The 72,089-nt window shown below is 38.3% G+C and overlaps 1 protein-coding gene across 4 annotated transcripts; it reads left to right on the forward strand.

The window, feature by feature from the left end:
* Nucleotides 1-14,728: 14,728 nt before the first annotated feature.
* HNRNPLL (heterogeneous nuclear ribonucleoprotein L like) lies at nt 14,729-54,502 on the forward strand. 4 transcript variants are annotated; one of them, XM_063695950.1, is made up of 14 exons: nt 14,996-15,145; nt 15,402-15,564; nt 26,373-26,491; nt 32,148-32,385; nt 34,103-34,188; nt 35,876-35,972; nt 36,058-36,130; nt 40,500-40,571; nt 44,615-44,832; nt 48,128-48,249; nt 48,718-48,919; nt 49,604-49,661; nt 49,750-49,848; nt 53,772-54,502. In XM_063695950.1, the coding sequence occupies exons 1-14, from the start codon at nt 15,135-15,137 to the stop codon at nt 53,825-53,827; spliced, it is 1,614 nt and encodes a 537-aa protein (XP_063552020.1). In that variant the 5' UTR covers nt 14,996-15,134; the 3' UTR covers nt 53,828-54,502. The 4 variants fall into 4 exon arrangements, with proteins under 4 accessions (XP_063552019.1, XP_063552020.1, XP_063552022.1 ...); XM_063695949.1 differs by having other exon boundaries at nt 14,729-15,564; XM_063695952.1 differs by lacking the exon at nt 40,500-40,571.
* Nucleotides 54,503-72,089: the final 17,587 nt, after the last annotated feature.

Below are 72,089 nucleotides of genomic sequence, written 5' to 3' on the forward strand. Positions count from 1 at the left end.
GGTTGGGGTAGAGTAAAGGTGGAAGAGCGAGAGGCCATGTTTTTCTCTCCACTCTCTTGAGATTCTTGCTCATAGCCTTTTACCTTTTCCTTTCTTCCTCAGCCTCCAAATTCCCCCAAGCCTCCAGGCATAGCTCTCCAAGTCAAGCATCAAATACCCCTGCATTTATTTGTGGAATCACATATATGCCTCAGAACAGGAAAGGGTGATTGTCAACCATCTACATCTGCCTCTCTGGCAAGGTTTAGGCACTGGGTTACACACTTCTCAGATATATTGCTTTGTAGAATAATATTATTGAGACTTTCTAAAACAGTTTAAAATCACCTGTTCTACCGGAGCAAGGAATAGAATGGCTATTTGAATATTGACAATTTTATTCTTTCCCAACCCTACAGTGTTAGAGTAGCCTACACTCTTTGTTCTATATTACCTACTTATGTTACTCAGCACATGTTCACAACTGAAGCTCTATTTCTTGTGCTCGAATTCACTAAATGAGAGAATGAACACGGTAGAACATTCTGCGAATGTTAGACGCTGTAATCCTTAATATATTTTTAAAAATAAAATTGAGAATTGTCAAAATATTTTAAGTAACTTTCCCATTGACGCCAAACATACATTAAATTCTTACTCAAATCCAGTGTTGGGTAGCAGTGATGGAATAATTCTGAATTCATTTTTTTCTTATACAAAATTTCCTTAGAAATTCTTTCTGATTTTGAGCAAGCTCCAAGAAGCATTCTGCAGAATAAGAATTATGGTTAGTACTAATGAGTCATTTTGTCCTTCTCCATCTGAATCACATATCAGTTCTGGCCTTATGGGTTTTTAAAAAATGATTTTGCAATCCTCTAAATAAAGTTTCCTTTGATGTCATTATAATGGGAGATTAAAATTATCTCTAATAATGAAACTGTATAATAACTTTTAAAGATTAAAACTCCTTAGAAGAGTTTGTGACTCACAACAGTACTCAATTTTAACCTTTAATATTTTTATTGCAAAAATATTAAAGAGGATGTTTAAAAACTTCAATGACTTCATCATCCTATTAGAAATGCCTTTTTAATTTTTCCAAATTTCCTCCCAGCTTTCTCCACATATGCACACATTTTTACATAGCTGTGATCATACAATATAACCCATGGTTCTCAACTCGGGGTGATTTTGCTACCTGTGGGGAGTTGGGAATGTTTGGAGACATTTTTGATTGTCACTACTGAGGATGGGTGGCGCTAGTGGTATCCAGGGGGCAGGGGTCAAGGGTGCTGGTAAACATTCTACAATGTACAGCTCCCTCTCAGCAAAGAATTATCTGGACCAAAATGTCAATAGTGCCAAGGTTGGGAAGCCCTGGTACACATGGTCACACTTTTAAAAATTAGACTTTTCAGGCCAGGCATGGTGGCTCATGCCTGTAATCCCAGCACTATGGGAGGCCGAGATGGGTGGATCATTTGAGGTCAGGAGTTCGAGACCAGCCTGACCAACATAGTGAAACCCAGTCTCTACTTTAAAAAAAGCAAAATTAACTGAGCATGCTGGTGCATGCCTGTATCCCAGCTACTTGGAAGGCTGAGGCAGGAGAATCACTTGAACCCAGGAGGCGGGGGTTGCAGTGAGCCATGATCGTGGTGCCACTGCACTCCAGCCTGGGCAACAAGAGCGAAACTCCACCCCAGAAAAAAAAGAAAAAAGAAAAAAGAAAAATTAGACTTTTCAAAACTTTCCATCAAATAATAAATTGTTTTTTATTGTCACGAGTCTTATAATTACCCCTCAGTATATCTAGTTGACAATCATAATTTATCTAATGATTTCTTGACTCTTAGATGTCATAGATAATATTGTGAACATCTCTATGCATATGACTTCTATATTGGTTCGGACTAAACTTCAATTCTCCTGAGTAAAATTACTTTGACAAAGGATATTATCATTTTTATGGCTCTTATACTTGGTATGGGGATCTTATTAACTTTGGTAAAACGCGTTTGTTATTAATAATTTATCAGAGAGAGTTAAAGTCTGCCTTTGACTATAGCTTCTAATGCTATTGTTTTGTAAGTGGGAAGTAATGGCACTGGGGGAGGGTTCTAGCTGATGGTTTTAGCTTTTGAATAATGATGTCATTTCACATTGCAGGGAGGATATCTCTTTACCCTCATTTGCGTTACCCACTGTGTCTGAAATCTCACATAAGTCTGTGGAGGAAAAAAGATATAACCATCTGCCTTAGCCTTCTTTAAGATATGAGTCCTTGGAATGGACACAGAGCGGGTTGGGACTGTGTCTTATTTATTATTTTATCAGGGCCCACCACAGGGTCAGGTTGAAATGTTTATCATAAATGTTTGTTGAATGTAGGAGAGGTAACACATGAAGTGACTGAATGTAGCTGACTTTACTGGGGCAGACGACAGCAGAGGAAGCAGTGTGTTCCCATAAAATTATTGTTTTGTGGCAATGTTGTAGGACCCACAGGTTTGTATGCCCGATCCACAGTAACAGGCCAGTTACACTGAGACAGCAAGGTTTGCAGCAGAGGGTTTAATGATCACAGGGCACCGAGTGAGGAGATGGGAGGAGACCTTTGAATCCATCCCTCCCAGGAGTTCTGGGCTGGGGCTTTTAAGGTGATCATGGAGGCTGAGGGGCTGGAAAATTGGAGTTGTTGATTGGTCAGGGTAAGGGGAATAAAATCATCAGGATGTAAAAACTGAATTCCTTGGTGAGTGAGCTCCTGGGGGTTCCTTCAGACCAGCTGATGTCAGTAGTGTTGTTGATACGTGGGACCAAAAAGAATATATCAAACGTAAAACTAAACATTTAATAATGTTCCAGTTGTTATCTATTGAGGAGTTAAGGGGAACTAAAATCTTGTAACAGGTTCTATGTGATTCTGAGGCAATAGCACCAAGCAACCATGAGGAAGCAGTCAGAGAGCAGCTGGCCTCATGATTAATGCTGAATGGGCGGTGAGCTTGGTTTATTTTTGTTTCTTCCCCTCCCTCCTTCCCTGATTAATTTTATAAAGTTTATAGGGATGGCTTCAGGAACACATGAAAATCATCGTGTTTCGATTTGTTCTTATAGTCATCATTACACTTAGTGATTTAAAGACTGTTGCTTTTGCTATCAGACTCTGCTAGAAATATTTGCTAACATTGGTGGTGGAAGCCAAGATATCAAAAGTCTGGGCCGGGCACGGTGGCTCACACCTGTAATCCCAGCACCTTCGGAGGCCAAGGTGGGTGGATCACCTGAGGTCAGGAGTTCAAGACCAGACTGGCCAACATGGTGAAACCCTGCCTCTACTAAAATACAAAAATTAGCCACGCACAGTGTTAGGCACCTGTAATCTCAGCTACTCGGGAGGCTGAGGCAGGAGAATCACTTGAATCCAGGAGGCGGAGGTTGCAGTGAGCCAAGATAGTGCCACTGCACTCCAGCCTGGATGACGGAGCGAGGCACTGTCTCAAAAAACAAAACAAAACAAAAAAAGTCTGGGGGCAAATACATGGCTCTTTTTCTCAGCCAGGATGAAAAAACACTCTCTAGGAAGATAACATTGTTTTTTGTTTAATTTTATTTTTAGTAGAGACAGGGTTTCACCGTTTTAGCCGGGATGGTCTCAATCTCCTGACCTCGTGATCCGCCCGCGTGCTCCGCCTTCCTCGGCCTCCCAAAGTGTTGGGATTACAGGCATGAGCCACCGTGCCCAGCCCTATTTTTTGTTTAATTTAACAGGGATACAAAGACATCAACAAATTAAGGAATTGATGGATTTTTAAAAACCAGAGAATAGGCCAGGCATGGTGGTTCACGCCTGTAATCCCAGCACTTTGGGAGGCCGAGGCAGGTGGATCACCTTAGGTCAGGAGTTCAAGACCAGCCTGACCAACATGGCGAAACCCCGTCTCTACTAAACATACAAAAAATTAGCTGGGCGTGTTGGCAGGTGCCTGTAATCCCAGCTACTTGGGAGGCTAAGGCGGGAGAATTGCTTGAACCCTGGAGGTGGAGGTTACAGTGAGCCGAGACCGCACTGCTGCACTCCAGCCCGGGTGACAGAGCAAGACTCTGTCTCAAAAAACAAACAAACAAAGGAAAAACAGAGAATAAGTATATGTAGCACAAAACTTGAAAAAAAAAACAAAATAAAACAGAAAATAAATGTATGTAGCACAAAACCTGAAAAGTATAAAAGAATACAGTCTAGAGAAAACAAAGCTGTAGTTTCCAGCAATCCGTCTAGTTTCCCCCTCTGCAGACTTACCAGAGATATGTTAGGTATTGGCTAACGATGGCCATATCAACAGATCCCAAAATAAGGTACACAAGCATAATAGAAGTTTGTCTCTCTTAGATAACAGTCTGGAAGTGTGAGGTCCAGGCTGGGGTGGCACTTCTCAGCAAAAATCCTCCAGGTACCCTGTGCCTTCCATCTTGCTTCTCTGCCATCAGTTATAGTGTTGTGCATGGTGGAAGCTAACTCAGTGCCACCTCTATACTCCTGCATGTAGGAAGGAGAAAGAGAGGATGTGGAGGGCAAACAACATTTTTGAAGCAAGTGATGCAGAAGATGGACCTATCATTTCTGTTCGTATTCCACTGGCAAGAACTTTGTCACATGACCACACCTAGCTGCAAGGAAGGGTGGGAGATGTAGCCTCCGTGTGGTCAAATGCCCAGCTGAAAACTCTATTACTGCAGAAGGAGTCTGGTGGGCGTAGGGGGTTGGGGCATGAGGGAACTGATTTTGTAGTTGTGCGTGTCTAAGAAAGAGAAACAATTCTTTCACAATGTGTCAAGGATGTCACAGGGATTATGAATCATTGAATCTGCCCCAGTATTGAACTATGATGGCTGGCATGTCACAGCTGCCTCCAAAGATTTCTCCAAAATGCCAGGAAGTAAATAAATAGCAATAGATAGAGACCTGATGCTCCAATCCATTTAATTTCTAGATAATTTGTCTATTTGACCCATTGTTCTCTTTTTTATATTTGAATCTCAAAGACTGGGGTTTGATAATCTGGAAGTCCATAGGCAATCATCCTTCTCCACTACAAGACTGGACAGAGTTAATGTTTTAAAGTTGTGAAGTAGATGAAATTTGTTTTTGGTGATTTCAGCTTTCTTCACTCTTTTTTCTTCTGGCGTCTTCCTTCCCCGGGAAGGGCACCTCACCACACAGTGCCCTTGTGGTGCCGCAGCCATTCAGAATGCCACACCACAGTGCACATAGGATCCCTTAACACATAAGGCTGTGGCTACAAAATTCTCTCCCTTCTTTTCTCACCCAGTAATTATTTCCCTCTAGTGCCCCACCACTAGCTGGATGATGGGGTGGAAATGCTGCTGCTTGTGAAAATAACTCAATCTGACTAGGTAGAACTATTTTGCCTTCCCTAGTTTAAAAGAACTTGAGTTTTGTCTTACTGTATACAGGACCAAAAACAAAAATTATGGGCCGGGCGCAGTGGCTTATGCCTGTAATCCCAGCACTTTGGGAGGCTGAGGCAGGATAATTGCTTGAACCCGGGAGACAGAGGTTGCAGTGAGCCAAGATCCAGCCTGGGTGCCAGAGCGAGACTCCATCTCAAAAAACAATAACAAAAACACTAAAAATTATGTCTAAATTGCAGATATACACATTAGTATTCATGCAGAAGCATTTCCAATAATCGTTTTTGTACATTTCACTTATTTTTCTGTAAAAAACATTGCACTATGGAAACAGTCAAGAAGATTAGCTTTTTCTCTTGTCTCTTCCTGTGGTCATTTTGGTGCCAGTTGCAGACTAGCTGAAGCCATCTTAGAGACTTTGCTTTCAGACTGAGATAAAATGGTGTATTAGTACCTTCTTCTTCACACTGAAATCTTATAATAAATTCTTATAATAAGAGTTGATTTGGTAATGTTAGTTGATCATTGCGATCTTTAGTTCTCTTAATTTGTTGCAAGAATAATTTTTTTTTCAATTTCTGCTACTAATAAAAGATTCTAAAAAGAGCACACATGTTGGCCAATTGGCCAAGACTCCTACAGAGACTAGTAAGCCAAATATTGCATCCCTAGACTCTCTTGCAGCTATTATTACTTACGCTTCAACAATCAGAGCCTCTATGTAAGATCTGGAAGGCTGTTTCTGCTGCTAGGCTTGGCTTTGGGTGCGTTTTTTTTCTTCTATAACAATGGTTCTGGAGGTTCCAGTGTTCACTTATTAGTTTCCTGAATATCAGGAAACACGGGGTGGTGCATCTACTTTGCCAGTGCAGATTATAGTTGGTATGGTGTAATTCTGGAGCTGGCCATGGAAGTGGCAGCTTCCTGATCGTGATGGCTTCCAGACTGTGGTATGGTGGCGTAGTGCTGGAGCAGTCAGCTTCACAATGAGCAACAGCACCGCTCTTTTGGTTTCCCAGTTCTGAGTTATGGTTTTGTAAGTCACTCCATTAATAGTTTCAGTTCTTTAAGTGCTTTAATACTTCTAGCTTAAACTAACCAGACTGGATTCTGTTCTTTGCAACTGAACTTTGGCTGATAATAGTCTGCTCTATTTGTTTTCAGGATCACTCATGTATTCATTGATCTTTTAGCAAATATTGATTGAGGGCCTTCTTATAAATAGGTGGCGAGATATATTTTTTTCCAGAGATGTAAAACAATGGTTTTAGTTCACACAAATTATAGGTTGCTTAAAAAGTTATATTTCTAGGGCCGGGCACGGTGGCTCACGTCTGTAATCTGAGCACTTTGGGAGGCAGAGGTGGGAAGATCACTTGAGGTCAGGAGTTCAAGACCAGCCTGGCCAACATGGTGAAACTCTGTCTCTACTAAAAATACAAATATTAGCTGGATGTGGTGATGGGTGCCTGTAGTCCCAGCTACTCAGTAGGCTGAGGCATGAAAATCACTTGAACCCAGGAGGTGGAGGTTGCAGTGAGCCAAGATTGTGCCACTGTACTGGAGCCTGGGCAATGGAGCAAGACCCAGTCTCAAAAAGAAAAAAAAAAAAAAAAGGTTATATTTCTAGGAAAGTATTTCCATCTAAATAAGGCAGAAAAATCTAAAGTCCCAGTTCCAGTGTAGTTACCATAGATAGTTCATATGTCCTTATTGGTATAGTGAAAAGAAGATCGAAATTTAGAGACAAAAGATTAGTCTTTCTGAACTTCACCTGCCAAATGGAGACAGTAAGGACCTTCCCTGTTAGCTTATACAGTTTCTGTGAGAATCAAATTAAGCAATGTTTGTGATACTGCTTTGTACATAGTAAAGTGCTATACAATGCTGGTTATTTATTTGTAGTTAGTAATAATAGTAACTTTATTCTCTAAAGTTTTCTACATCAGATGGTTACAATAGCACATTCAAATAAAACTATTTTTTGTTTGCCTAATTCTTCAATTAAGGGCAAATTCTTATTTTTTTAAATTTTATTTTATTTTAATTTTAAGCTCTGGGATACACGTGCAGGATGTGCAGGTTTGTTACATAGGCAAACATGTGGCATGGTGGTTTGCTGCACCCATCAACCCATCACCTAGGCATTAAGCCCTGCATGCATTAGCTATTTATCCTGATGCTCTCCCTTCCCCTGCCCAAATTCTGATTTTTATATAATGATGTGCTTACAGGTAAATCAGAGAGTAATTACTCACTTTGTAAAGGAATTTCACTTTTGAAAATATTCACAATAGGAAAGTTTTTGTTAAAATGCTTCTCTCACATTTATTACAATAGGCTGATTTATAAATTTAAATCATATGCATTTTGGTACATCAAGTGCACAAAACGAGCCATATCTATGCAGTTATTTGAAAAATGGAATTATATTTTTAAGATGATTTCATTTCAAATATGGGTGAGGAGCAAATCATATTATAGATCAGTCTTTTGAGACATCTTCATAGACATAATTTGCAAAGCTGACATGCTTTGTTTCATGTGCTTCTTTTTCTTGAGGCAGAGAAAGAGAAGCTTAGTTTAGATCAACAAACATCTAGCCAGGCAATGTTCTAGGTGCTGAAGACACAAAGATGAATGAGATCAGTCCAGTCCAATCCTGTGCAACGAGGTAGCCACTTTTATGTGGCTATTGATCACTTAAAGTGTGGCTAGCATGACTGATATGGTTTGGGCTGTGTCCCCACCCAAATCTCAACTTGAATTGTGTCTCCCAGAATTCCTATGTGTTGTGGGAGGCACCCAGGGGGAGGTAATTGAATCATAGGGGCCAGTTTTCCCCGTGCTATTCTCGTTCTCCCTCTTTTTTTTTTTTTTTGAGACAGAGTCTCACTTTATCACCCAGGCTGTAGTGCAATGGTGTGATCCCGGCTTACTGCAACCTCTGCCTCCCAGGTTCAAGTGATTCTCCTGCCTCAGTCTCCTGAGTAGCTGGGATTACAGGTGCAGGCCACCATGCCCAGCTACTTTTGTATTTTTAGTAGAGATGTGGTTTCACCATGTTAGCCAGGCTGGTCTTGAACTCCCGACCTCATGTGATCTGTCTGCCTTGGACTCCCAAAATGCTGGGATTACTGGCAGGAGGCACCATGCCTGGCCCCATGCTATTCTTATGATACTGAATAAGTCTCACGAGATCTGATGGGTTTATAAGGGGTTTCCACTTTTGCTTCTTCCTCATTTTCTCTTGCCGCCACCATGTAAGAAGTGCCTTTCACCTCCCACCATGATTCTGAGGCCTCACCAGCCATGTGGAACTGTAAGTCCAATTAAACCTCTTTTTCTTCTCAGTCTTGGGTATGTCTTTATTAGCAGTGTGAAAATGGACAAATACAGTGACTTATTAATTTTCTGGATTTAGGGGTGAGGGTGAGGAAAGTACTGTAATAGTTTTGGAAAGTAAATAGCAACAAGGGAAACAATGATACAATTCTGTTTAAAATATGTCCTATTGATTCAAATGTTCCCTAACATATTCAGAATGTAAAGACATCGCCTGCTTCAGAAAGCTGAAGATAGGGAGGGTGAAAAAACTGAGGTCTAACAAACCTACTGCATGTGTGATCTTTAGCATCCGTTGTCCTTTTTATAGTAGTCTCAGTATCAAAGATCAGGAAAGGAAGAGCGAATTAGTAAACTTGCTTACAAAGGAAACTTCTTTGATGGGGTGAGATGCACCCTTCCCAAGGTATTTTTAATTTGCTCAAATTAAAAGAGACAGAAAAGAAGAGTTGGGAGCTTAAAATTGAATTATTTTTCTTTAGGAGAAACAAAACAATAGAATATTCTGTGAAATAATTGGGAATGATCAATAGCACTTAATATCTTTTTGTTGTTAAGTATGAGCAATTATTTGTTAATTTTATCCATATTTTCATGTGCAAGGTGAATTTCATTTGGCAAATTCTATTCACTCTCAACTGTGGACAGAAATGCTATCATTTTGTTCTTTATTAAATTATAATGTATTAAAATTATTTTTTAAATGTCTAAAGCAATATCAAGTCAGACAAGTCAGAGGGAAAAGTGAAAATAATTTAAATATTATTTCTAAGACTGAGGTCAAATGGCTGTAACCAATAACAAGAAACTGAATTGGCTGGGCGCGGTGGCTCACGCCTGTAATCCCAGCACTTTGGGAGGCTGAGGCGGGCAGATCACGAAGTCAGGAGATCGAGACCATCCTGGCTGACACAGTGAAACCCCGTCTCTACTAAAAATACAAAAAATTAGCCAGGCTTGGTGGCGGGCACCTGTAGTCCCAGCTACTCGGGAGGCTGAGGCAGGAGAATGGCGTGAACCCGGGAGGCGGAGCTTGCAGTGAGCCAAGATGGCGCCACTGCACTCCAGCCTGAGCGACAGAGCGAGACTCTGTCTCAAAAAAAAAAAAAACACCTGAATTTTACCTCTCATTATCGGGTATATGAGTGAGTACTTCTAAGGTTAATCTTTTATTTTTGCAGATTTATCATAGTTTTTTTTTAAAGAGGTCAAACACTGTGGCAGCTGGATTCCCAGAGCAGCTGTGCATGACAGCTGATAGAGTAGACCACTGTGGTTACACTCGACTACATCTTGAGCTAATAGTGCTTGAGGCATTTCCTGCAGAGTGCATCCTCCTGGAACTGCGGCTTCTTTTGACCATAACTAAGCAAATATAGGTTGAATTAAAGGGGCTAGTTTCAGCAACAGTGCCACAGTACTCTTTCTCAGTGATCTCTGTCAAACAAGTGGCATCGTCAGAAATAGTGCACTCTGGATTTAACAAAACTTCATAGAAACTAACTGATTTGTCTCTGAATAGCTGGATTTCATGTTAAGTATGTTGTCTTAATCATAACACACCTCTATGGCTCTAATCCTTTGGAAGTGTGACTCACAATAAGATGTGCATGAAGGTTTTACTGGACTTTAACAGGAGTTGAGGCAGGAAACAAAAGTTTTGCATATTCAATGAAATGGCAGCAATATTGGAAATTGAGTTTGGGTATGAAAAACTTGTAATTTGCATCTTTAGTTATTCAAATAATGCATCCATCAGAAAATGGTGACACTTTTCACATAATTTCTGGGCTTTTTCTACAGAAATCAAGTTGAAGGCTAGGCACAGTGGCTCATGCCTGTAATCCCAGCACTTTGGGAGGCTGAGGTGGGTGGATTGCATGAGGCCAGGAGTTCACAACCAGTCTGGCCGACATGGTGAAACCCCATCTCTACTAAAAGTACAAAAATTAACCAGACATGGTGGCACAAGCCTGTAATCCTAGCTGCTTGGGAGGCTGAGGCACAAGAATCAGGAGGCGGAGGTTGCAGTGAGCCTAGATCATGCCACTGCACTCCAGCCTGGGTGACAGAGCAAGACCCTGTCTAAAAAAAAAAAAATAAAAAAAGTAAAAAATTAACACTAAAACAGTGCATTATATTTGTAATTTCCTGTGGAAGTAAATTGAATTTCCTTATACAAATGCAAATGATGAAAACTATAACCTATTCAATCCTTCCCAGGATTATAGCTACATAAACCCAGGTATAAATTAGTGAATGAAGCTGAGTTCAGTGGCTCATGCCTGTGATCCCAATGCTTTGGGAAGCTAAGGCAGGAGGATCTTTTGAGCCCAGGAGTTTGAGACCAGCCTGGGCAATATAGTGAGACTCCCGTCTCTACCAACAACAACAACAAAAATAGCTGGGTGTGGTGGTATGTGCCTGTGGTCCCAGCTACTTGGGAGGCTGGGGTTGGGAGGATTGCTTGAGCCCAGGAGGTAGATGCTACAGTGAGCTATGATTGCGCTACTGCACTCCACAGCCTGGGCAGCAGAGTGAGATCCTGTCTCAAATAAAGAAATAAATAAAAAGAAGAAATTAGTGAATGAATTAGCATCATTATATAATAAGTGACTATAAATTAGATCTGTATGTCCATGGTAATAAATAACACAATAATTAAATCATCAGTCTTCTGATGACGAGTACTGGCTCTGGAACCTGATTGCTTGGGTTCCAGTCCTGGCTTTTCAATTTATTAACTGCAGCTCTAGGGCAGGTTTCCTTTTTTTTCTTTTCTTTTTTTTGAAACAGGGTTTCACTCCAACACCCAGGCTAGAGTGTAGTGGTGCAATCACGGCTCACTGCAGCCTGGACCTCCCTGGGCTCAGGCAATCCTCCCACCTCATCCTCCTGAGTGGCTGGGATTACAGGCACGCACCACCATTCCAGGCTAATTTTTACAATTTTTGTAGAAACAGGGTCTTGCCACGTTGCCTAGGCTGGTCTCAAACTCCTGGGCTCAAGTGATCTGTGTGCCTCTGCCTCCCTCTGTGCCCAGCCTAAGGCAGGTTTCTTAATCTCCCCTAGACTGTTTCTTTAATTGTATACTGGGAAGAGTAATAATAATGCCTCTGGTAGAAGGCTTCTGTCAGAATTTATTGACAAAACCCTTTCAGTGGTTAGCACAGTGACTGGCACATTAAATGTGGCTATTAATTATTGTATATGTATTATTACATATGGATGCTTGTAGCCTATCTCTTGGGTATGAGCCTTGTTTCCACAACTTGATTGCAAGCTTTGAGAGGGCAGGGAGCAGCTCACATAGTCCTCTCATCACCTAGCACAATGTCTTATAAATTTAATAGGTCAGTAACGAGATTTAAAACTAAAGGGCAATTTGAGGCTGGATGGATTATAAAGGCCCTTGACTCTCAATTTCCCTAGGCCTGCCCTAAGCCTGTCTCCTACTCCAGTATAGCCGGAGTCCCCTTTGAGCTGTGGCAATGGGAGCTCTTGGCTGCTGCCTACTTGACAGCAGCCAATTCAATCAAATGTTCAGAAAATAGTCAAAGGTCTGAAGCCGTAACGCATGAGAGGTTCCAGACAGTCATGGCATTTAGGAGCTGTTTCTGCTTTTCTTAGGTATTTCTGGCTACTGGGCAGTGTGTAATTTCTTTGTCTCACCTAAGTGAAATCATGTAGAGTATAATTTATGTCCTCTCTCTTTAGCTCCTCATGCCCTGGTGATGAGCTAGCTAGTATTTTCCTTATCAAAGGACCTACTGTCACTGTCTGAACAACTCATCTGCAGCAAGCTCGCATTTCACCCATGGTTAACGAACTGACTGATGTCCTTTAAAAATGCTTTCTAAGTTTTACTCCTTCAATATTTTTTTTTTTACTCAACTGGGCTACTTACAAAAAGAACAAAGTTTAATAGTGGTACATATTCAATTCCACCTGCTGTTTGTGAACGCTGAGCACAGCAGCCCTAGGTTTGGCAAGGCTGGATTTCCTTACCCATTGGTGTGAGAGTTGCATTGTAATGTGGTATAACCCATAGGTTGAATGCAGGGCTTTGAGAATTTAAAATATTTGCATCTTCACAAGAAATATTTGGAAAGTTTGTATAAGGCCTAGTAAATCCAGTTGTGAGTGAATAGAATTTACCAAACGAAATTCACCTAGCATATGAAAACGTACATAAAACAAAATTAACAGGTAGTTGCTCATACTTAACAAAAATATATTTAGTGCTTCTCATCACTCTCAATTATTTCACATAATATTCTATTGTTCTCTTTCTCCTAAAAAATAATTGTTTTAAGCTCTCAGCTCTTCTCTTTTAATTTGAGCAAACTAAAAATATCTTGAGAATGGCCCATCTCACCTCATCAAAGAAGTTTCCTTTGTATCAAGTTTATTAATTCACTCATCCTTTCCTGATCTTTGATACTGAGACTGCTATAAAAAGGACAATGGATGCTAAAGATAACACGTGAAGTAGGTTTGTTAGACCTTTTTTTTGACCCTTGGTATCTTCAGCTTTCTGAAGGCCAGGTAATGTCTGCATTCTGAATATGTTAGGGGACATATGAATCCACAGGACATATTTTAAGCAGAATTGTATCATTGTTTCCCTTGTTGCTATTTTACTTTCCCAAACCATTGCAGAGCTTTTTGCCAATGACATTTTCTCATCCGCAGCCAGCTCTGCCACTCTTTTGCTATTTCTTCTGTCGACTTCCATTTTAATTTAAAAAATAAATTTATAATTTTTTTAGTTCTGTTTTGTCAATGTATACCTGCAGCCGCACACACATTTGATTATAGCTGCATAGTGTGGAAAATCTTGCAATTAGATTCCAAAATGACAGGCGGTGTAATTTACAAAGTACAAAAGTGTTATGTTAAAGCACTCTCAGCAATAAATAAAAATAGCTTTTTTGGAGGAGGAAATAACTTTGGAGAGAACTAGGCTGGAGGAGGAAGCAATCTACACTCTTAGGAAAGGAAGAGCCACATCTAGGAAAGCATCCGAGGGACAAGGACAACAGAAACACAAGAGGCTCTTGATCTCAGGCAGTCCTCCAAGAGGCACCTGACAGAGGGCAGTTAGGTTGCCTTGATTTGCCAGTTTCTGTCCTGAAAGATACACTGGACCTTTATTTCCCAAGGACTACTCATTCAGCATTGTTGAGCACCTAAATTGTGCTGGAGATTGCACAGGAACTGGGCTTGCGAAAATGAAAATTGCACACAGTTCCTGTCTTCAGGCGCTCACAGAGTTTTTAAAACAGAACATCTTAAGAGGGAGTTATAAGGGGCCCTGTTGCAAAAAGACAGCAGCAACTAAAATCTTGGAAAAGCCCTCAGGACGCCACAGAGGAAGCAAGCTATGATCACAGAACTTTGAAAGGCTTTTGTATCTTTCGACAATAAATGATCAAGTGAAGTAAATACATTGTCCGGAAGAGAAAGAACTGGGATGGAGGATGAGATTTTATATGGAAGGATTAAAACATATTTAACTGGAGCAGGGACTTACAGGGACAGGCAAGTCAGTAAAGGGCCCAGGTTACAAACGAGTTATAACCGATCAGACCGACGAGCGCCCGCGTGCAGCGCCTCCTGCCGACGCGCGCCTCGCAGCCTTCAGTCAACGCTGACAGCTGTTCTCCAACACCAAGCTAGGGGCGGGAGGGTCCGCCCACTTCTACCAGATTTTGCACACAAAACAGTGGAAAGACCACTCTCATGGCTCCAAGCCGTTTTCTCCCTTCATCGCCTGCAATTTTAGGGCTTTTCGGGGGGGGTATGACTGCAGGGATTTTAGAGGTTTTTTTCCTCGTTCTCTTTTTAAGAGGTGATAAAAAGCATTTAAATTAGCGGCAGGGCGGTTAACACCCGCAGCCCTGGCCTCTCCGCACTTCTCGTCGCTCGTCCGTGTTCACTCCACGCCTGGCCTCGGGTAGGCGCCGCACAGCGCCAACGGTTGCGGGGTCGCAACTACTCCCAGGCTGCGCGCCTTGCGCGCCGGGCCTCGCAGGACCGCGGCGAGTTCAGAAGGCGCGGGGAGAGAGGTGAAGTCGAGCAGCGGACGGCTTTTGACGAACGGCCCTCACAGCCAATGGGAAGCCCGGTCGACTTTCCCGCCCCTGCCAATAGGGAGCAGAACCCGGGCCAGGGGGGGCGCTTCCCGCAGGCTGCGGCTGGATTCGATCCTGCGCGACGGCCGCGAAGGCGGGGGCGGAGGCTCGGCCTGCGCGGCTGGGAGCGGCTTAGGGGAGGAGGGAAGACCGGAAGCCACGGTTGCGTCCCCATCCTTAGATTGGCTCCTCCGGGCAGGGAGCGGAGACGGAGGAGGAGGAGGGAGAGGCTGAATGTTGGCTCGGTAATTGAGAGGAGCGGCCGCTCCAGAGCCTGCTCCCGGGGCGCCCCCCTCAGTCCGTCCGCGCTTCTCAGCCGCCAGTCTCCTGGCCGCGCAGTCCCCGCGGACGGCCAGGCCGCGGAGACCCTCGCAGAAGAGGCGCTGCCGGCGGCAAGGACTGGCCGGCGGCATCCGAGGCGCGCGCCCCACCGCCACCCCCACCCGCCTGCCAGCCGGTCCCTCCGGCCGCCGCCATGTCCTCCTCCTCTTCCTCCCCCAGGGAGACGTACGAGGAGGACCGGGAGTACGAGAGCCAGGCCAAGCGTCTCAAGACCGAGGAGGGGGAGATCGACTACTCGGCCGAGGAAGGCGAGAACCGCCGGGAAGCGACGCCCCGGGGCGGGGGCGATGGCGGCGGCGGCGGCCGGAGCTTCTCTCAGCCGGTAACAAAGCGCGGCCCCCCTGTCCGCTGTGCCTGGCTGCTCCCCGGGTAGCAGGGCCTCGGTGCGGGGCCTCCCGCTCGCTTCAATTAGCCTTTTCCGCTGCGCCGACCCGTTTGGGGAAGCGCCCACTCTTCTCTTTGGGGCTTGTATTCTGGCCTCTACCTGTTTCCCGCATCCCGACTGCGAAGCCTGCGCCGTCCTGGCCGCAGGCCCCACAGCGAGTCCATTGCGGGGCCCTGAACTTGGGGAGGGTCGCGGCGCGGCGGCGGCGGTGGGGAGGCGTCGCTTCCGCTCTGGGGGGTTTCGCGGCTCGGGGAGCTCTTTGTTAGTTTAACTCCTCGGGCTCGGGGCCAGCGTCGGGACCACCGGTTCTCTTCAGTCCCTCTGCCCGCAGCATCCGCGCGTTGGTCACCATCCCGGGATGGTTGCGTCGGTTCTACCGGGGGCTCTCTCCGCCTCGGTCCTATGGAGACCCGTAATTAAATAACAGATTATGCCTTGGCGTTCACATGCTAGTTCCCTTGAAGGTTTAATTTAAAAAATTTTAAAATTAAACTATAAGCATGGCGTGCATCCTTTGCTCTACCCAGTTTTGTGGATTACTGAGTACACTTTTCACCTCTTCGGTTACAACACTTCAACAGAAGTGTTGGCAGCTGTTGGTACACCCCTACCTTCAAGTAAAACAAATCTTAAAATTACTAAAGTTTTTCATTGGTAATTTATTCCAGATTTGCCCCATGAAAGGATGAAGTGAGCTCAGGGCTGCATTAAACACACATTCCTAGAGCTAGGTCTTTCTCTTACCAGAAATGTTAGGGGGAGGCAGAAGGAATGTGATCATTTTGTCCACAGCAAGTAGTTAGCTTCAGTTGGATGGAGACTTTAAGGAAACAAAGCGGAGCAAACGTTATTGCCCTTTTTTGGTGCACTTAAGCGGTTTTAATGACTTAGATGTTTTTTAAACATTTAACACATGAATTGTGATTAATTCTGCAAACTTTAACAGAATTACGAAACTGTACACATATATCCTACTATTAGGTTAAAAGGGTTTTTACCTTACCTTTTAAAAATAAGACGCACATTAGAAGCCCTTTATAGCTGTTTGAATTTTTAAATTAAAAAAAAAAAGGCTGGTCAGTCACCCAGCGTTGCAGTTTCCAGTTACCAGGATGTGAGAGCAAACTTTGCAACACATTTAAAAAAGGAACTTTTTCTCTCAGTCTTGTTACGGTGTTAGCTGTTACTTTAGATTTTTGTGCCGAGCTATTTGAAATACTCAAAATGTAACTTGGAAGTGTGAATAAAGGAAATGCATTTTTTCTTAGGAAGTTTCAGTTCAAAGCCAACTCTGTTGTGGAAATTGGAAACAGGAATATTGTAACTGATATTTCGATGTATTCGATCAGTGTACCTCGTTGCTAGAAATCTTGCTTGGGTTTTTGTGCAGCATCATGAAATGTCTTCAGGCATTTTGGAAAGATACTTAAATCAGATTATAAAAATTTGTTTTTGAAAACAGATAAAGCATTAAATCAATAGTATTATTTTGGATGTTGGGAAGAAAATAACATATAATTAATGTATCCAAAGCGAAGTGTGTGGAGCGGTGGAAATGGCACTGAGTAGGGCTTGGGGATGGTCAAGAGTCTAGTCTTAGCATACAATTTTTGTGTGTTTTTTTTTTTTTTTTTTTTTTTTTTGAGAGAGTCTCACTCTATGGCCCGGGGCTGGAGTGCAGCAGCTCGTGATCACGGCTCACTGCAGCCTTGATCTCCGTGGCTCAAGCGATCCTCCTACCTCAGCCTCCTGGGTTGCTGGGACTGGAAGCCTGCATCACCACGCCGGGCAAATTTTTTTTTTTCTGTATTTTGTAGAGAAGGGGTTTCACCATATTGCCAAAGCTAGTCTCTTAACTCCTGGGCTCAAGAGATCCACCTGACTTGGCCTCCCAAAGTGCTGGGATTACAGCCGTGAGCCACCGCACCTGGTCTTAGCATACATTTGCGTGAGTCTGAGAAAGTCAGTTTACTACTCTGAGTGCTCTTAGTCTGTAAAATATGAAGGTTGAAACACGTGCCTTTTTTACCCGAAGCTATAGTTAAGTGATTAACGTAATGCTAATGCTGCTTTTAAGTTACCCAGGCGGGAACTGATATTAGCAGATTGAGGTATAAATTTTAATTTTTTTGTTTATCTTACTGCTGATATGTTTCCTAGGAAAGGGTGAATTGTTTTCACTTAACAGTAAAACCATTATTGTACTATGAAATCTGATGAAGCCTTGTTTATCTTGTTTTTAAATGTTTTTCATGTAATTTTTGGTACTATTTTGAGATCATGGCAGCTATGGAAACCTGTACATAATAAAATTCTATTATTAGGATAGACGTTCCCTGGATAGAAGTTTACTGTCTTGTGCTTCTTCGTTCACATGTTTGGTAATTCATTGTAACCGAAAAGGGTTTTGCACAACTTCAGTGGTCCTTCAGCCCAGAGAAGAAATACCTTTGTGGTCAGACTGTTAAAGTAAATGCAGATTAGGTACAATGATGGCATTCTTTTCAACTCTAGTTGGAAGTTTGTAAAGTGCAAAGTAAGCCTTTGAAGATTTACATTGCTTGGTTTTTTATGATTAACCTTGAGTGCTTTGATAATATATTGACTACATTTAAAGAGGAAAATGAGTATTTAAGAAAAACATAGTGGTTCTACAAAGGCTCTTAACTTAAAAATGAATGGATAATCGTGAGTGATCTTATGTTGAAGGTACAAGGAGAAATAAGAGAAGAGTTAGTACTTTGGATATGAGAAATAAAACACCCTTCAAATTTGTGTCTTCTGGTACCTTTTTTTAATAGAGCAAAAAACTCCTAGGGTTTTTCACATTCACTGAGCTGCATTGTTGAATAAGGCTTGATTATAGAGGTTCCTGCCACATATTATACAGTTACTTTTTTCTTGTGGAGTAGTGTTCTTAAATTTAATAGGCATGACCTTCAAGATCATATTAAGTTTCTATATCTTCTTTTAAGAAGGCAGCTTGACTTGGAAATATTAAGGCTTCACTTGGGAAAACCACTTGAGAAATTGGGATGGAGTGCTAATTTATTTTGGAGATTTTGAAGTTTTTCTGTTTTCTGCTAGTGAATAAACAGGCAAATCAAAGATTATTAAGTGGTTTGCTGATGAAGTGAAATATTTGTTTCTCAACTTTTAGTAAATAGACGTGAAAGATGGCAAAATGCCAAGATAAAATTGTTGCTCCTAGGATTTCCAAACAAAGGATTATACGGCACATTGAAAATCCAGTTTGAATTCAGGATACACTATTCTGTTATACTTGCACAATGTAAATTACTGATGATAGCAATATTACTGTGATCTATTAGATGTATATGGGTTGGGAGATGGGATGAGGTCACTTAGCTCTCATAGGAGAAGTTTAGAAGACTGTGTAGTAACTACTTCATGGAAATAAAGTAGTTAAAGGATGTGTGCCCCAGAGTTAAGTGCCAGAGCCTGAGGCTTGCATAGCAGTAGTGTCTTGTGTCTCCTCCAGCAAAGCTGTTCTAGTAGAGTGAGGATTTTTAGGCCTAGTTTGGGGAAAGAAATGAAAAGTAGTAGGTTTTACCATCTTTTGGTTTTAGACTGTTTCTTCATGTTAGTATGTTACGGTGAAAAGAGCTGTTCATAGAGCCAGTAGCACAATCAAGGCAAGTGTATTGGCTCTGCTTACAAACTTTTTCACTTAACCCCTCTGGAACTCAGTGATCTCTAGCCTCATTTAAAACACGATAATTGAGCTTCTACCATATGTCAGGTGATGGGGCTATAATAGTGAAAAAATATTACATATCTAAAAATCTGTGGTTCTATGTCATATATTGCTTTTTTTGTCTCCATGAAATGGAACACAACTTTCAAGGCTTACAGCCACAGCAACAACTCAGATGAGCTTAAGGAAAACAAAAAGGGAGCAGGGTAGAAGATTTATTGGCCCATGTAACTGGGAAAGCCAAATTGTGACACTGGTTTTAGGAATGGCTGGATCCAGGGATTTGGATGATGTCATAGGGACTTGATTCTCTTTCCATGTTTCAATTCTCCTTTTCTCTGTATAGTGGTAAAGCTAGGCTGACATTCTTATAGCTAGCAGCTAAAGAGCATCCTCTCTTTCCCAGCCCGTATTATCCCTTCTTATCAAGCATTTTTGATCTTCCCCTCTTCCCCCATCTAATTAATCACCAGGCCACCTCTGAGGTTGAGGAGGCATGACTGTGTGATTGAAAATACCAATGTATAATAATAATACGGAGTTGTTTTGTTTTGTTTTTATGTTTTTATTTTTAAGCAGAACGGGTAAGGAATTCTGGGTAGGCAAAACCAAATGATTTCTGTTACATGAGCAAAAAAAAAAAAGTTTGTTTTTTAAAAAGTTACTTGACTCGACCGGGCACGGTGGCTCACGCCTGTAATCCCAGCACTTTGGGAGGCTGAGGCAGGTGGATCATGAGGTTAGGAGTTCAAGACCAGCCTGGCCAAGATGGTGAAACCTCGTCTCTACTAAAAATACAAAAAATTAGCCGGGTGTGGTGGCACACGCCTGTAATCCCAGCTACTCTGGAGGCTGAGGCAGAGAATTGCTAAACCTGGAGGGGCGACAGTTGCAGTGAGCTGAGATCGTGCCACTGCACTCCAGCCTGGGCGACAGAGCGAGACTCCGTCTCAAAAAAAAAAAAATAAAAAAAGTTACTTGACTCATATGGCCATAATTTTACATCTTTGCTCTGTTATGTGATCAAATGTACCTAAAAACTTTGGATAGGAAAGTTAGTTTTCCTATGTTTTAGATGTGCTTCTTTACAAAGAGAAAAAGACCAAGAGACATAAGTATTTAATTTAGTAGGGAAAAAATGTGATTAAACATTGCGTGGGTTAAAATGATATTTACAGCTGCCCGTTAAAACTTTGTCCTTTGGTCTATATTAAGTGTCCAGAGTAAGATAGGGGATAGTTTTGTGTCTGGAAATACTGTACTCATTCTTGGGACTACATTGATAAATTTCAATGTATCCAGAAAGCTTACCAGAATGGAGAAGGCACTAGAAATTGCATCATAAAAGGAGTGACAGAAGAACCTGGAGGATATTTCGCCTGAAGAGTAAACTTAGGTGTGACTTAGTAAATCATTACAAATATCGGTAATTGAAAGATTATGTAAAAGAGGGAAATGTGGATGAGGTAGGATGTGCTAACTAATGTTTATTGAACCTTTGTTTATACTGTACTGAGCTTTTCTTCTCTTCAGTAGAGTTTAGTCCTTAATATGCAGTAGTCAAAATTAGCATTTAAAGTTAGTATTTGCTGTGAAGAGGGAGTTGTGAAAAAATAAAAAATAAAATATTGTATTATTAAGAGTTTGTCCCTGAAATGGCCTTTGAAGGGCTGAGAATTTGAAATGTCTGTAAGTAGACTGGTCTAGAGCCTGTAGTAGAGACCAAATAATGCTGCCATTACAGTTAACCCAATTGACCTAAAGAAGAGATTATGTAAGTTTGTAAAGTGCATGTATGTTGCAAGCATGCCTTCTTTTTCTGGGTACGCAGCTGGGGTATTGTTTCTAGTCTGGTAAGCAATAGATACAGAAAGGAGAGAGCCTAGGTTACTAAACATCTGAAATGGAAATAACTTGGGCTCCTGTATGAGGAAGGATTAAAAAAAGGACTCCTTAAGCTGGAGAAGACATGACCACAATATTAATATATTGATGGGGGGTAAAAACAAAACTGATTTATTCGCCAGTTTAGGAGTCAAGATTCATAGTATGATGCTTAAAAGAGGTTATTTTAGAGTAGGTAAAATAATCTCTACAGGCGGGGGCGGTGGCTCACAGCTGTAATCCCAACACTTCGGGAGGCTGAGGCAGGTGGATCACTTGAGGCCAAGAGTTCAAGACCAGCCTGGCCAAAATGGTGAAACCCTGTCTCTATTAAAACCACAAAAATTAGCCAGGTGTGGTGGTGCATGCTTGTGGTCCCAGCTAGTCGGGAGGCTGAGGCAGGAGAACTGCTTGAACCCAGGAGACAGAGGTTTGCAGTGAGACCTCGCGCCACTGCACTCCAGCCTGGGTGACAGAGCAAGACTCTGTCTCAAAAAAAAGAGAGAAGTCTCTACAAATGACACCAGATGTCTTGTCACCAGTATATAGTACAGGTAAAGAAGTGATTTAAGAACAGTATGAGTACTTTGGGGGAAAAGGGGGAAAACGAAGCTCAGGAGAGGATGATGGTAGACAAATAGTTTGGAAAGATATCTTTGATACATTGGTTTTATATTTGGAAACAGCCATAGGTTTTTTTTTTTTTATCACTACAGAAAGAATGAGAAAATTGTGTCTTAAAGAAAAGGGGACCTAATTTAAAAATAGAAATATCAAGGTAAATAAACTTATGAATGGCAGATTCATTGAGTGGGAATAAGGGAAATACAAGGGGGGTGAGGGGTATGTTTTCTGCCTTGAGGTTGAAATAATCGTTATCTTCCCCTAATTACCATACTGAGTATATTTAACATTGTCCACCCTTTTTTTTTTTTTTTTTTTTTTTTTTTGAGATGGAGTCTCGCTCTGTCGCCCAGGCTGGAGTGCAGTGGCGCAATCTCAGCTCACTGCAAGCTCTGCCTCCCGGGTTCGCGCCATTCTCCTGCCTCAGCCTTCCAAGTAGCTGGGACTACAGGTGCCCGCCACCACGCCCGGCTAATTTTTGTATTTTTAGTAGAGATGTGGTTTCACCATGTTGGCCAGGCTGATCTCAAACTCCTGTCCTCAGGTATTCGCCTGCCTTGGCCTCCCAAAGTGCTGGCATTACAGGCGTGAGCCACTGCGCCCGGCCCACATTGTCCAGCTTTTAAGTGATGACTGTGGTTTCAATTTATTCCACTTAGGAAATATAATTAAATAATAATATGTTAAAATGAGTTTTTTTTGAGAGATTTAAAAATCGATTGTATAATCCGTTTCTTTGTAAGAAGACCAATTTGAAAAATAGTTACATTTTTTAGCACTATACTCATGATAGTGGTTACCTATAATGGGAAGGGAAGGGGGTAGTAAGAAGAGATGTGATCAATTTATTGTTTCGTGTTTTTTTTCTTTTCTTTTCTTTCTTTCTTTTTTTTTTTTTTAGACAAGTTCTTGCTCGTCACCCAGGCTGGAGTGGCACGATCTTGGCTCACTGCAACCTCCACCTCCTGGGTTCAAGCAGTCCTTCCACCTCAGCCTCCTGAGTAGCTGGGACTACAGGTGTACCCCACCACACCCAGCTAATGTTTGTTTTTTTTGCTAGAGACGGGGTTTTGCCATGTTGCCCAGGCTAGTCTCGAACTCCTGAGCCTCGAACTCCTGAGCCCGCCTCTGCCTCCCAGAGTGCTAGGATTACAGGCGTGAGCCACCACGCCTGGCCAATAATGTTTTATTTATTAAATTGGATGGTGGGTTCATGGGTATTTCTTTTTTTTGAGATGGAGGCTCTGTTGCCCAGGCTGGAGTGCAATGATGTGATCTCAGTTCACTGCAACCTTTGCCTCCTTGGTTTAAGCAATTCTCTTGCCTCAGCTTCCTGAGTAGCTACAGATGTGCACCACCACGCCCAGCTCATTTTTGTAATTTTAGTAGAGATGGGGTTTTATGTTGGCCAGGCTGATCTCGAACTCCTGACCTCAGGTGATTTGCCTGTGTCAGCCTCCCAAAGTGCTGGGATTACAGGCATGAGCCACTGTGCCTGGCCGTGGGTATTTTTAATAAAGTTCTTTATACCTTTTTTCAGGCTTTAAATATTATAAAATAATTTTGCAACTTTTTATTATATAAAATGTTCAACTTACGTATATTCTTCACTTAGATTCAGCAGTTTTTAGCTTTTTGCTGTGTAGGGTTTTTTCTCTACATCTGCATATCTATATTTATATACATACTTTTTCCCCCTATACTATTTTCCCCTAAACTACTTGAAAGTAAATTTCAAACATCATGACATTTCATGCCTAAATATCTCCACGTTCCTAAGAATAAGGGTGTTCTTTTACATAACCATTACTATTTTCTTACTAAAGACAGTGATAATTAATTCTATTATGTTAACCTAATATCCTGTCTGTATTCAAATTTCTCTAGTTGTCCCTAATACGTGTTTGATAGTAGTTTTAACTATTGTCTAATAAAGGCTCACATACAGCAGTTGGTTTTTTTGTTTGTTTTTTGTTTTTTGGTTTTTTTTTGAGATGGAGTCTTGCTCTGTCACCCAGGCTGGAGTGCAGTGGCGCAGTCTCGGCTCACTGCAAGCTCTGCCTCCTGGGTTCACGCTATTCTCCTGCCTCAGCCTCCAGAGTAGCTGGTACTACAGGCACCTGCCACCATGCCCGGCTAATTTTTTTGTATTTTTAGTAGAGACGGGGTTTCACCGTGTTAGCCAGGGTGGTTTCGAACTCCTGACCTTGTGATCTACCTGGCTTCGCCTCCCATAGTGGTGGGATTGCAGGCGTAAGCCACTGTGCCCGGCCAGCATTTAGGTTTTTTTTTTTTTTTTTTGAGACGGAGTCTCACTCCGTCGCCCAGTCTGGAGTGCAGTGGCACGATCTCGGCTCACTGCAACCTGTGCCTCCTGGGTTCAAGCAATTCTCTGCCTCAGCCTCCCGTGTAGGTGGAATTACAGGCGTCCTCCACCACACCAGAGACAGAGTTTCACCATCTTGGCCAGGCTGGTCTGGAACTCCTGACCTTGTGATCCACCTGCTTCAGCCTCCCAAAGTGCTGGATTACAGGCATGAACCACCACGCCTGGCCCAGCATTTGGTTGCTGTGTCTCTTAGTCTCCATATAGAATCTTCCCTCCACTGGTTTTTGATACTAACTTTTTGAAGAGTTCAGGCCAATACAGTTTTCTGTTGTCCTTTTATTTTACCTTTGCCACCTGATTTCTAAGAATGAACTGAAATGATTCTCTTAATTATATCTTGCAGTTTATTATTTTCTAATTATTTTGAGAGTAAAACTTGTTATACTTTAAATACATGCTGTGTTTGGCGGGTAGGTATTATTTAGAGCTCTTCCTGCTTTATTCATTTCCAGTTATATTTAAGAATGTAATGATGATATATGCACATTTGATTGTTGAATTTCATCTAGACAGAGTCTCATTGTTAATGTTGCTTAAGAAAGTGTTGATTTACTTAGGGTATAGTCAGAATGATTCATTTCAAACTTAGTGGCATGTAAGGGATATCTGTTTAACCATAGGAAAGACGGAGCATAAGCAATTCAAATAAATTCCAAGGATAGAATTAGTATTGGCAAAGGACTGAGTTTATTTTTTGGATTTGACAGTAGCCTGAGTAGTTCTGTGGTTACTTTATATATTTAAATCAGTTCCTTTCTTTCAGTTGTGACATAAATTTTTACTGGCAGGGCACTCCATTTGTTATATTTTCCTAACAGTCTTTATAATAAAGAAAAATTGGTGAGTCATTTAAAATAGCCTTAAAGAGATTTAATTTTCTTAAAACAATTGTTAAATTTTAATGGTAAAATAGTGCTTTCAGATTAGTCTTGTTATAGGAGAAAAAAACTTTAAAAAATTTCTTTTTGTATAGACAGGGATGTACACTGTGGAAGTCATTTCTGAAGTTACGATGCAAGAGAAGTGCCTGATGGCATTTGTAAATACAGATCTTTGTCTTAATGGAACTTGAATAAGTAAATGAAAGCTATTTGCATTTTCAAAGTAATTCGTACAGATACTACATTTAAAAATAAACTTTAAGAACATATTCTTACATTTTGAAACATCCTGCCTGGCATACTCGAAGATACACAATATTCCGTAGATGCCCAGGAGGGCTTGCATTTTTGAGTAGTTCTTATTCATCCCCCTGCCTTGCAAAGATGGTACCCTTGTATAAATTTAAGTTGTCATGTGTTTAATGAATTAATACTGCTAAGTGAGTATCTTCAAGTTATAGTGGGACTAGATAACCAATTAAACAAGAACAAAAGATGATACAAATCTACTACGTTACAGGAAAGATAAGTATATTATCTTCATGTTGAGGAAAAATTTTTGATTGGAACTTTTTGTTCATTTGTACTAGTTGAGATTTTGATTTTATGGAGGTAACACAACTAATGAGTATCAAATGTACTTCCAGTTGTAACATGCCCTATGTATCTGCTAAATTTTCTTTCTGAGATTTTCTTGAAGTTGAAATGTTATTAAATAACATCTTTGTACTTCTTACTGAGATAGAATGCTCCCTTTTTAGAAATTAAAAATTTTAAAACATTTATTTTATTCTCATATCCTTTTGCTAACTTGTGAATTGCGATTTGGTTTGGGATTAAAAAAAATGTTTACTTTTTAAGCAGGTTTGAATTTACTGAAAGATGCAATTCAACTTAGACTTAAATTTTTTTTGTTTTTTTTGAGATGGAGTCTCACTCTGTCGCCCAGGCTGGAGTGCAGTGGCGCGATCTCGGCTCACTGCAACCTCCACCTCCCGGATTCAAGCCATTCTTCTGCCTCAGCCTCCAGAGTAGCTGGGACTACAGACACGTGCCACCATGCCTGGCTAATTTTTCTATTTTTAGTAGAGATGGGGTTTCACCATGTTGGCCAGGCTGGTCTCGAACTCCTGACCTCAAATGACCCTCCCACCTTGACCTCCCAAAGTGCAGGGATTACAGGCGTGAGCCACCGCGTTCGGCCTTAGACTTAAAAATTTTTTAACTAGAAATTATTTTCTCTTGCTAGGAGGCAGGTGGAAGTCATCATAAAGTTTCTGTTTCACCCGTCGTCCATGTTCGAGGACTCTGTGAATCTGTGGTGGAAGCAGACCTCGTGGAAGCGCTGGAAAAATTTGGGACAATATGGTAAGGATGATAGGGACTTCATGTAGATTGAAAACAGTGTGGTAGAATAATCCTTGCTTGCTTGTTACAAGCCTTGATGTTTAGCATAGTAAATATTGTTTGTATATATAAACAAAGTAGTATCTATTGTTTGCCTATGACTGTATTTCTTTGGAACGTTTTAAGCCTACTATTTTTAACCTTCCTGGGTGATGCATGAGTGTATTTTTGTGGAGCTATGATCACTTCTCACTCCCCAGCAAAGTTGTGTAAAGAAATTATGTGTGCTTTTCATCTGATTTTCAAATGAGTCCTTGAGTCCTATTCAAACACTCTTTAAACCATTGAGTTGATTACATGCTTCATCTTCAGAGTTTCAAGTAGTGATGCTTAAATATTGATTTTTTTGTTGTTCTTGATTTTGGAATATTTAGGAGTTAATTGGCAACTAAAAGTAAGCAGATTAAGGGTAGACATTATTTGTTTAGGTGCATATTGCTGTGAGTTCTTTTTTTCATGTGCATATTGCTGAGTTCTTTTTATTTTTTGAGACAGGGTCTCTCTCTGTTGCCCAAGCTGTAGTGTAGTGGCACATTGATGGCTCACTGGAGCCTCCACCTCCTGAGCCCAGGTTATCCTCCCATTTTATCCTCCCTAATAGCTGGGACTATAGATGCATGTCACTATGCCTGGGTAATTTAAAAAAATTTTTTGTAGAGATGAGGGATCTCTTAACATTGCCCCAGCTGCTGTTCTGGGCTCAAGCTATCCTCCCACCTCAGCCTCCAGAAGTGCTGGGATTATAGGCTCTGTGAGTTCTTAATGCAAATCATGAGCAATATTTTATCCTAGTTTGTCTTCCTTTTGTGCCTTGTATTCACACAGGCTCCCCCTGTCTCTTCCCACAGCTGGTGTATACTTAAGAATATTAACTTAAGTGAAAACATAATTAGAAAAGTGAATCTGCTGCCAAAAATAGACACTTAAAAATTCTAAATTATTTTTGGAGTATGCCCAGCTGTTGTTCTTTTCTTAGTATAGATAATCTAGCGTTGATTTTATTATTTTTTCTTGATGAATATGTTTAGAGTTTTTGTTACAGCTATCGAAGACACAGATCAAGTTGAAGTATATAAATAGAAGAGAAATTTCAGTGTGTTTTCTGAGATACTTACCCTTACTGCTTCAATTTTATAAAAATTCATGTTAAGTATTTGAGTATTGAGAGGAAAATGCATAGATAATGAGGTAGTGATCAGAGATGTCCAGCAGAGGGTATCCAGCAGAAATGGATTATTTCTTCAAAGGAATAGTAGTATTAGGTGATAACTTCCATCGTGGCATAATTTTATTTTCTTGGGTGACCTCATTGAGAGGTAAATGACTTGGCAAACACGTTAACCTTGGATGTACAAATTGAGAATCCACATGGGCATAGTGAAGTTTGTATGTTGAAAGTGTATCACTAAGTTGATTATATCAATTCTCAGTCATTTGGAGTGGATATTGGAATTAAATCTGCGTGGAGAGTTACATATTAAGTAGACAGACTCCTTAGACCTTTAGTCTTGCTGTTGACAGTAGACTACCCCAGTCTCTATAAGGACCTTCTAATGATTATATAAGTGTCACATTGTCCTATGGAATTATAAAGAGGTGGGTGTCTGTGGTTTATTTTTCCTCTATTCTTGTATATTTAGGGCTTTACAATTTATTTTCTTAGGCAGATGTCAGAAAACAAGTTGATGAGCAAATATAAATGGAAACTTTGGGAAGCAGTAACTATTTTGATGTTAATTAGTACCATGACATGAAGGTTAGGAATTAAAGAAATAGAACTATTTTAAGTTAGTAATTTGAATTACTCCTGGTGACCTTTGCATTTTTAGACTCTAAAATTGTGATTTGATACTTAGTCTCTGGTAAAGTCTACCGTATGTGAATGTCATTCAGTTAATTTGCGTCATTTTGCCCTCAAGATTGGTAGTTATGTGGATAGAAAAGTCTGAAATAATTGGAACAAATTAGTGTGTAATTAAGAGCTTAATTGGCATAAATAGGTGTAATAGGAGTTTCAGTTGTATGAAATGAACTTGCATAAGAGGTGGCTGCTATTAAGGCTGAAAGAACCTTGAACAGCTTCCAATAGAAATTTTGCTTCAAAATGTTACAGTTTGGAAACTTTCCCTTTATTTAATGGAATGTGTGGGATTATAAACAGTACAGAAACTGCTTATATTAAAATGGTGAATCACCAAGTTCAGTATGTAGTAAGCTTATATATAAAAACTAGATGCATAGGTAAGAAGCTCAGAGGAAAATATAACAAGATACTAAAAATGGTTGTGTTGTGTCAGGATAAAATTGCTTGTATTTTTAAACTTTTGTTATTTTTCTATACTGTATGCATTATAATCAAGAGTATAAGAGTATTTAAAATATATGTTGTATTTCTTTTTCCCCTTCTCTCCCATTAAAGGAGATATTAGGAAATGATTAGTTTTACAATACAACATTTGGGAGGACACAGTTTGTGCACTAAATCTGTTGTCTTCTCCTATGTTTTTATTTAGAAATTAGTAAAGATTTTTAAATTGATGGAGTTAAAAGCATTGATCCTACCATGTCCCTTAGCTTTTTTGTTTCTTTAGCCTTTTCTCTCTTTGATCTCCCACTCTTTCTCGTATTAATACCTTTTTTTTTTATTTTTTTGAACTCCTGGGCTCAAGCAATCTTCCCACTTTCAGCTTCCTGAGTAGCTGGGACTATAGGCACAAGCCACCACACCTGGTTTCATATGAGTGCGTTTTAAAGATTTTCAAAAAACAATTTAAGCACATGCTAAAATGTCTGTAACATTTTAGTTTTTTTATATTGAATATTGGCAGTAAAAAGGAAAATAAAACATTTTAATTTTTTCTTTATCTTCATTGATGCTACTTTTCTGGGTAACCTTCACTTTTAAGTTGTGCTTTTAGCTCACCCTTTTTTTTTTTTTTTTTTTGAGACGGAGTTTCACTCTGTCACCCAAGCTGGTGCAGTGGCACGATCTTGGCTCACTGCAACCTCTGCCCTCCAAGTTCAAGCGATTCTCCTGCCTCAGCCTCCCAAGTAGCTGGGATTACAGGCGCCTGCCACCGTGCCTGGCTAATTTTTTGTATTTTTAGTAGAGACAGGGTTTCACCATCTTGGCCAGGCTGGCCTTGAACTCCTGACCTTGTGATCCACCCACCTCCGCCTCCCAAAGTGCTGGGATTACAGGCATGAGCCACCGTGCCTAGCCAGCTCACTTATTTTAATCACAGAAAGCAAATTTACTAAGTCTATAACAGGCCAATAAATAATTTACTTCTGTACCTGTATTAGTTTGTTGTTACATTGCTATATTGCTATAAAGACGTATTTGAGAGTGGGTAATTTATAAAGAAAAGAGGTTTAATTGGCTCACGGTTCTGCAGGCTATACAGTCTTCTGCTTCTGGGGTGGCCTCAGAAAACTTAGAATCATGGCAAAAGGTGAAGGGGAAGTACGCACATCTTTACCTAGCCAGCAGGAGAGAGAGAGAGAAAAAAAGAGAGAAGGAGAGAGAGCGCGCACACAAAGGGGCAGGTGTCACACACTGTCAAACAACCAGATCTTGTGAGAACTCTGTCAGGAGACAGCGCTAGGGGGATAGTGCTAAGCCATTAGAAACCACCCCCATGAGCCAATCACCTCCTACTAGGCCCCACTTCCTACACCGGCGATCACAATTCAGTACGAGGTTTGGATGGGGACACAGAGCCAAACCATATCAGTACCTTTATAATTTTCTGTTTTCATGCGGCGTTATTAGCGTAATAACATAAACTTAGTAATACATTTAGATATTAAACCAACTTTTTTGTTTTGTGAAAGAAGATTTTTTCTTCTTGAATTTCTTTAGCATAGACCTGATACCAGCATTTTCTATTTTTCATGTGCAAGACTTTAGAACTTCAGTGAAGCGTCTGTGTTTCTAAAAGGAATGTCTCCTGGGATTTATATCTTGCACTTTTAAATTCAACACCTTGTTTTTGTACTTCTTTAATTTTGAATGATACGGGTGGGGAAAACTAATAAGTCCCCTAGATTAACAAATATGTGCTAGGCTCTGTTTCTAGCTTCTGAGGACAGAAAGATGAATGAGGCACGATATGTTAAAAAATAATAATAATACAGTAATAGTTACCTTTTATTGAGGGTGTACAATGTGCAAGGCAATCCGCTTAGAGTTTGTATGTAGTAACTCTAATCTTGACAATTCTCCGAGTTTTATAAATGAGGAAGCTGACATTTATTATAATAATAATTTGCCAGGCTGTAAGGTGATCTGTTTCTTTCTTGTTAATACTGTACCATTTGTTAGTTTCCATAGTGTAGCAGTAGGTCCTGGATGCCTGATTGAGAAACAGTGATGTCATTGAGTACCGGACCCGACATTTCTTTGGCCTTCTGCTATTACGAAAACCACTTAATTGTATTTTAAAGCATTTTTAAGGTTCTTGTTCCTGTGAATAGAGGACATGCTTCCCCCATTGTGATCCAGGTGCTGTGATTTCTGTCTTCAACTCTTCCTTCCTTTCTTATTCTTCATTTCCTGTATTAAAATATATCTTTTTAATTCTTCATTTCCTGTATTAAAATATATCTCCTCCAAAAAGAACGTACTGTATTATATTTTGGGGTTTTTTTGGCTGCTTCGTTTGTCTCTCTAGTAAAGAATATACTTTGAAAAGTAAACATCTTACCCTCCTGCTCATAGACACTCATGATTGCCGTATTCTAATGAATATTTTTTATGGATGGTTAGTATTAAAATGTTTTGGAGGAGATTATTTATATGAACTTTGGAACTTTGGTCAGTCTGTGGTTGCTTCCATTTATATTTATCTCTGTTTTAAAAGTATAGTCAGTTCTTAGCTATTAGTATGGATGTTTATTCAAGAAAATTCAAGAGAGGTAGTAGTTTCTGCTGTTAAGTAGGGATTCTGTCTGCCAACCTTCTGTTGAGTTTGATCTGCGTTGGTGTCTGTGTCTTTGAAATTTTCTAATACTGCTTCGGAGTAGCACCCCAAAGAATAAACTGGGTTGTCTTGTTAGTAACTAAAAACAGATAATTGTTTTTGAGGAGGTCATGAGGTAGATAAACTTATCACTGGGAGATAAGCTTTCATATGTGTACATCTACCTGTTGTACCACAGTTCTTCGGATGATTTAAGAGTTGACTTACCTCATGCCTATAATCCCAGCACTTTGGGAGGCCGAGGTGGGCAGATCACAAGGTCAGGAGATCGAGACCATCCTGGCTAACATGGGGAAACCCTGTCTCTACTGAAAGTATAAAAAATTAGCCGGGCCTGGTGGCGGGCACCTGTAGTCCCAGATACTAAGGAGGCTGAGGCAGGAGAATGGCGTGAGCCCGGGAGGCAGAGCTTGCAGTGAGCCTAGATCGCGCCACTGCACTCCAGCCTGGGCGACAGAGAAAGACTCCGTCTCAAAAAAGAAAAAAAAGTTGACTTACATTGGACACAGGTAGTGAAGAATACTGTGGGATTTGTCACATTTTTATTAAAGTCTGCTTTTACTTAATTGAGGACAAATAATGTTAACGGAACTTGCTGTGTTTGTGTGTTTCCTCCTTTTCTCCCTTTTCAGCTATGTGATGATGATGCCATTTAAACGACAGGCTCTAGTGGAATTTGAAAACATAGATAGTGCCAAAGAATGTGTGACATTTGCTGCAGATGAACCCGTGTACATTGCTGGTCAACAGGCTTTTTTCAACTATTCTACAAGCAAAAGGATCACTCGGCCAGGAAATACTGATGATCCATCAGGAGGCAACAAAGTTCTTCTGCTCTCAATTCAGAATCCGCTTTATCCAATTACAGTGGTATGTGTTTTAGTATGACAAATGAAATTAAAAGTGATTTTGCAATTTGCCTCCAGAGTGACTGATCTGTAGTTTTTTCATTGCCATCTAGATACTAGAAAATAGTTTTTTTAATTTTGAAAATTAATCTTAACAAGTTTAATGAACAAAGAAAAAATGCTGAGCACTATAGTTAAAAAGATAAGCACAGTTGTCATAATTAAATAGGCACATTGAAATTTTTAATGTATAATCAGTACCAGTTCTGTTTTCGATAATAAGGAATTATAGACAGACTTGTTTGAAATCGTTCAAAAAATCTCTGTCACGCATATGCCAGCATATATATAAGAGCATCTACTAGGTAGTGACAGAATCCCATGTTATGGTAAGATGCACATATCATTATGAACTATTTTGCAATAGCTTGTTAAAAATCTGTCTTTGATTTACTTTAAATTCCCTGCTTCTTTACTCTTTTGAAAAGTGTTATTGGTAGAAGTTTTAAAAAGGATTTGTTTCCAGAACTAGTTTTCTTCCTACTCACATGCTGTTTCATAATAAGCTAGTAACACAGACACTTAATTTTTGTAATGAATAGAGGAACATCACAGTAAGGGAAACTTCAGTTGGTATCATATGTAGTCTGGGCATATGGTATTGGGACATAAACTTAAAGCATAAGATATTCTTTAGATTTAATTAGACATTTTGTATTTTAAATATAGACTTATTAATATATAGTAATATATTTATAATATTCGGTGTTGGGAAAACATATAACTAATCTAGTGTAGGTACTCTGTTTTTTGTTATATCTCTGGTGTGTAACAATGCATCTGTGTAAATTATAGATGCTCAAGAAATTTCTTGATAGTTGAATAATTACTTCTAAGTAGGTATTTAGATTCTTAGATGACTCAGGCGTCTTGTTTAGTGACATGTAACTGTATGGTCTTCCTTGGGTCTTTTCTTTATGGCCATTGTCCCTTGAAAAATGAGTACCAGAGTTGTTCTAATATTATTTCTTAATACATATTTATTACTATAACACAAGTGATTATAATATTAAACATTTCAGTGTCACATTTGGAAAAAATATTCATTGATTATAGTTTTGGTTTATTAATTTTATATCATCAGAAGTTATTTTAGTCACCTGTTAAGAAAATAAAAATTGAGGATTCATTTAGGAGATAAAATAGGTGACAGTGCTTTCCAAATGTTCCATTGGAACTTCTTTAATGTGGGTGTATTGTGTAGGTGAAGAAATACCTTAAGATCTATTAAAGTATAATAATTTTAGGCCAGCATGGTGGCTCATACCTATAATCTTAGTACTTTAGGAGACTGAGGTAGTAGGATCCCTTGAGCTCAGGAGTTTGAGACAGCCTGGACAACATAGTGAGACTCTGTCTCTACAGAAAATGAAAAAATTAACCTTGTGTGGTGGTGCATGCCTTGAAGTCTCAGCTACTCGGGAGGCTGAGGCGGGAGATCGTTTCAGCCTGGGAAGTCAGGGCTGTAGGGAACTGTGATCGTGCCACTGCACTCTAGCCTAGGCAACAGTGTGAGACCCTGTCTCAAAAAAAAAGTAATAATTTAAAAAATTAATTTTATTAATCAATAGAAATGACATCTTGACAGTTGATGGTTTTTAGGTAAAATAAAACGAAGTATAGCTTTAATGTTTTTTCAGATGTAAAGTGTGAAGAAATCTTTTTCTTTTCCTTCATAGGATGTTTTATATACTGTATGCAACCCTGTTGGCAAAGTGCAACGTATTGTTATATTCAAGAGAAATGGGATACAAGCAATGGTTGAATATCCTTTATTTGTAAATTTTTATTGATGTGTAATTCATACGGATCTTATTTTTTCTGGCTTAAGCATTTCTAGACAAGTGGTGTTTACTTTGTCCTCTCACAAAAATCTACGTGACTTAGATTTAAAAAATGAAACTGCAGTACTCGTAGGGAATTTTACTATTTATGATAAGAATAACTTGCTACCAGAAAGCAATCTAGTGCTTCCTTTTTACGCTGTTAAATAACACTATTTGAAGATATGTACACTTGTACTATTTTGGAATTTATCCTAAGTGAACTTTACTGACTCCCTCTTAAAGTAGTTTGGAAGTACCAAAACTTTAGAGTCAGTAAAATCTTACCTTTTTTTATTGAACCTTTAAAATGGTAATGGTTTATGTAAAAACTTCTTTATGTTAAATTTGTCACACGTTGAGTAAGAAGAGCAAGTTACAAAATAGTATAGATAATACACTTTCCCCCAAGCTGGACCCATCTTAAATAATAATAATAAAGAGAAAACCCCAACCTACGTGTGCATGTGTATGCATAGAAGAAGGTAGGGATATACAGCAAACTCTTTAATAGTGCTTACTTCCGGCAAGGGACTTATGTTTTTATCTTTGTTTTTTTACCTTATATACCTTTGTGATTTTATTTTTTTAAGATTATGGACTTAAGTAATTTTTTTAAAAACTGATAAAATTTTAGATAGAGTATTATAAAACTCTGCCTTCTCAGAAATATGTAAAAATCATGTATTTGTTTTGTATTACTTTGGCTCTTTGTAATGTTTTTCTTAAAGAGTAAAATCTTTTCTGTTTCAAGGTTGCAAGTTGTCCTTTGCTAGGGAATGGGACCATGCTCCATTATCTCCTCTGCTTTCCGATTTATAAAGTACTAATGATGACCTAAAAGAATTAAGATAGATAGTTTGGTTGTATTATGTTTTCTTTGGTGCCCTTGATTTTTTTTTTTTTTTTTTTTTAAGACGGAGTTTCGCTTGTTGTTGCCCAGGGTGGTCAAGTGATTCCCCTGTCTCAGCCTCCCAAGTAGCTGGGATGACAGGCACCTGCCACCACACCCAGCTAATTTTTGTATTTTTAGTAGAGATGGGGCTTCACCATGTTGGCCAGGCTGGTCTCGAACTCCTGAGCTCAGGCTGTTCACCTGGTTCAGCCTCCCAAAGTGCTGGGATTACAGGCATGAGCAACTGTGCCCAGCCACCCTTGATCTTAAAAATAAATTCTCCTGGCCAGGCGCAGTGACTCACGTCTGTGATCCCAGCACTTTGGGAGGCCGAGGCGGGCGGATCACGAAGTCAAGAGATCGAGACAATCCTGGTCAACATGGTGAAACCCCGTATCTACTAAAAAAATTAAAAATTAGCCGGGTGCGGTGGCACACACCTGTAGTCCCAGCTACTTGGGAGGCTGAGGCAGGAGAATTGCTTGAACCCGGGAGGTGAAGGTTGCATTGAGCCCAGGTCGCGCCACTGCACTCCAGCCTGGTGATAGAGCAAGACTCCGTCTCAAAAACAAAACAAAACAAAACAAAAAATTCTCTTAAAATTCATCCTGAAATTGGTAAAACATTTCCAGAAGTAAAAGAGCTACTTCTGATTATTTTCAATCGTGTCCTTTGGGAGTGAATAATGATTAAGTATCAGATACCTTAAACCGAATTTCCTTAATAGAGCTTATGTTTGAATCAGTCCTTTGTGCCCAGAAAGCTAAAGCAGCACTCAATGGAGCTGATATATATGCTGGATGTTGCACACTAAAAATTGAATATGCACGGGTAAATATTTTTTCAACACCCTACCCAAGAAATATTTATGCTTTGGATATACAGTTTGAACTTACATTATTTTCAATCTTAACAGCCAACTCGTCTAAATGTTATTAGGAATGACAATGACAGTTGGGACTACACTAAACCATATTTGGGAAGACGAGGTAGGTATTTTATACATTTTAGAATGTACTTAATCTGCTGACAAATTCTTATATGCAGTTAGATTCTTTTTTCCTGAGATGAGCTAGTTAATTCAAATGAAAACCTTGTTGATGAATGCTTTTGTTGCAAAAGGCCATGTAATGCTGGAAAATAACCTTGAACATTAGTGCCCCCTACTGGTATGTACTGAGCTATTTATATTTAGTTCAACAAGGAGCCCACACATTCAGGCACGCCCGCAGTTCAAGGACTTGCATTTCTCCAAGCAGCTCTCTCTCTTTGGAGGAGAGGAAACTGATTCAGAATATTTCTTACAAACTGCAAACTTGCACACTGCTTCTCTATGGAAAGGACTTTCCCCCAAGCTGGACGAGGCATTAAGAAGGATAGAGGACTCCAGCAGGCTGACTCTACACTTCATCATGCACAACATCGGCATCAGCAAAAAGCCCTCTGAAAAACTCAGACTCGCAATTCACCTTGACTGCATACTGCATGCACCATCACCCCAAGTTTTTAAAGGAGGACACTTAACAGTACTTCAGAATTGCATGGGATGAACACCATGATAGACTGTGCCCATTTATACAAGTTGTATGTATATATTGGTCTGATTTCCCTTAAGGTTTCAGTTGTAGAATTTAAGACTTTCCACTAACGGAAACTAGACTTCATCTGCAATGTTGTAAATCTTAATGCCCATTACTGTGACTGTTTGCAGCTTAGATTCAAATTGTTAATTGGCAAATAACCAGGACCAGTTTATTAACAGGTCTTGGGAATTGATAATGCTCAACCAATCCACACAGATAGTAAAAATAAAAGGATTAGAAAGGTGCACACTTGCTGCATTGTTTACTTTTTAAATTTTTTGTTTTTTTCTCAATTGTGGTCACTGAACAGAAATTCTAACATAATGAAAAGGTGCATTATACGTGAAAGACGTTCTTCTGTGTGGTTTGATTTTTGTAAAGTGGCTGTTTATAAGTTGTCACTTTTTGTAACAGTTTAAGGTTATCACTGTCAATTTGTGTAACTAGAAATTTTGACATTTCAAATGTAGGTGAAAGTAACATGTCTGTTCAAGATAGAATATCTTTAAACTTGATAAATCTGAAAATAAGAGCATTTCATTTGAGATGCATCTTCACCTATAAGTGCTAGATTTCATGAGGATAAATTTGACTGATAAAATTGTTCAACTAACTGTGTGGCAATTCTGGAATATACAAATTAAAATGTGGATCTTGTAAAAACAAGGGGGCTGCAGTATTGGCTACATCTTAACTACAATATCAGTGTTTGAACTACAGGTTGGAAAAGCTCAAGATGAGTATGTCTGTAAAAGTCAGTAACTAGAAAAAAATTTTATGGCATACAAAATACCTTGGGGAGTGGGTACTCTATAGTGCATGTACTCTAGCAAAAAGAAAAAGACAATGTGATGATTGATCTTTTGCATGTTTGCATATTTAGGACTTTTAGATGATTGGCTCCTTTAACTCTCAATTCCCAGGAAATCATCTTGCCTTATGCATGAAATTGCAAATAGGTTTGTTTTGTAATGCAGCTTTGGCTAGACCCCATGTTTTTCACTACGTATGGAAATCTGCTTGGCCTTGGGTTGGTACAGTTGATGTCAGTATTAGAAAGCACATCCTTAGCACTGAAACAACCAGACAACTGGTTGATGAGAAATGTCTCACTTCTGTCAATTTACAGTTATTGACCACTCGGTTTTGTTTTTTTAAAAAAATCTCATTTGAAATAGTTGTGGTTGCATTTTTCTCAGGGGCTCTTTAAACAGGTGTAGATAAGCTTATTTTAATAGTGTTTACATCTGTTCTTTTAAAAGGTCTGACGTTTACACAAAGCCAGCTGAGGTTAGTTCTTCATATAATTCTAGTCAGATAAGTTTAGAAATGTATAAGGTATATATGTGAATAGTGAAATATAATTAAAGCACGTAAAACGTTTTTAGTTTATGCTTTGAAGGAAAATTTTTTGTTTTCTAATTCCTTACAGATATTTGTCTTGCGAGACCATAACAGTTTATGTTTTTGTTTCTGTAGAGCTCTTAACTTGCACTCAAGTTGATAGCTATTGAAACTGTTAGGTTGCTATCCCCAAATAAAGACCTTCATAACATTTTTTTTTAACCAAAAAAAAAATAAAAGCTTTTTTAAAAACATACCCTCACTTTTTTCAAAGCCCTTTTCAGCTTGAATTACATTTTAGTGTAAAGAATCCCTAACCAGGACGCCAGGGAACCCCCCCCCAGAAATCTTAGAACCTGTAGTAGATAGGTGCATCTTTTTGGGGAGAATGTTCACAGCTTCCATCAGATCATTTGACTCTAGGAAAGCTTACCACTGTTTAGAAACTGATATATTTAGTGTTCAACTTTCTGCTCACTTCTGTTTTACAAAGTGACCTGTTACGCAGTGAATACTTCAAATGAAGTGAATTATTATTAATTTTTAAATTATTTTATTTTGTTTTATTATTATACTTTAAGTTTTAGGGTACATGGGCACAATGTGCAGGTTACATATGTATACATGTGACATGCTGGTGTGCTGTACCCATTAACTCGTCATTTAGAAGTGAATTATTAATGAGAATGTTTGGCTGAAAGATACCTTGGAAGATAATCTACTCTAACTCCTTCATTTATGAATGAAAATTGTTTCTGTGACTATACAGCAAATTAGTGGTTTAAGTTAGAATCATCTGATTCCCAACCCAGTTCTGTTTCCTTTATAGCACACTGTTAACTGTATCAATAAAACTGAGTCATGAAGACATTATGGTTGTGGTTTTAAGATTCCTAGGTCAGGTAAGGATTTGTATTTAGTGTTTGATGGCATATGCTTAAGCAGAGGAACATTAACAGAATGGATTAGTAGGCTAGATTGGCTCAAAAGGAGTGAGACTTGCATGATGAGAGACGTTAGAAGCCATGTGGTAGAAGGAACTGTGAATGTTAGGATTGAAGAAGAAATGACTTTGGGGAAATGGGGTCGGGGGGACAGTCATAATAACTTCTCGAGCATTTAGAAGAGGTTTTGGACAACGACTAAGTCTGTAAGGCCCTAAATGGGGTAGAATATGGGTAGAGGATCAATTTGTATACAGTATAAAAATTCATTTTCTCACAATTTAGGGCTATCTGGAAATCTTATTGGTTTTGGGTAAGCAGAAGCTAAATGGTCCCAACTTACAGAGATGATGTAAAGAGAATTTTTACATTGAATAAAAGTTAAACTAGATGGCCTCAGTCCCTTTCAATGCCACAATAACTTGGAATAGGTGATTAAAACTCTACTTCTCTAGACTGAAGTGAAAATTAAAGTATTTCTCATCTCCCATAAACCTCATTTGTTTAGGTGACTAAGGATATAGGTAAAGCCTCTCTGAATTTTCAAGGATTAGAATGACCAGAGTCTTAAGATACATATTTTTAAAAATCTTATTGGGCACTGTAATTTCATCAGCAAACTTTCTAAAAGTATTGTATAATGATTTTTAAAATTTACTAACATAGGAGGTGCTATTTTAGAAACTTATAATTTTTTTGTTGATGTCTCTAATTAGATTTGGGAAAATTGGCATGCCTTTTCTGAAAATGTAGCTAGAATAAAAATTATCCTTTAGAGTATTGTAGTATTCTCATCCAATAATGTAGCCCCCTTGGTTAGCTTTATCTTGGCATCTTTAAAGTTTGGGGTTGCTCATAGTCCTACCTGGTGTTATGGTCAATAGACAATGACCTATTCATGATATAATATGAGTCAGTGATGTGAACATTTTCAGCTCTCAAGTCAGGTGTTTGTAAATATGTGCATATACTTATAAAATACTCTGTGTTTACTGATTGTGAAACCATGTAATACAGGTTGTTGTTGGCTTATGCTGAAACTTCTTGAAAGAAGCCCACTTTGAAAATGTGTTGCTGTTGAAGCTAATAGTATGATTCAGGTACTGTCTTTCAAAAGTACTGCACTTAAAGCTTGTTTTAAAGACATGTATTGGTAAAAACTTCTGTACAGTGTCAAACTTCTAGCATTGTGTACATTCACTTTCTGAAAAGTATCCATTCTTCCTTAAATTTGAAAGTGTGATTGTATTTGGCATTTGCCAAAAAGATATATTCAAGTTAAGTGGAATTTGTTAGATGGAATTAATTTTTTACACTCTTGGTGTTGTGTTTAAATTGGATATGAATGGATGTTTAAAGTTAACCAGGAATCGTATTTCTTGTATGAATTGTTGTATTGGATGTTTTGAATGGGTGTTTCCCATCTGAGAACTCTGTTAAGTACTTGGGTCAAAATTGTTAAAACCATGTTTCTACTTTTGTGTCAGATAGAGGAAAGGGTCGCCAGAGACAAGCCATTTTGGGAGAACACCCTTCTTCGTTTAGACATGATGGCTATGGTAAGTTGTCAAGGTAGAAGGAAGGTAGTATAGATGAACTGTTTGACTTGCTGCATTTCTGATGAAGTATGGCACATTTCTTGTCTATTTTTCCTGCGTATCTGCCTTGGTTTATATGGGATCAGTCCCTTGTAATGTACTCCCAGGAGTTGTCCAAAATTTGTTTTCTTAGGATATTGATTAAAAAAAAAATCCTTGAGATAAGTGAGAGCTACTAGTTGGGGATTGAATACTTTTTTGCCATTATATTTTGGTTTGGTTTTGATTTTTAATGGGTTCTGGCTTGTAAGAGGACCAGAAAGAAGAATTATTGTTCAGTAAGTGTATTTTCTTTCATTCCAGCAATTAGGAACAAAGAGGAATTTTGAGTAATAAAGGCAGAAAGAATAGGGTATTTGTCAAAAAGGAAACATGCTTCTGGTTAGACTCACCTTATAGTTCTATAGCTGGTATTTTGGTTTCAGTTAAATTTGTTCATATTTATTCCCCTTTTAAAACTTCTCAGCTTTTACTGTTTGCTATGTTGATAAGATTATGGAACCTAGAATAATAATCTGCCCCAGGAAAAAATTAGGTAACGTTAGGTATCAAACTATTGTTCTTATAAGTAGAATCTTTTAACTAGCTGTAAATTGTTTGAAAATGTTCTTTAGTTTTTAGTGGTAGTTATTGACTCTACCTATTCTGTGCTTTAAAGTTGAAGCACAATACTATTAAAAGTGGCAGAAAATAGAATTAGCTATATTGTAGTCTTGGGGTTGGTCACCGAAAAGCACCTGGTATTGCCTGTTGTCCTAAATGGTTCAAATTGCCTACATACTTACTTTAATGACCATTCTTAGCTGTGAGTTTTAGCTTACTTTCTAGTGTTTTTCTTTTGAACTCTAGTAGTGTGTTTGTGTTGTGTGTGTGTGTGTGTGTGTGTCTTCAAGGTTCCATAGTCTATATGGCAGAAAAGATTGAAACCATCTCTGTTTTGTCAAAACAGTAAGTGTGGTGTAGAATGAAAATCTCATTACAGCTGGTTTAGTGAATGTGTACCTTGATTATTTTTCTTAGTTATTCCTGTAACAGAGTAAACAATAAACATGGTCGTATGGGTAGTTCTGATCCTGCAGTAAAAAACATTGGGTGTTTTTTGCACTTTGATAATGGAGGGTTACAAAAAATTTGCCATTACAAGTTTGTGGTATAGTTGTAGAGTCATGGCAGTGAGCTGAAGGCTAAAAACTGGTTAAATATTTTGCCAAAGTGGATTAGAAAAATCTGTGAAAGAATAAATGAAGGACAAGGAACTCTGCTGTAGTAGTGTGGAAACAGATTTTTTCTTAGTGTAAGTCTGCCTTCCTTTATAAAATATTTTACCGAAAAATAGTATAAACAAAATATGTTATATACCCTGCCAAAATTTTTTATTTTTAAAAAGCCTATTGTGAAATTCTTTGATAGTTGTGGTGGGATTATGTAGGGGGGTATCCATTCTGAGCTATGTCCATTAAGATATTTAATCTGAGGTTAATTTGTTCCACTTTTCTAGGGAAGTAAGCAGAATTGGGGTATGGGAGGAAAGAGAGCGAATAAAGAGGCAGAGAAGAGAAGTAAGATGAGTAATAGGGGAAAAAGCAAAGATGGGGGATGTGTGCTAGTGATATTGAGCCTGTTTATAAATATTGCAAATCACAAATGTATCCCTTCAGATCAGCGCTTCAGCAAAACAGGTTTACTTGCATTTTGAGATCACCTTATAGATGACCTTTCCTTTTCCTATGTGACGACTATAAGAAAGGGAATAGAAAGAGTTAATTATGGTTTAGGACCCATAGATTCCATCAGATTAAGTTTATTCATTGGTTTATTATAGCAGTATGAAATCTATGTGAATCATCACAATTCTTTACATCTTTTAATTTGGGAAGCCCAGACTTAATGATATGAACTGGTAGAAGCTTTCATAGTTGAACCGTAGCAGAAATTGATATATAGATTTATTTGCTATAAGCTCAAGAAGAGTTTGTGTATTAATTTGTAGCATCTTTGGATATGGTTTGTAGACCAAAGATTTTAAAGCTTGAAAGATGAAAAATGCCTTCAAGATGTTAATATACCATTTATGTAGCATTTTTCCACATCAGTTTTTTAAATATTTGAAGCATTAGTTTTTTAAACACCCAGCCTTTCTATTATCAATTTAGTATAGAAAACTTTTAAAAGACTTCTGATTTTTCTTATCTTAAATAATATAGGTAACACTTTAAATAGTATAGATAAGATAATTTAATAATGATGGCTCAAAGTCATAATTATAAACATCAGTTATTCTTGTGGACTGATTTTGGTTGTTACTTAGGGCAGTAGATCTCAGAGGTTTTGGACTTTAGCCACTATACATAGAGTAAAAGTTTCCACTGCCTGTCTACCATGTATCTTTCTACTTCCATGAAAAAGAAAATTTAGTGTGATGATAGTGAAATGTCATTACTGTACAAGCAAATGGTAGGTGGCGGGGAGGCAGTATATTATGTATATGTACTTTTGCAATAGGAATAAGAATAATTGATATTTGAATCTTGGTGTGTGTATGAGAGTCTAAATTAGAGGCTAAAATAATTACTAAACAGCCTAAAAACTAATTACTAAACAGTCGCTCATATGGATTGTTTTGTTAAACTACCAATTGCCAATAAAAGGAGTAGTTGAAATCCGTGACCAATTTAAGAAGACACTGATGATACATTGATAAAGTATTCCTCCCTAAAATTGCAGAAATTCACACCATGTTTGTGTGTGCTTGGTGGTAGTGTTACTGTGTTGTTATGAATGGCAGCTGTTGTTAGAATACCGAAAATTGGAGTCCACCATAAGCTCTAATAGTATGTTATGAATACCAAAATTTAGTAGTTCTTAGTAACTCACTTAGTAGATAGATGACAGTTGTCCCTTAGTCCTATATACAAGTGCAACTCAGTGGCATTACATACTCTTCTTGAGAAATAGAGAAAGGACTTGGGTTTTTGGATTGGTTTTGCACATCAGGGGGACCTTTGCATGTACCCTAGATGTCGCTTCTGTTATTATTAGGAGCATCTAAGATGTGTAGGGTTTCTGTTTCTAAGCTGCATGTCTCCATCTTAGTTGCTGCTTTTGAATTCCTCTGCCTTTCTTCTTATTGCTGTAAAATGTGCCCTGTGCCTACTTTGAGTGTCAGTTTCTCCACCCTCATTTCTTTTCATTCTACACTCTAGCTTTATTTTTTGTTAGCTCTGTTGTGGATGGGAAAAACAGATAAAGTTGTTTAAAGCTACTCTAAAGTTAGCAAGTTGATTCTTAATGAGGATTCTCAATGTAAGAGACATAGATTTGTGTGTGTTTTTCTGCTGAAATAGTTTTAGATACTCAGGCATTATTTCCTTCTGGGTTCTTGATACTGTTTCAAAAAAATGGAAGTTGTAGAGTAATAAGACACCTGTGTGTAGTTGAGTTATTAACTAAATCTAGGGTTTTAGTTTCCTAAATTAGAATTAGGGGAATAAGATACCAACCTGAAAGTACATAGTAAAATATATTCAAGGAAACAACTTTTCAGTGGAACTGAAGAGGTTCTTTTTGTTTTGTCTGTGTAGAGATAGCTTCCCAGATTTCACTGTACATGTAATATTATTACTCCTCCAAAAGACATTGGCAGGAGGTTTATTTTTTTAATTTGAGGTATAATTTATATACAGTAGCCCCAGATTTTACATTCATTTTCCTAACCCCCCCATAGTCTTTTTTGTTAAACTATAATTTTTTAAAAATGTAAACTTATAGCCTGGTGTATGCAGGTATAGGTCAATATATATTGTATCTGGTGCAAATGAATACAGATTTTATTAATTTTCCTCAGGTTATACTGAAATAGTCATACATTTGAGTTTTCTTTGTACATCAAACTAATATTAAAAGAGTTTATTTTTTGTGTGTGGTGCAGTATATCTACTAAAGTATTTACAAACAGAACTATGTGTATATGTTAACTAATTTATTTATTTTGATCATTTTTATAGGATCCCATGGTCCATTATTGCCTTTACCAAGTCGTTACAGAATGGGCTCTCGAGATACACCTGAACTTGTTGCTTATCCATTACCGCAGGCTTCTTCCTCTTACATGCATGGAGGAAATCCCTCTGGTTCAGTTGTAATGGTTAGTGGATTACATCAACTAAAAATGAATTGTTCAAGAGTCTTCAACCTGTTCTGCTTATATGGAAATATTGAAAAGGTAAGTTTCTCTTTATGTTGGTTTCTTTTGCTAGGATATTCAGTGGTAACTCTGAAAAGGGTGCAAATATGTGTCTTCTCCTTGTATCAGGAATATCCAAATTCTTTCAGTAATGACCCACATAAGCTAAAAATCCATTATATAGGAACTCTGGAAAATGTTTTTTGTTGATAAGTAATAAGTATAGGTTGTTGACACTATAAATATTTTTAAAATAACCAATATAAAAAGAAGTCTAAAGCAGTAGTAATCAACCACTATGGTATGAGAGGCCTGAAGTCTATATTTTGGTGATCTCATTTCAAAGAGATTCTAGCATTTAACATGTTGAAAGAGCAGTTACTTTCATGGAGGGTATATATAAAAACAAGCTTCGGAGCCTAGCCAGGAGTTGTGAATTTCAGAAGAGTTCTAGAATTTATGCACTTGCTTCCTAAATGCCAGGGTTCTATTATCTTCGGAGGAACCATGTGCATTTAGCTCAACCAGTATTTGAAACTGACCCACTTTGATAGAATGTGTCCAAAACTTTCTGTCTAGCAATTTACATATTTTGAAGGTCTTTAATAATTGTAACTTTATTATCAAATAACTGTGTTTTCCCCAAATCTGCGAGGTTTTATTTATTGATACCTCACAAATGTGAGATAAATAGTTTTTGAAAGAATCATGGAAAATTTAACTAGGAAAATGAATGGTAGTCTTAAGTTACCAGTAGTTTGATAAAAACACTTGCTAATTTGAGTTTTAGTACTGTAGTAATGTGTTTTTTTCCTGTTTTAAGTGATTTTAGTGTTCTTTGCAACAGTAAGTTCTTGCAGCATGTGAGTCACTATGTGTGGGAGGGGAACATGGCTTGAAAAGTTGCTACATTTAGTTCTTAGTTCATTAATTCTAAAGCTTCTTGATCTGAGGAAGCAACCCTTCAGAATTCTGAAACAAGAATTTGTCAACCATTTGATCACAGTAAAAAACAAAACAAAACAAAACAAAACAAAAAATTCCACATTTGGTCTGGGAGATAACATATGGGATACTTATGCTTGTGTAACTGGGCAAGAATACATGGGATAGGTTTAGTAGCATTGGGAGAAGTATTATTTTCACACAGACACTATCTTAGGCCCAAGTGTTAAGTGGAGGGAATGCATGTTTGATAATTAAATAGGCTTTAATGTATATTTTAACTTTCTTTATAGAGTATTTTCTTTTTGTGCTTTTCACATATGCAGACAATCAGAATCAGGCAATTTAATCAACATCTTTAGTAGATCTATGTCTTTTGTGTTGTGAACTAATTGTCTCATATGATTTAGAAACTCAAATTACTTTTTCTAATAAAACTTAGATTTTTTGTATGTTATTTGACTAATTCTAGTCCGTTTCACTCTACATCTCGCAAGTTTTTAAAACATTTTAAATGATAAGTTATGATACGTTGAACTCAAACTATCATAATCCTTTAAAGATCCATATATAGTTAATTTTTTCTAACTTTCTTTTGGAGATTTACCAATACAAGAACCACATATTTAATGTGTATATTTGGTCACTATTAGATTTGTAGATAGTCATTGGATTAAATCAAGGGAGAGGAATTTTGTCCATGAGAAGACAAGAGATTTCGAATAAAGCTGAAAAATCCTGTTACGACTGAGTTTTGTTCAAGTACAGGTGTAATATATCCTATTAAAGTGGGTAGTTGAAGTGATGGAAATAGAAGCCATGTTGCATTTGTTGTGTAAATACATTCTCAGTATTCTTTAGACGTCAATAGATAAGAAGGAAATACTACGTTGAAGGTGTCATCTATGTCATTGGTACAGGAGTCCTCCCTTATCCACAGTTTTGCTTTCAGTTACTCACTGTTAACTGCTCCAACAATAGGTGACTACAGTAAAATAAGATATTGTGAGAGAGAGAGCATGTTCACGTAATTTTTATTATAGTAGATCATTTATAATTTTTCTATTTTATTATTTTGTTAGTCTATTACTGTGCCTAATTTATAAATTAAACTTTATCATAGGTATGTATGTACAGGAAAAAGCATAGTATATGTATGCTATGCTTATATATAGTATATACTATGCTTAATCTCTTTGTCTGTCTCTGTCTATCTAATTATCTTTCAGTACTGTCTACAGTTTTTTTGTGTGTTTACTTTTGAGACAAGGTCTTGTTCTATCGCCGAGGCTGGAATACAGTGGCACCGTCATAGATTACTTCAGCCTCTAGCTCTTGGGCACAAGCAGTCCTGCCTTAGCCTCCTGAGTAGCTGGGACTACAGGTGCATGCCACCATGCCCAGCTGGTTTTGTATTTTTTTTTTTTTTTGTAGAGATGGGGTCTCAGCTATGTTGCCCAGCCTGGTCTCAAGCTCCTAGGCTCAAACAAGCATCCCACCTTGGCCTCTCAAAAGTGCTGGGATTACAAGTGTGAGCCACTGCACCAGGGATTGTCTGCAGTTTCAGGCATCCATTGGGGTTCTTGGAATGTATCCCTCAAAGATAAGGGGGAACTACTGTACTTAATAGCCATTTAGGGACTTCCCAAGGGCTAAGCATTAGGCTGAATGATATCATACTTTATACCTTCTAACCCTTACAGCATTACATTCTAAAACTGGAAATAGTACAAGAGGGTAAGTATGGCCTCTGCCCAAACTGTCCTGAAATAACGTGTATTCCCATATGTTGCACAAGCCTTCCTGTGACCATGCTATCTCAAGGCTATTTTGTATTATTTCTTATATAGCATCTTGTTTACTGCATTAACAGAATTCTACATAGTTTGTAATTACTATTTGTTTACTTTTAAATTTCTGACTTAACTACTAGAATATAAGGTTCAAGAAGATAATGTCTGTTAACATTCACTATTAAATCCCCAGTACCTACCACAGTGCTTATCAAAACATATTAGACACTTAATAAATATTTGTTGAAAGAGTAAATATTAACGAGTCCTGCCAGATGGTATCTGTATTTTCAGCGACAATCCATGGCTTAGAGAAGTTAAGTATATTGCCCTCAAATCACACAATTAATACATAACAGAGTTAGGGTGAGCCTGTGCTGTTCTTCATTGGGCTATACAATAGTAGTATAGTGTTCCTTTTTAACTTTTGAATTTTGATAAGAGTTAAGGGTATCTCATAACATGGCAGAATATAGTTAAAATCCAGGTGATCTTCCGTATTTTACTTTAACCACTTAGGTCGTATTGTCTTTTAAAATTTCTGTTACTGTAAAAGGGAATTAAATGGTCACCTTTTTGGGATTTTGTGTTTACAGGTAAAATTTATGAAGACCATTCCTGGTACAGCACTGGTAGAAATGGGTGATGAGTATGCTGTAGAAAGAGCTGTCACACACCTTAATAATGTCAAATTATTTGGGAAAAGACTTAATGTTTGGTAATTATCTATCTTAAATGATAAATTTTAAAAAATATTTAAAAATCTTTGTCCTTTTTATTAGAAACATTAATGTCAACTTGAGAATATTTTAATGTAACTGAGGGCACATCTGAAACAACAGCTGTAATATTGTTATTTTAGACAAGAGTTAGGGTCGTATCACTCAGATTTTGCTTAGCGATACCTGCTTTTTAGTTTTATGATGATAAAACGTGTTAAAATGGGCACGTTTTTATGTTAAAGTTTTCTAATATGAGAATATATTTAATAGATTTTCTTTCTAATTGATGTCTAAACTACAAGAGTGATTGATTATAACCCAAACTAAATCCTCTATTTAAATAGCTCTATGTATGCCTTTTTTGGTTAAGATTTATGCAAGCAAAATATATTAGCATTCTGAGACTACTTGCTGCTTTTTATCTAACAAAGTACTTTTGTATGTCTTTTCTTTCCAATCTTTAGCGTGTCTAAACAACATTCAGTTGTTCCAAGTCAAATATTTGAGCTGGAGGATGGTACCAGCAGCTACAAAGATTTTGCAATGAGCAAAAATAATCGCTTTACAAGTGCTGGCCAAGCATCTAAGAATATAATCCAGCCACCCTCCTGTGTTTTGCATTATTATAATGTTCCATTGTGTGTCACAGAAGAGACCTTCACAAAGGTAGGCACTGAAATACAAATGTGTATAGAATGTTGCTATTTCCTATTTTAAAATCTGTTTTAGCTTCATTTTGAAGTCGTCTTGCTCATTCTTTTGCTTTTGATATTATTACTATTTTATTTACTTGGTACTGGATAGTTTATTCTTTGACCGTTGTACTTTTCTGGCCTCCATTCCTCATTGGTCTGCGTTGATTTGTGGCTCAATCCTTTTGAGAGTTGGAATTAGAATGAGGTCGTCTTACTCCTGCATTCAGAAGTTATTTAAAGACATATCGTGTCTTTAAATCTCACCCATAACAAAATTTTCTCTATCCGTATTGTTTCCCCTAACTTAGAAAATGCTAAGTAGGAACTGTAAGAAATGCTTCAGATAAGAAATGATTTTGTGGAACTCTACTCCCTACCTTAAGTACTAGATAAATCCTGGTCAACTCTGAGAATATGTATTTTAGTTAACAAATCTGTGGTTTTATTGTACAGCACTAAGTTACTTAATATAGTTTATAGAATTTTACTGTTTTTAATTGATTTTTTCATACAGCTTGATATTAATGTAAAAAACATACTTGATTTAATCCATTCATTTGAGAATTAAAACTTAAATTTTGCCATAAAGTTTACTTTCTGTAAAAAAGTGGGATATTTTGGCTATTTTTTAATGAAGTTTTACTTTCTTTGACAGTTGTGTAATGACCATGAAGTTCTTACATTCATCAAATATAAAGTGTTTGATGCAAAACGTAAGTGAACAGTCCCTCTTTTAAAGCTTTCTGGTTAAGTTGGTGATAAGCAAGTAATAATAACTGAGTTTGTGTTTTTTTGTTTTAGCTTCAGCCAAAACACTTTCTGGGCTATTAGAATGGGAGTGCAAAACTGATGCAGTAGAAGCCCTTACGGCACTGAATCACTATCAGATAAGAGTGCCGAGTAAGTAAAATGCTTTATTTGTGTTGTAATTATGTAGTGGCAGTTACCGTCACAGAAACATTCATGGTAATATAAAAATAACACTTAATAGGCTTCTTAAAAAATACAGATAAATACAAAAAAGAAAGGCATATTAATTCCTGTATTAGTTATCTATTGCTGTATAACAAATTGCCATAAAATTTAGCATCTTAAAACAGCAAACATTTATTATCTTACTGTTTCTGAGGGTTAGTATTTTGGGTGGATTTCAGCTGGGCGATTCGGGCTTAGGATCTCCCATGAAGTTGCAGTCAAACTGTTGTCTAAGTCTGCAGTAATCTCAGGGCTTGACTGAAGCCAGAAGATCCACCCCCAGGCGCACTCATATGGTTGTGTGTAGGCTCAATCAAGCCACATTGGCCTTTTGATGGTAGCTGACTTCTCTCTGAGTGATCCAAGAGATAAATCAACAATGTTTTTTATAACCTAACATTGGAAGTGGCATACCATCACTTAATGTTATAATTTTTTTGGTCACAGAGACCAAACAGTACAGTGAGTGTAGGAGGGGACTATACAGGGTGGGAGTACCAGGAGGTTGGAATCACCTTCAAGCTATAGCTTCCACAATCCCTGCTGATCATTTTAGAGGAAAGCAATACATGCATATGTTTAGAAAACTCAGACAGTACATAAAGGTACAAAATGAAAAGTTAAAGCTTTCTACAACCTCCAACCTTTTGTCTTGTTCTTTTTTTCTTCCCTAGTGTGTATATATAATTACATATATTTTTAAAACTTGGCCAGGCACTGTGACTCACACCTGTAATCCCAGCACTTTGGGAGACTGAGGCGGGTGGATCGTCTGAGGTCAGGAGTTCGAGACCAGCTTGGCCAATGTGGCGAAACCCTGTCTCTACTAAAAATAAAAAAATAATAAAAAAAATTAACCTGGCATGGTGGCACACACTTGTAGTTTCAGCTACTTGGGAGGCTGAGGCAGGAGAATTGCTTGAACCTGGGAGGTGAGGTTGCAGTGAGACGAGATCACGCCATTGCCCTCCAGCCTGGGCAACAGAGCAAGACTCCGTCTCAAAAAAATAAAATAAAAAAACAAAATGATTCTTCTGTACATACTTTCCTGTGTCTTGCTGTTTTCACTTACTATATCTTGGAGCTATTTCTATATTGCCACATTCAAAGCTTTTTAAAGCATTTTCAGGATAGCTATTTATAGTCAAGATGTATCACAGTTTTGTCTTATTTACCCGTCCCCCCACTGATGAACACTCTGGTTGCTTCTGTTTTTTTCTGTTATTGTAATAAACATCCTTATAGTTGCACTTTTTTATTTTTTAATTTTTTTTTATTTTTAATTTTTTTTTTTTTAATAGAGACAAGGTCTCACTGTGTTGCCCAGGCTGGTCTTGAACTCCTGAGCTCAAATGATCCTCCTGCCTCAGCCTCCCAAAGTGCTAGGATTACAGACATGAGCAACCACGACTGGTCAATAGTTGCACTTTCTAATGTGTGTTTGTAGGACAGTTTTTCAGTAGTGTAGGGCATGAAGGTTTATAGTTAGGTAAAATGTTGCTAGATTGTACTTTATAAAGGTTGCACCAGTTTACATTACCAACCATGGTATATGAAAATATTCATTGCTCAGCACTCTTAGCAACACTGAGTGTTGTCAGATATTCAATTTTTACCAGTATGATAGATGAAAAATGGTATTCGGTTGTTTTAATTTGTGTCAAGTCAAGTGAAATTGTTACCCTGTTTGTTTGTCTCCATAATAGTAACAATGGCCTTTTTTGTTTTTTTTTTTTTTTGAGACGAGTCTTGCTCTGTCCCCCAGACTGTAGAGTAGTGGCACGATCTTGGCTCACTGCAACCTCCACCTCCCAGGTTCAAGTGATTCTCCTGCCTCAGCTTCCCAAGTAGCTGGGATTATAGGCACCCACCACCACACCCAGCTAATTTTTGTATTTTTGGTAGAGACGGGGTTTCACCACGTTGGCCAGGCTGGTCTCGAACTCCTGGACCTCATGATCTGCCCACCTCAGCCTTCCGAAGTGCTGGGATTACAGGCGTGAGAAAACTCAAGTTTAATTTTCGAAACTTTTTGCTGTGTAATTTACTTTGATCCTGGATCTACAGGGTATTTAAATAATAGGGGAACATTATTAGGTGTGGTGATGAATGATGGTTTAAAAAAGAGAAAAAAAAACACTGAATGATTTATGGCTGGAATAACATCTGAAATTTGCTTTAAAATATTCTAGCTTTCAAAACTATGTGTGAAGGGTAGGTAGATAAAGTAAGACTGACAAATATTGACAATTATTGAAGCTGGGTGATAGGTATGTGGGGATTCATCAAACCTATCTACATTTTTGTGTATGTTTGAAAATTCCTAAATAAAAAGTTAAGTAAGAAACACCTTTTTTTTTTTTTTTTTTTTTTTTTGAGACAGGGTCTTGCTCATCTCCTAGCCTGGAATGCAGTGGTGCAATCACAGCCCACTGCAGCCTCGACTTTCCTGAGCTCAAGTGATCCTCCCACCTCAGCCTCCCAAATAGCTGGGGCTATAGGAGTGCAACACCACACCCAGCTTATTGATGTATATTTGTTTATTTTTAAATTTTTTTTACATGGAGGGATCCTGCTCTGTTGCCCAGGCTGGTGGTCTTGAACTCCTGGCCTCAAGCAGTCCTCTGGCCTCAGCCTCCCAAGTTGCTGGGATTGTAGGCACAAGCCACAATGTCGGCTTTCTTCTCATTTTACTTTTAGTTAAAAGAAAAAAAAGGAAATTTTATTAAGTAGTCAGGCTTAATTTTTGAGAGAAAGTTTTAAAAAGCTTTAAAGTTATATGAAATACCTTAGAGACAGTATGTAGATTATAAACTGTTTGGAGATAGGGACAGTTATGTATGTTTTTATCCTCTGCAGTGTCTTGTACACACTTGTTGATGCATATGCTTTTCCTTACAGGAATTTTTTTTCTTTTATGAACTACAGCTTTTAATACTAAAATTGTGATACATTAAGATAGCAAAACTGGTTCTTTGCTTTGATTTCTTATATATGCAGTTGAGGAAGAGCTGTTTCTGTCTGGTCTGAAAAATTAAAGGAAAGAAAAATTTACAAAATGGAAATATTTTTGTGAAGTATACCCAGTTGGTTTTTTTTTTTTTTTTCAGTAATTTCAAAACTTATGTACCCCATTGATGAAGAGAGATTTAATACTAGATTTCCTGGAACCTTTTGGGATCGTAGATGTCTTCATGTACATTCCAGCTTTGTCCTACTTCCCAAGCTGTATTTGAATTGGCTTTTATAGAGTTAACTGCTGGCAATATTTTTGCAATGTGAGCTTTGCTGCTTAATCCTGATACTATTTATTCTTTAATGATCAGTTCACTAAAAAAAATTGAGTGCCAGACAGTGTTGAGAACAATAGAAATGTAGCAATGAACAAAGTCCCTGCCTTCATGAGCTTACCTTCCAGTAAATATCAATAAAAATCTTTCCCTTACTTTACTTAGAAATTTTACTTTTTTTTTTTGAGACAGAGTCTCATGCTGTCACCCAGGCTAGAGTGCACAATCTTGGCTTGCTGCAGCCTCCCCAGGTTCATGCAGTTCTCCTGCCTCAGCCTCCTGAGTAGCTGGGACTACAGGCGTGCACCACCACACCCAGCTAATTTTTGTGTTTTTAGTAGAGGTGGGGTTTCACTTCATTAGCCAGGCTGGTCTCGAACTCCTGACTTCAGGTGAGCCACCGCGTCTGGCCAATTTTACTTCTTTATATTCCTGCTTTATATTCACCATATTTCTTATATTTAGTATAAAAAGGTGAAGTAATTTACTCTGGTACTTCAAGGTGATCTTGGAAGTTTGATGAAGTGAAATATTAACTCTGTTTTTTACTTTTTACAGATGGTTCCAATCCCTATACATTGAAGCTTTGCTTTTCTACATCATCCCATTTATAAGAAGAGAAGAGCATGTTAGAATTTATGTTCACCTTTATTACAATTTCAAAGCTACACTTCCATTAAGAAAAAATCTAAAATGGTTGATCTCATGTTGCCTTGCTTACTTTAAGATCCTGTTCTGTAATAAACATATTTTGCCTTGAGTAAATTTGTTGTAAGCTTAAATATTGAATTGTTTTCATTTTAAGATAGAATATCATAATGTAGACTATCTACAGCTTCATTGTAGATTATACAGATATATGATTTCTAACCTTATTACTGGAATTTTTCTTCCACAGTAAAAATATATTTGCATTCTTAATGCTAATTATCTGCAAGTATTTTTTCATTGTGTAAGAGATTAATGCAGGTGAAAGTATTGCATTTTAATATAGAATTCCTATTATATGTTTAGATGTTTAAGTATGTTGCAGTTACTCATATTAAACATAACTTGCATATTTATTATTTTAATGAAGTTTGAGAATAACATTACATATGTTGAATTTTAAGTACTACAGATTTAACTGATTTTATATTTCTGAAAGGCTAACAGACGTGGATACATGTGTACAGTATGCATTCAAACTTATTTAAATTGGTGTATTTTTTTTTAAGTCACTGTCCATTTGTATTGACATGCCTCTGTTTCTAGTCCAGTTTGGAGATTTTATAAAGTTGTAACAATGAGTTAATGTGTTCATTTTCATTTGTTGCATGTGACTTAAATCTTAAATACAGCTAGTATTTGGCATTGAGATTTTAATAGAGGTTGTAATTAACAGTTCCTCTTATAGATAATAATCTGGGATCCATGGGTGGGCTTCAGAGAATCTGTGTACCCCCTAAAATTGTATGTAGAATTTTGGATATTTACATTTTTATTTTTTACTCTTGGATCCATCAGTAATATGTATTTTTCTATATGGTACAAGATTTAAGGATCTAATTTTATTTTTATTCCAAACAGCTATTTGTCTCAATACCATTTATTAAACATTCTTTCTCCCACTGGATCTGTTTTTTTTTTTCTTTTTAAGATAATAGATTTTATACATAGGCAAGTAAGATTTAAGGACCAAACGTGGTATTAAGAGACTATAGCACGATTGTTACCAAGTTCACAGCTTTTTTACAATAGAAAAACTGATGTGGCCATTTTGTTTTCATCTTTAAAAGAAGGGAGAATATGTGTCATCTACCTAGAATAACTGATATCAATAGTTGACAATATCAGTTTTGTAATCCTGACACTTTTAAACAAATTTGTAAATGAAAGTTCCATTTAGATCTTTTGTAAAGACTTTATTTTAAATTTTAATATAAAAAATCCTTTTAGAAATAAGGCAGGCGGCCGGGCGCGGTGGCTCACGCCTGTAATCCCAGCACTTTGGGAGGCCGAGGCGGGTGGATCACGAGGTCAGGAGATCGAGACCATCCTGGCTAACACGGTGAAACCCCGTCTCTACTAAAAATACTAAAAATTAGCCGGGCGTGGTGGCGGGCGCCTGTAGTCCCAGCTACTCGGGAGGGTGAGGCAGGAGAATGGCGAGAACCCAGGAGGCAGAGCTTGCAGTGAGCCGAGATCGCGCCACTGCACTCCAGGCTGGGTGACAGTGCGAGACTCCGTCTCAAAAAAAAAAAAAAAGAAATAAGGCAGGCATTTACAATTTTAGAGCTGTTTAATAGAAAGTTTAGATGGAAACTAAACACACATTGACATTTATTTCCCCTCATTTTGATGGCAGTGGACCAGCATTTAGCCCTCTAAAGATAAAGAAAAAATTAAATTTAATCTAGAAGTATTTTAGACCCTTATCACAGAACCCAGTAAGTTATGCCAAGGGTAACTGTGTGAATTGTGTTCGATACTGGGCTATGTATGTTTCTTATTCGTTGCCAATTAAATACCTAAGTTTATCTAACTTTACAATAAAGCTTTTTTTCCCCTATAAATACTTTTCTACCTCTTTTGAAAAATTGAAATACCTTAATTTTGGTTTATGTAATAGTTGTCTACGTTCCTTCCTCCTCTGAAAATTAATGTGGGTTGTCAGAATTACAGACTTTTTAATGCCTAAGATTTTAAGAAATAAACCTGCAGGTATTGGCAGGGCTTATTTCATTTAGATTTTAATTAGTTTTGATGTGTAGAGATGATTTTTATCTGTAAGGCTCTCTCTCCACCAAAATAAGTGAATTGTTTGGGAGTAAACTAGTTGGTAAGTTGGGCCTTGCTGATAGATTTATCCACTGGTGTGTAAGCCCTATACTGCTGCTCTCACTAATGTTTTTGATAGTTTACTTAGGCATGACTGCTGTTAATGAAGTTTGCTTTGTGAATACTCTCTCTTTCCTTAGCCTTGGCAGCATTCTTCTCTGTGCTATCTTTATGCTTTTAGAAGAACAAGAAAAAGCAGATTTAAGAGCTGTAAAGAAATAATACTAGCTTTGAGTTTTTAAAAAAAATATTGAAATCCCATCTCTGTATCCAAATCCTACTACATATTTGATAATAAATCTGCCAAACTGAGTTATGCAATATGAGCTGCCTTTTAAAATCCCTATTCTCCTGCTGAAGGTGTTACCTCACCAAATAAAAATATTTGCAGCTGCAGCCAACATGAGACTTTGCAGACATCCTAGTGATTTGGTTATCTCAACTATGTCTTGAACAGAACTGAGAAGAGGGGAAAAAATGACTAAATGGGGTGAGTTGTTTCATATTTTCTTTACAGATAGGCTGCTACAGAACTGCAAAGTAGCTATCAGTGATACTTTTTCTGGAATAAAGAAATTTTGATTGTAGAACATTCTCCCATACTTAGGAATCTGAAGCACAAGGAGCTTTGCTTCACTTAAAGGTAACAAAAGTGCTTGTAAGATAACAGCGACGAACTTCCTATCTCCATATGGTTGTTTGGTCTAAGAGACTTTTAGTCCACTGTGGCCTTTGTCTTCATAGTACTGCGGCTCTGCTCATGATGATTTTCAATGTCAACCAAAAAGTAAGTGAATGTGCAGGCATGAATACTGTTTAAACCAAAGAAATTATTTGGGATATTAAATCTGTGGATATTTGGGATTTAAAATAATGGATATTTAATCCGTAGTATCATTGCTTTTGCCTAAAACCTAGCATTTCCATCAAATGGATTCAAATGTTGATTAAAACCTAATATATTTTATTTAGCAAAATACCGTCTTCTAGGGATCTTAGTTCTAATGTTTTTTTGAACTTGAACAAACAAAATGGACTTTGCTTTACTAGTTACTTTCATAGAAAGCCCTTCATTCGAGGGAACACTTGAAATTCTCTTAGTTTTAATTTACAAATGAGGAAGGTAGTAACGTTGGATATTGTTTTCTCTATCCTCCATTCCACCCTCCCCTATTTTGTAGCAGTAATCAAGGTTTGAGTGAGCCTCATTGACTTAGCCTCATCACTCTTAGTACCTCTTAATAAGGGCAGCAGGTCCTCCTAGAGGGGTATTTTGACAGTTTGTAGGGGTGTTTCTTCAGTGGTTAGGGGATACTGCAAACAATTTGATGGGTAGGACCAGGAAGAATTATCCCTTGTCCTGCATGACTTTCCGATTTCCTATCAGATACTAAATAGGTAAAAAACCTGTTTATAATGATCTGATCCTAGAGTCTGACTTCTTAATATATTAATGCAAAATATTTTTGTGTGGTTTTAGTATGCAGTACACTGAATTTTTAGCAATACAACTAGCTTATAAATCAAGGAAATAATGTTTAGAATGCTTTCAAGAGTTGTTCGCCATTTTGGAAAATTATATCATCAACGTATTATTGGGATTGCCATTATAATACACAAGGGTCAGTTTTCATTTGTAGCTGTCACATTCATCTCTGTCTTCTATTGTAGCCGTACCTGAGTATTTATGTATTACAACGTACATTTTATCGTAAATTTTATTTCTCCCTTAACAATTAAGAGTTTTATTTGGTTTTTCTTTAAGTTGTGTGTGTCTGTGTGTAGGTAGGTATTATCTAGGAATTTTATTTCAGCAGAGTAAAAGGATATCAGATTGGGTAGGGAACCATTGCTGTAAACAAGGTAATAATCTGATTCTGTGTTGAACAGGTAACCTAGGTTGATCCAAAGAGAATGACACCTAGGATTTGTTGAAGAATGGATGAGGAAGTGCTCTCGCTAAGGGGTGTGGTCTGCTTGTGTAAGGTTAGGCCTGGGACTGTTATAGCCATTTTGCTGTCTTGAGGGAAACTACCTAGTAGAGAAAAATGGAATACACAGTGGAAACCACCTTGAGCATAGGCTAGTTTGGTATTTCGTGCAAAATACACCCATCTTCAGAGTTCTCTTTTGAGTTTGAAAACACAACCTGTGTATTTTAAGGGTCTCCATTTGCCTAAATCTCATCTTTAGCAGTTTAATCTACAAACAACACAATCAGATGAAAGCACTGACAATTGTTTGACAAAAGGCCCAATTTTTTTTTTTTTTTTGAGACATAGTCTCACTGTTGCTCAGGCTGGAATGCAGTGGCGTGATCTCCACTCACTGCAAGCTCCGCCTCCTGGGTTCACACCATTCTCCTGCCTCAGCCTCCCGAGTAGTTGGGACTACAGGCGCCCGCCACCACGCCTGGCTAATTTTTTTTTATTTTTAGTAGAGACGGGGTTTCACCATGTTAGCCAGGATGGTGTCGATCTCCTGACCTTGTGATCTGCCCGCCTCGGCCTCCCAAAGTGCTGGGATTACAGGCGTGAGCCACTGCGCCCGAAAAGGCCCTATTTTAAACATGATTTATCTTTGTCTTTTTGCCAACCGTAGGCTTTATTTTTTTTGTAACTCTTTTATGTTTAAACTTTTTGTTTTGTAGAGATGGGGGTCTTGCTATGTTGTCCAGGCTGGCCTTTAACTCTTGGCCTCAAATGATCCTCCCACTTTAGCCTCCCAAAGTGCTGGGATTACAGGCAAGAGACTGTACCTTGTACTCTTCTGTCAGATACCACAAAGTTTAGACATAGATGTAATATTTATGGACACTTACTGAAAGTATTGTGTGTAGATTTGTTAATGGCTCGTTTAAGAGTTTCTAAAATTTAATGGGCAAAAATTACATATATGGGGTATAATGTATACATTATGGAATGGCTAAATCAAGTTAATTAACATATCCACTACCTTACATACTTATTTTTTGTGGTGAGAACATTTAAAATCAACTCTAGGGTCGTTTAATTTTTAAGAGCAGAAAGCTTATTTATATGTAACTTAGAAATCATCTCTACTGTATACATTAAACCCTTGTAAGTGATACAGAACAGCTAATAAAGTAAAATTACTGAATTAGTGGCAGTCTCTGATTTGGAAACTTTCACAGCTCCCTTGTGGGGTGACACAGTAATCAGGCTAAGCTACAGAGCAACCTTGAAAGGTTTGCTTTGAGTTGAGTTGATAATTATAATCTGGTCATCATTTATTTTTTCCTTTTTTTTCTCCCTAGTAATACCAAAAGAAATTAAGAAGCAATGTTTTTTTTTTTTTTTTTCTGGGAAGTAATCATAGTTTATTGAGAGCCCGGAAAATCAGTAAATGGCCTGAAAGACTTTCGTTGTTACCATAATTTTAGTATAGCTTATTAAATAACAATACCAGTGGTATAGCTTGGGAGTGTGAAACTTGATTACAACTTATGATTGTGAAGTTTAGGTTATTAAGGTGATTTTTGGATGTGACTTTATGTGAAACACCCTTTTCTTCGGAGAGTAGGGGAAGAAAAACAAGGTAGATAGATAATGCCTGTGCTGCACGGTGATATTTAGCAGTGCTTCTCGACAGTTAGGAGAGGAATGTTTTATTTTGTGGGGAGATGATTTCATGACTAGCAAAAAGGATCATGTGGGGAACTTTTAAAAAATACTGATATCCCAGATAATTTGCAGAATCTGACTTAGTTGTACTATGTGTGTATATATTCAAAACAAATTTTATTATCCATTGATTTCCATTTAAAATATTTGATTTTTGATGTCACAAAGCATGAATGTAAAGTAGATAAGATTATTTTCGTTGTAACTTAGAAATTCAAAGAAATAATGACAATTTTAAACCAAAAAAACCTTCAGTTTCTACAAAAACCATATCAGAAGTGTCACTTGCAACGATTTGGCTTCTTGGATATTTCAGTCATTTATTCCAGCTTCTATCAAGTGCACTTAGTGTGCCAGACAATACAAGTTCAGGCAGATGGTTAGCTTTAAAAAGTCAGTAGGTTAATTTGAGCTTAGAAGGGAAGCAACGGAAAAATGGCTAAGCCTTCTTTCTAAATATGAGGCAGACTATTTCCTAAATCCTTAAGAGGAACTGAAAATTGATTAGGGAGTCTTTAGTCTTTGAGTAATATAATCTGAATCTTTTAGCTTTTATGAATTCCACTATAAGATGAAAAAATAAGGTCCAGGAATGATCAGCACTTGTGGTGGAGGCGCGAAGGCTGTATAATCATTCCATTTCACAAATTGGGGATGAGAGACCCAGATTTTTGTGATCTGCCCAAGTTTAACAAAATAAACGGGGATATAATGACTTGAATCCAGATGTTAATACTCAAAATCTTACACAAAAGCCCTTTTGAGTCATTGAAATAATTGGCTTTTCTCAGTGAGTAGAAGTATTAGCTGTAGTAGCCTAAGCAATGTTAACTGCTTTGGTAAATGATTAGAAAGCAAAATTCTGGTTGCCCGCTGGGGGTAATGGAGGTGTGATTTCTATTGGCTACAAGATATATTTTAGGTGATTAAAATGTTCTGAACTAGATAGTGGTGATGGTTGTACACCTTGTGAATGCACTAAATGCCACTGAATTGTATACTTTAAAAGTTAAAATAGTAATTTTATTTTGCTGCAGTATTTTACTACAGTAACAAAGTAGGTCTAGCCCAGCAATCCTTTCCTTTAAATAAGGGCTAATATGGGTCTGCAAGGCTTAAATGTAGCCGGTTAGATACACTGGGGAAGGTGTGTAGGGAGAATCTGTTGAGTTAGTTCACTCCCACACCAGCAGGAGATGGGATCCTGAGTCTGGTTTATGATTGTATTGCTAGGGTGGCTGGCTACTTCTGGTCACCTTGGACTATGGGACAAGAGATTAGAGCCAGGGAAAAGAGCCCACTGAGGTCTTGTGCACAGTGAACGGTCAGGAAAGAGGATTTGAGGGTGGGGAGGGGATGATTCCATGAATAGAAAATAGAATTTCTCTTGTGTTCCTAAGCCTGAGTAATGCTTTGGTTGTTTAGTTTACAGACTTTATCCTAACTAATTTTGAGCTACTCTCACTGAGTCTCAGCCTGCAGGAGGATCTATTCATGAATGTACTTACATTTTCTTGAAAAATTAAGAGACTATTTTAACCAGTTTACCCAATTTCATTTAGACTTTGGCACACATGCTAACGTATATACATAGCTGCTTCAAAGTCTTGAAGAGGAATTCAATAAGAGACTGATTTATATAGACAAAAATCCATAAAAACAAAAATTATGTGTGCAATGTATTTATAAATCCTTTAGAGGGTTTTAGGAATCTTCTGGAAAAAAAAATGTACAATGAGATAGCTAATGCGTGTTATTTTATGCACCTGTATGATACGTAATACAACCTCAGATTTTTCTGCCTAACAGAAAATTGAGAGGACTGATGCCAGTATCAGCCACCTCAGTCATGGTAGAGGTTTTCTTGCTAGACTGTTACAAGGGTAAGTAATATTTATATGACTGTTGCCAATACAAATTCAAGCTTGTCCTACAAAGACCTAGTATGATCACTTATCCCACAATATTTCTCAGCAAGGCACTAGTATTTGAGCCAAAATTTCCGCCACTTGACCAAAAAGACTAAAATAGCTCCACACCTGTTGTACCTCCTCCTGCTGTGTAATAACCCTTTGCTCCCTGCAGTTTTGCTTCTTAAACACTCCACTCAGGATCAGTAAAACCTGTTATTTTTGTTTATTTATGTTTCTGAGGAAGGTAAGACTGCTTTGGCAAATTATTGCCATTATGTGTGAATGAAGGCCACATGGTTTATAAACTGTAGAGCAAGACACTGAAAGTGCACAGGGAATAGATGGAGTCCCATCCTCAACCTACTTGCCACCAGGTGGGACACATGGGATGGAGCTCAGGGCCATGTAATGGGTCATGATGCTCTTCCAACGAAGAATATGTGGCAGGGTACAGCGGAAAGGGCAGAGACTGAGGGGCGAGGCCTGGATTTTAGTAATTTCTGTCACTATTTGGTCTTGGGCAACCCAGTTCCTAGGTCTAGTTCCTCATCTGTATAATGTAGAAGTTAGGCTACATGGCATGGTTTGTTAAGAATGCAGTTCTGTTCTATACTTTTTCTGATTCTTTTCTGGCTCAGCAGTTAACACGTGTGGTAAGGGGCTGCTGAAGTTCTTTGGATAGAATAGGTAAAACTGCTATTGAGTAAAGGTTTTATTCTTGCCTGAATTATCCATATAGGGTTCTTAAATTGATCAAGTTAATTTAATATTATTTTTGTTACCTAGTAACTTTGCATTTTAGGAACAATCTTAGTGAATAAAGGAAAGGATCAGACTGCCTGCCAGTTGCCTGCATCATGAAAAATGCTCATGTGAGGCTCCTTAAAGCCGGTAGAGGTCAGAGAGAGAGGTCGGACTGGGAACTTTGTATCCCAGCCTATGGGAAGATAGCTGAGGAAATGGTTGTTAAGCAGCAGTGGTTCCATCCCATGGGATTCCCAATTGACATCAACTACCTCCTCTTAGTCAAGTTATAGGTAAGGTGGATGGGGGCAGGATATAGATAGAATGGGTTGCTATGATGCAGGGAGTGAAATCAGTGTTTGCACACCTAGGTATTGGATTTGGATATCTCGAAAGCTGTGTTCTTCGAAGACTGGCCTTTCTGAGCTTGAAGAAATCTGGAGTATACCAGATCCTAAAGACTTGGGAAGAAGAGACGCAATAATTACTCCCCCCTGCAGTCATGTGGCTTTGAGAAAAATCTGAACAGAGCATTTATAGTCAGAAGAAAGTCTCACTATGCCACTGGCCATCTAGTGGTGAGAGGGAGTGATCATAGGTATTTAAAAAATGAATTGGTCAGCTGCAATGCTTGTAATCCCAGCACTTTTGGAGGCCAAAGTGGGAGTATCACTTAAAGCCAAGAGTTCAAGACCAGTCTGGGCAACATTGCGAGACCCTGTCTCTACAAAAGTTAGCCAGGTGTGGTGGCGCACGCTCATAGTCCCAGCTACTCGGGAAGCTGAGGTGGGAGGATTGCTTGAGACCAGGAGGTCGAGGCTGCAGTGAGCCAAGATCGTACCACTGCTCTCCAGCCTGGGCAACAGAGCAAGAACCCATCTCAAAAAAAACAAACAAAACAGGTTAAATAGGAAAGACGTTGCTGGGAAGACTTGGATTGTAGTCTACTGTCTGGATTATGGTCATACTATTATCAACTAGAAATCCTGGTTTGACCATGTATACATCTCGCCAGCTCCCAAAGATTTTTGGAAGAAGTATCTTTGTGCTGGCAGACAGCTGCTGGTTATCCTGCGGGAAAGAGTAGTATTTTTCATTTAAGGCACAGTTTATAAAGTAGCCCAAGATAATGTGGTGGAGTTAAGAAGGGACAGAAATAACTCATTACATTCTGGTCATTTTGGATGAGCCTAAAATAATTCCCAATAATTTTGAGAGAGTATTGTGTAGTAGAGCACTGGGTTAGGACTTTGTGAGACCTGGCTGCTTATCCCAGCTCTGCTGCTAATGAGCTGTGTGACTGGGGGCAAGTCATTTAAGATGACTGTTAAACATTAGATTCCTTTCGTGTAAAACGGGAATAGCAACAATACCTGAGGACCAACTGATCTCATAATGAAATACTACGTAGAAAAGTACTTTTGGTGACATTCAATACAAATCTCTAGAAGAGATAAGGGTATTCCAGAGAGTCCCTATGCTACCACAATAGGAGATATCAACTGCCACAATCCAATCATTGCCATTGTGAATCCGTGGTTTTTCTGCAATACAAATGGATTTTATAGATTAAAAAGTCTAGCTCAGGTACTAGAAAATAACAGCAAGTTGGCAATTCAAATTACCCCAACCTGCCTGGACAGCTTTTTCTAAGAGATGGGGTCTCCCTATTTTGCCCAGGCTGGAGTGCACTGGTTATTCATAGGTACAATCATAGCGTGCTGCATCCTTGAACTCCTGGGCTCAAGCGATCCTTCTACCGTAGCCTCTGGAGTAGCTGGAACCACAGACACAATGCTACTGCACCTGGCTTTTGTTTTTTCTTATAGATTTGCTGGACGGCCACAGTGGCTCACACCTTGCCTATGCTTTGGAAGGCTGAGGTGGGAGGATCACTTCAGCCCAGGAGTTTGAGACCAGCCTGGGTAACACAGTGAGTCCCCATCTCTACAAAAGAAATTAGCTGGGTGTGGTGGTGTGTGCCTGTAATCCCAGCTGCTTGGGAGGCTGAGGTAGGAGAATTGCTTGAGCTCAGGAGGTTGAGGCTGCAGTGAGCTGTGATGGCACCACTTCACTCCAGCCTACACAATAGAGCAAGACCCTGGCTCTCATAACACACACACAAAAGACTTGCCTCATTCATATAACATCAGTAAAAACCCTCCTAAATTCTAAAGGCAGGCAAAGTTAATATCATTTTAGGATTATATTCCTGTAATCCTAGCACTTTGGGAGGCTGAAGTGGGAGGATCACTTGAGCCCAGGAGTTTGAAACCAGCCTGGGCAATGTAGTGAGACCCCATCTCTATTAAAAAAAATTTTTTTTAAATTTTAACCTTGAGGTTTAAGGGAAATTTATTATAGAACTTTTGGTATTGTATATATATATATAAGTTATATTTGTATACGCAGCTTATGGTAGATGGACATTCCTTATATAACCAAGATATGGTACATAAAGACCCTTTTATTTTTAATGAATATGGAATTTTCCAGAGACAACATAAGAGTTTTAATATTATGTTGGCCATATGTATGGTTTATTTGACATGATACCCCCTTGGCCAGGACCCCTCATCATATTGCTGTTCATATGGGAAAACACAATTTAATTTCTAATGATTCAACTTAGCATTTTTTTTCCCAGGAACTCACTGGCATGACTACCTGCCTGAATATTTCTGGCCAGCACTCTTTGTGGAGATACAGACTTTGATAAGTTTGTTTTCTGGTCTGTGAATAAGTACTTTAACAGGTGTTTGAAAAGTGCCAACTGGATTATCATAAACAGTCCCTGTCCTTCTTAGTTCTGTCAGTCTGGATTTGATAGGTTTCTTTTCTCGACTGTAACATTTCTAGGTTGATGAGTCTCAATTTTCTTTTTTTTCCTATCATTTTTAGTTTCTTCTAATTAAGTAGCTCTTCTTTCGTCAACACCCCAGGATTTTTTCCATCATTTAGTTGTCCACTTTCTGGGGTTTTTGAGATTCTCAGATGTGGCAAACAAACAGAACTGTCTGCCAGTGGCAGACCCTACTCCAGTTTTAGATAAGCATAGGAAACTGTTTTCCATTTTGGTTTCCATATCCTTCTAAAGAAGGTGCCGAGGGGAGGAAGCATAGGACTTAGCAAAGTCAAAAATCCTGGATTTGCATCCTATGCTGCCCTTTATTAGCCATATGAGCCTGAACAAGCCCTAACGATGGTGTGAGCCTCAGTTTTTTGTTAATCTGTAGAATAGTGATAATATCTCTTTATTTATCTTATTTGTTAATTAAACCCAAATTAAATGGCATAGAGTAGGCCTTGGGTACCACTGCAGTGACCCCATTTTTTTCTTTTTTTTTGTTAAAACAGTCATTTGTCTCTGAACTCTGTAACGGCAGGGAACTCTATTTCCTTTCCCCTTCCTGTCAGCACCTTGCCCATGTAGTCATGGTCTCTATGTAAAGTTGTTCTCACAGATGAGAACTGCCTCCATTTGTGCCAAAGCCACAGGGTGACCCTGCCTGACTTTGTGACTGAGATGAAGGAGCAAGCATGCTATCAAAGGGAAGATAACACCAATCTAGAAGGAAGTTACAATACTGAAGACCACAGAATCAAGATTAAAAACTCTCGACAGGCTGCAGCCCTGGGTTGGAAACAAGGTGAAACCTAATTGAGATCAGAAAATGTTCCTTGTTTAAGTTGAGTATTAATAATTATAGCTGACATTTATTGAGCACTTGTGTGTTAGGCATCCTGTTAAATATACATGTTAAGTAATTCTTATGACAGATGAGGCTGAGGCCATTATTATAAAGATGGGGAAATGTAAAGTAAGCTGTTCAATCTTGCTCAGCCATTAGATGGTGAAACCAGGATTCTAAACCCTGAGGTTTGGTTCCAAAGCAGACACTCTTAACTCTTATAATAACAGCCCCCCAAAATAATGTCCCACCAAAGATATCCACATCCTAATCCTCAGCCCCTGTAAATATGTTACCTTCATGACAGAAGGGACTCTGCAGAAGTGAGTAAGGGTTACCGACCTTTAGATGGGGAAAGTTTCCTGGGTTATCTAGGTGGCCCGATCTAATCATATGAACGCTTAAAAGTGAGTAACTTTCCTATCTTCTTTAAGAGAAGAGGAGATGGAAGGAGAGATTGAAAGCATGAGGAGAACTGCCTGCTGTTGCTGGCTTTGAAGGTAGAAAAAGGGGGCTGCAAACCAAGGAATGTGGGCAGCTTCTAGAAACTGGAAACAGTCCTCAGCTGACAGCCAGCAGGTAAATTCAGTCCTGTCACTGTCAGGAACTGAATTCTGCCAACAAGCTGAATGAACAAGGAAATGTCTTCTTCCCTAGAGCCTCCGGAAAGCAGCCAACACCTTGATTTTCTTTGTGTGCATTTATACATTTCTTGTGAAACTTTCTTCTAGATGTTTTATATTTTTTTGTTATTGTGAATTGAATCTTTTTTTTCCATTTTATTTTCTAACTAGTAATTGCTAGTATAGCGTAAGGCTGTTGAATTCAAAATATGTCTCTTACTCTTCTACTGAATTTTCTTACTCATCCTGATAATTTTTCAGTTGATTCTCCTGGATTTTCTTAGGTAGGCAATTGCATCATCTGCAAATAATTACATGTTGTTTCTTCCTTTCCAATATTTAAACCTGTCACTTGGTTCTTGTTTTTTTCCCATTGACCACTGGCATTTTAAAACAGCTGTTTGATGCCAGAGACATTTTGACACAGCCTAAACACAAATCATTAAATAATCTTTGTGTTTCCAAAATGAAATAATAATAGCTAATACATATCAACTGCCTTTTTTGAGCCAGGTAGGTTCCAAGTATTAATATCTTGTATATTAATTTATTTAATTCTTACCGCAACCTCATGAGGTTGTTATTATATTCCTTTTAATGACAGGCAAACAGGAGCAAAGACATCAAGCAGTTTGTTGAAGGTTTAACAAGGGGGTGGTGCTCAGACTTGAACCCAGGCAATTTTGTTCCCAAGGTCATACTCTCAACTACTATTCAAAATCGCTTCTAAGTGAATAAAATGAAATGGCAATCTTGCTTTTTCTGATTATAAAAGTAAGACATGCTTATTAGAAAAGATTCAGTCAAAAAGGTTTAAACAAAAGGAAAATCACCTCCCCACTATCATTTTTTCATTGCTGCAGAGTATCCCACTGTGAGATGGAATGGTAACTTAATTCATCAATCCCATGCTGATGGGTTTTTGCCATACAGCTTTTCTTAGTTTTATTTTTCTATAGTTTTCTTTTTTTTGTTGTTACTCTCTGCCTATGCTTACCCATCATATAGCTTTTCAAGCACCCATTTATGTGCTCATGATACTTCCTGAACTGGAGTTTCTCAGTCGAAAAGAGTAATCACATTTCACATTTTGACAGAATTGCCAAATTGCACCCCTCAAGTCAAGAAATGGCCTATTAAGTTTTATTAACCTCATAGGTGAAAAATGTTATTTTCACATATTTTAGCCATCTTTATTTTTCTATTGGGTGCTCATCTTTTTATTGATTTGTAATTACTCTTTCATTCTTTTTATATAAGGGCAATTCTGTCTGATGTTGCAATTTTTAATTTTTACTTTTATATTGGTTTGCCATTATAGGAGGATTATAGAAATTGGCTGAGCCAGGTGGCTAATGCCTGTAATCCCAGCACTTTGGGATGCTGACGTGAGAATCGCTTGAGGCCAGGAATTCAAGACCAGTCCGGACAACACAGGGAGAGCCTATCTCTACAAAAAAAAAAATTTAAAAACAGCATCAGATCTCCCTATGCTGTCCAGACTGGTCTTGAACTCCTGGCTTCAAGCACTTCTCACTTCAGCGTGATGGTGCGTGCCTGTAGTCCCAGCTACTTGGGAGGCTAAGGTGGAAGGATCACTTGAACTCAGGCGGTTGAGGTTACAGTGATCATGCCACTGCATTCCAGCCTGGGTGACGAAGCAAGACACTGTCTCTTAAAAAAGAAAATAGTCATCTACACTTTCTTATATATCTTTACAAACGACAGTGTTTTAAAATTACTAATTTGAGTGAACCAGGCCCCACCTTTCAGCCTCCCTCCCTTCCTTAGACGTAAGAACTCTGCAGCCACACTGGATGGCACGAAGGGTCAGGACTGCTACTTTGGGTTATTACTTGGTAATTCAAAACTATTTTGACTTCTAGATAAATGTTGTGGATTGCACACTTGTGCAAAAAATAAGCATGCTTTAAATCCACCTAAGGTAGAAGAAACCAGCAAATTAGTGATGTCAACAAACTGAAAAATGTGAAGCCAATGAAAAATGGAAAGTAGCCTGCACAGAAAATGCCAGTAGGCATTGCCAGTTTACAAAGTTTACTCTGAAAGGTTCAGGAATCGGAACCTTTCAGTCGCGTTAACTAGCTAGAGGTGAGAGGGGCTCATAACAGAGTCTTGTTGAAAGAACATAAGGAAGACTTAAAACCACAGATGCCTTTCCATATCTGACCCTGCCAGATGGCTACCTCTCCCTTACCTCCGAACAAGAAAGGAAGCTTATTTTCTTGAGAAATTCAAGTAGAGAAGCATCAAATTCAGAAACAAAGGCAGAGAGAATGAGCGCTGAGGCACCGTTCTGAAAATGAAAATGAAGTGCAAATCTACATATGGAAGACTGAGACTGCCCACCCTCATTCTTCTTGCTCCCTCCTTCCACCTAGGCTCCCAGAATTCTGGCAATCAGCTTATAGCTCATTAAGCAGATTGGAGGATTTTTCTCTGGAGAAGCTGTCTAGCCAAAGGCAAAAATACTACAGATTCTGACATTTTAAGGGTTTTTTGCTAAATGGGCAGTTACAGTGATAGCTACTACTGAACCCTCCTTGCCCGTGCATGCAGAGCTGCTAATTGGCTTTTTAGTGTGTCCCTCTTAATTATGAATGGACTGCTAAAAATTAATCCTTTAACATGAAAGACAGAAACCTAGAGAAAACAGACTATGCAGGGAGCAGAAAAAAATTAAAAAGCAAAAACGTTTACCTTCTTCGATGAGATGATTTTACATGAGTGAAATAAATATGGGATGCTTTTAAACAATAAAAAAGGACAAAACCATAAAGAACTGTAAATGATAAAAGAATTAAACGATAAAAATTAAAAGAATTAAAAAGTCAATAAGCAACAAATAATTAGAAATAGGCTGGGCATGGTGGCTCACACCTGTAATCCCAGCACTTTGGGAGGCCGAGGTGGGTGGATCACTTGAGGCCAGGAGTTTGAGACCAGCCTGGCCAAAAATCTACTAAAAATGCAAAGATTAGCCTGGTGTGATGGTGGGCATCTGTAATCACAGCTACTCGGGAGGCTGAGGCAGGAGAATCGCTTGAACCTGGAAGGCAGAGGCTGCAGTGAGCTGAGGTTGTGCCAGTGCCCTCCGGCCTTGGTGACAGAGTGAGGCTCCATCTCAAAACAACAACAAAAATAATTAGAAATAAAAAAATTTTAAAGATATGCAGGACCTGTACACTGAAAAACTATAAAACATTGCTTAGAGAAATTAAAGAAGACCTAAATAAATTGAGTGATATATCTTGTTCATGAGTCAGAAGACTCAATATAGTTAACATGTCAGTTATCCCTGAATTGACCTATAGATTTAATGCGATCTCTGTCAGGATCCCAGCAGGTCTTTTTTTTTTTTTTTTTTGTAAGGTAGAAATTTATAAGCTGATTGTAAAAATTCATATGAAATGCAAAGGACCTAGAATAGCCAAAAAACTTTGAAAACAAAGCAGAGTTGGAGTAAGTCTTAGTTTGGATGGACTGCTATAATAAAATACCACAAACTGGTAGCTTATAAACAACATAAGTTTATTTCTCTGTCTGAGGCTAGAGAGGCCAGGATCAAGGCATCAGCTGATTCAGGGTCTGGTGAGGGCCTGCTTCCTCATAGATGGCTGTCTTACTGTAACCTCACATGGCAGAAGGAGCAGGGATCTCCCTGGGACCTCTTTTATTAGGGCACTAATCCCATTCATGAGGGTTCCACCTCAAAACTTATACAGCTATAGTAATCAAGACTGTGGTAGGTGTGTAAAATAAAAATAGATCAATGGGACAGAATATAGATATAAAGCCACACATATATTGATAATGCATACTGATTTGTTACAAATATGAAAAGAAATGCAGTGGAAAAAGACCCTCTTTTCAACAAATATTGTTGGAACAACTGGAAATACATATGCAGAAAGACCCCTTCTAGCCATATTCTGTTCCATATGCAACAATTAACTCAAGATGGGTGAAAGACCTAAATGCAAGAGCTAAAATTATGAATCTTATAGATGAAAACTTTTTGTGACCTTTTTTTGAGTAATGATTTCTTACAACACCAAAAACATTGGTCTATTAAAAAAATCCAAAACCCAAACTCATAAACTCAGCAAAATGTAAAACTTCTGCTCTAATAGAGAAGGAAAAGACAAGCTACAGATTAAGAGAAAATATTTGCAACATATATTTCTGATATAGGACTTGTATCTAGAAAATACAAAGAATTCTCAAAACTCAATAAGAAAATGACCCTATTAAAACTTGGCAAAAAGATTAGAATCTACATTTTACTGAAGAAGATACATAAAAGATCAATAAGCACGTGGAAAGATGCTTAACATCATTATTCATTAGTCATTAGGGAAATAGAAATGAAAACCACAATGAGATACCACTCTATATGTATTAGAATGGCCAAATTAAGACGGCTGAGGCCAGGTGCGGTGACTCACGCCAGTAATCCCAGCACTTTGGGAGCCTGAGGCAGGTGGATCCCTTGTGGTCAGGAGTTTGAGACCAGGACCAGCCTGGCCAACATGGCGAAACCCCATCTCTACTAAAAATACAAAGATTAGCTGGGCATGGTGGTGCCTGCCTGTAGTCCCAGCTATTCAGGAAGCAAGAGAATTGCTTGACCCCAGGAGGCGGAGGTTGCAGCGAGCCAAGATTGTACCACTGCACTCCAGCCTGGGCAACAGAATGAGACTCCATCCCCAAAAAAACAAAAAACAAAAAAAGAAGACTGAGCATACTAAGTGATGGTGAAGATGTGGAGGAAATGAAACTCTCATATACTTTTCATAGGAATGTAAAATGATACCACCACTTTGCAAAAGTAATTTGGCAGTTTCCAAAAGTTAAACTATATACCTACCATATGACCCAGCCATTCACTCCTAAAGAAAGTATATGTCTCTACGATGACTCATACATAAATATTCATAGCAACTTTATCTGTAATAGCCCCAAACTGGAAACACCTAAGTGTCATCAAAAAGGAAATAAATAGGTTAGGTGCAGTGGCTCATGCCCAGCACTTTGGGAGGTGGGAGGCCAAGGGGGGATGATTGGTTGAGACCAGGAATGTGAGACCAGCCTGGTCGACAGAATGAGACATGGTCTCTACAAAAAATAAAAAAAATTAGCCAGGCATGGTTTCATGCACCTATAGTTCCAGCTACTTGGGAGGCTGAGGTGGGAGGACTGCTTGAGCCCAGAAGTTTGAGGCTGCAGTGAGCCATGATCATGCCATTGCACTCCAGCCTAGGTGACAGAGCAAGACCCCATCTAAAAAAAAGTGAATAAATAAATTGTGGCATATCCTTACATAGTGTCACTTCATCCATGCCATAAACCTTTCCAGATTTAAGGGCACTCTACTTCCAAGGGGGAGAAGTGTCAAAATTATGTTGTAAGAAGAGCA

Source organism: Gorilla gorilla, chromosome 12 (genome assembly GCF_029281585.2).
Source record: "Gorilla gorilla gorilla isolate KB3781 chromosome 12, NHGRI_mGorGor1-v2.1_pri, whole genome shotgun sequence".
NCBI lineage: Eukaryota > Metazoa > Chordata > Mammalia > Primates > Hominidae > Gorilla > Gorilla gorilla.

Coding starts and splice junctions, on each gene's coding strand:
- HNRNPLL (XM_063695949.1), top strand. CDS start 15,376: ATGTCCTCCTCCTCTTCCTCCCCCAGGGAGACGTACGAGGAGGACCGG. Junction 44,833..48,127: donor TATATGGAAATATTGAAAAG/GTAAGTTTCTCT, acceptor TTGTGTTTACAG/GTAAAATTTATGAAGACCAT. Junction 49,849..53,771: donor CTATCAGATAAGAGTGCCGA/GTAAGTAAAATG, acceptor TACTTTTTACAG/ATGGTTCCAATCCCTATACA.